General features: G+C 30.1%; 1 protein-coding gene across 1 annotated transcript; it reads right to left on the reverse strand.

The window, feature by feature from the left end:
• Window positions 1–3,308: 3,308 nt before the first annotated feature.
• On the reverse strand, window positions 3,309–42,931 carry LOC139425310 (uncharacterized). Its single transcript, XM_087166604.1, has 3 exons — window positions 42,633–42,931; window positions 6,561–6,715; window positions 3,309–3,543 (listed from the first exon to the last, which is right to left on the reverse strand). The coding sequence occupies exons 1-3, from the start codon at window positions 42,743–42,745 to the stop codon at window positions 3,359–3,361; spliced, it is 453 nt and encodes a 150-aa protein (XP_087022730.1). The 5' UTR covers window positions 42,746–42,931; the 3' UTR covers window positions 3,309–3,358.
• Window positions 42,932–72,089: the final 29,158 nt, after the last annotated feature.

Raw genomic sequence — 72,089 nt, forward strand, 5'->3', positions numbered from 1 at the left:
GTAAAATTAAAAAAAAGAAGCAATTTGAAGGTATTTAATTAATATTTATGTGGAGAAGAAAACACACAAAAATTATTACTGCAGAATCGCAAATAAGCATTTTAGTGAAAGGGAAAAAGATGCTATCGAAATCTGAGGAGTGACTAGTTAGGGAGATGAAAGAAAAACATTAAAACCAGTTTGATTTCCTGCCGTGATTCAGTTACTGTCTGTTTTTTCTTGCAATCTGATTTCGTATTCCTCATTTGTGTGTGAATACAATAAATGCTCCTCCCCTAGCTTAATTAGTAATGTGTGACTCCTTCTGATTTCATTATTTGAAAGTATTCTGAAAATGAAGATGAAGGAGAGCAATACAGCATATGTGTTTACATTTTATCTCAAATAACTTTTTCCATAGAAGTTTTCTAAACTAGTGTATTTTAGGTAGATAAATATTTCTTACCTTCGTCACACAGAAAAGAAGTGTGAGACAGACTTAAGTATCTGGGTATGCATCTTTCCTCTTTTTGGAGAATATTTAACTGACAATGTTCAATACATTCCTAATTATGAAAGAAAATAATTTCATTACATTATCTATAAACATCACTCATAGAATGGAGTGCCCTAAAATAATAATAATAAAGCAAAACACCTCAATAACTCTCATTTACTGTGGCAATATATACATTATATCCTAATAGAATTTTTTGGTGGGGACAAAAGTGGCTATTAGAGAGACGTTGAATTAAAAACTTTATATAAAATATTTTTAAAAAGAAAATATATTCAGGAAACAGTGGAATTTATCTATTCAACCATAGTTTGAGATATTAAGAAGAATGTGCTTGTTGTATACGTTGCTGAATCTGAGTTTTTTTTCTACGTGTTTTCTGAACAAAAATAAGCGCAACAAACCATATGGATTCTACCAATGATGAGATTACTGCTGAATGACCCGAACTGCCGCGATGGATAATGTTATCCATAATAATAATAAGCGGGAGAAAAATAAATGAATGAATTTCATTCGTAGAACTATCGGGGGATTTATTTGGCCTTCAGACTAACAAGAAATGCCTTGAAATGAATTTTTGTACAAAATTGTTCACATTTGAAAAAACCTCAGGTAACGACGTTTACAAGTGCTTCATAAATTTAAAAATTTACATCGTGTCATTAATGGTATATCTTAAAAATAAATTGTCTTAAAGCAGCAAAATAAGATTAATTTAATTACTGTTTGCGGTAAGCAGGAAAAAAATTTAAAGCGATTTGACGTCATCTCTACTCACAGCCGTATTGAGAGGACCCTTGCCTTTATTTTTGTTCCACATTCTTCTGTAATCTGTGCAGTTTGTGTCGTAAGGGTAGGGTAGAAGATTCTGTTGCAACTGAAAAGATATACACATCGTCAAAACTGTGAAATCTCTCCAAGTTTATCCGAATTCGATAACCATAAAAGTAACTCGTTTTCTTTCCACGCCGAATCAAGCTTTCTTATGCAATTTAAAGGGAAAGCTCTAAACACCGAAAACGAAAAACACACAGATCACTCTCCTCTACAACATGATACGTAGTTTCGCTTCTCGAATGTTAGCGCGTTTTGATTTCGTCTGTAATTGTTTATAATCGATAATGAGTTGGCGAGTCTTTGTGGCAAGCTGCTTTACACCTGCAGAAAAAACAGTTTGTCATTAACTATATGTTTTTAATTGTGTAACAAGGATATTTTAATTTTCAAGTTTCGTTATTAAATAAATTTAAAATGTATGACTTCTATCTGCTCCAACTGCTTGTCTCTCTACAGTGTGTATGTTTGATTGACAAACTCATCTTATTTCATTATTATTGTTTATTACAATTAGTGAATGTATGGAACAGTAATTATGGATTCCTAATTTATATTATCTCATTAAAATACCTAGACTGATTCTTATGAGTATCATACTGTAATTATAAACTTTAGTGACACACCACAAACTTAATTAAAGCATAAGTCCATTAGTGATCACAGTAAGACCATTTGTAATGTTCAGATACACGAAAATTGTTTGCACTGCATAAAATGCTATCTCCTTGTCTTTTCTAATTTATGTCGAGATGTCTCGAGCTCTCAAAAATAGACTCACTAAATGGGGAAAATGAAACAGATTTTAAATAGGAAGTTGCTTTTTAAGAAATAGAAAATAAAGTAAAAAACGAAACTAATAAGACCATGGTAGCCGAGAACAGGTCTCATTTCCAAGCTCCAAGGAAAAGTAGTGAAGAATCCATGTCATTCACTATAGGAAATCGGCATTGATATGAATGAAACCAAACCATTAAGATGAGCTGCAATAGAGTGAGTTTTGTGATAGCCATCCATTAAGATGATTCAAAATGCGTGATTCTATAACCGTGATCAATAAGTTTTAATGACAGCATCTCAAAAAAGTTACGCATTCTACAAAAATTTTATATTTTTAGTTCTACATCATTAAAGCAGCACTTATGGGAGTATAATAGAAATGATGTAATGTTTTTCGGCGAAGTAAATGAGAATGGTTGAATTTGCGGCAACAGCTTTTGGAGTTATGCAAATGACCACTCTTTCGATTTTTGTTTAATGCAATTTTTTGTTAGTTAATATATTTCTTCGTTTGTTTGTTTTTGACAAAACTTAATTTAGAAATTGTTCATCTTTCCTTGTGATGAATCTCAGCACCCGCAGGACATTTCTCAAAATAAAATTAAGAACAAAAATATTAAGTAATTTTTGGTTTCTTTACTTGAACTCTTAACTGAGAGTCAATGACTAAATTTCAAAAATTATTAATAGGATCAAATATTTTTTTTTTTAAAACTTAACTTTTTAAAACTTGAAAGGTTTTTTTGTACACATTTTTACAAAGTTTAATAAAATGGTACGCATTTCAAAAATAACATTCAATTTTCTAGTCTAAAGCTTCTTGGTTACGTGGTTACGATTATCTTTGCTATAAATCTGCGCATTCTAATGCTTATATATCAAATGGAACCATATACTATGGTTTACCATGTGTGAAATTGGAAAACAAAAATTAAACAAAAATATTGAACTCTCGAATATAAAATCCTGCAAGGATTTTAATACTTTTTAATATGCTTGATAAACATTTAAAATCCATGTGAAAAAGCACTTTAGTTTTTGTTTTTGTTGAAAAAAAAGCTTAAACTTTTTGCTTAAAATCAGTCAAATCAGTAAATGAAATTAATGCAAAGATACAAATATTTCTCCAGTTTATTTGGGATTGTTTAAAGTTTTAATGTAAGCAACAAAATTTTTGTAATATTTTGGTCAAATTTTGGGTAATGTGATCCCTTAAAGTCCAAAATTTGAACTGCCAGTTTGCCATCATTCTTTGAGATATCGTACCATTCCAATGATGTTGATTTGGTACGAGTTTTTCGTTTCCAATTTCAATCCTTCCCTGAAAGGATTGACCAGCCTCCTAGGATCATGAACGGCAATAAAGAACGCCGGCGTCGCCCTCGAATCTAAGTATTCTTCGGTCCTCTGCTTCAACTCGATGTAAATGTCTGAAAAAGACCAGCAGGGTGATGAGAAGGAAAAAAAAATTCATTTTAATTACATTTAGCAAATTAAAACAGCGAGGTTTTATAGAAATATTCTTTAAATTCAAGGTTGGAACTGGAATTAGTTACAATTTGGTACTTTAGGGAACCTGCAATTTAATGATATTGAATCTTGACAACAAATTTCAGTGTCTTTTACCTTGCTCTATTTATTTACCAGCTGAGTACCCATTTTTCGTACTGGGCGAATCAGTACTAAACAACGCTAAGAAATCATGCACTTATCTGAAAGGCATATAAAAACCCTTTTAATAAAGCTAAAATAATTTCGATTCTTCATTTATTTATTATTTGTTGCCCGTCCCGGCGACTTTGCGTTGTTAAATTAACAAAACATTTTTTATAGCTTATCAAACTAGAATAGATTTTAACCGCATTCAGCATCACTTAGCCCGATGCTATTGCTCGCGGCCAACTCATGATAATTAAAACTTACCAGTATCAAGCAATTTTTTCCGGTACATAACCCTTTCGAGGGACTCTAAGACACTTATTTCTTCAGTATATGTATTAAAACTGCTCAGTATTAGTGCAGTCTAAATATTTAAATATATCAAGGTAATAACTTAGTATCTATATTAGTATATTTGTTACCTAGTACATAACACTTCAATATTTGAGTTTTGTAAGAAATACATTTATCAGCGGTAATAAAATAAGGCCCAAATTTAAAAATTCTTATAAGATCTTGATAAGGAATTTAAGTCTACTTATCTATCTGGTATTTAATATACTGTTTAAAATATTTATAAGTAATGGCGGTAAAAGCTCTTTTAATTCTAATTCCTTAAAATATTAATGCACTATCTTTGCTACCACAGGAAATATATTTTCTGAAACTACTTTAAAGCCCTTAGTAGAATTCTTATTAAAACTGCATTAATTACCATAATACCAATAGTACCAAAATTAATTAAGCGTCATCTGCGTATGGCGAATTTTTTCGGTTCCCCTAAACCAGGGGTGGCGAACCTTTATACATCAACGTGCCATTTTTTCTAAAAAATTGTTTAATGAGATCATAGACGTGCAGCCAAATAATTTTGACTTCGTGATTATTGTGAAAATAATAATACTAAATACTATCAACTCAAAACTCTTTATTTATATTGAAAAAAAAAACACTTTGCAATGTCTCAGTTATACGCGTAACTCAACGTAAAGTAACATCAGTGTGACTTCTGTTGTTGCAGATTAGATGATAAATAACTTATATTAGGTTGTAAGATGTTAGTTTAAGCAGGACTTTAAAATTTTTTTTTCTAGATATTTATTGTTAGCTTGTTTTTTATGGTCATTAATTGTTCTTGTAGCATTAATTTTAAATTTTTTTATTAATACCAATAGTACCAATTTGTATAATACCAATTTGTTTGTTTTTTGAGAATTTTAATTTAATTGTTACATATACTTCATAGTGCAATAACAATTGTGATCGGTAGCGTGCCCAAAATATTTTGTCACGTGCCATCAATGGCACGCGTGCCATTGGTTCGCCATCCCTGCCCTAAACGATTAAGTGCCCTTTTCTCCGTCACCTTTGCTCTTTAGTGCACAGTTAGTTATTTTAATTTTAATTAGATTTTAATACCCATATTAATTAAGCATTTGAGTCAAAAAATAATTTGGCGATTCTTTACGGTTAATCAAAACGAAAAAGTAAACTTTCACCATGCACTTTGTTTTTCAGTGCATAGGTTATTTCAATTAATGCATATTGGTGCCAATAGCATGGCTTTTATTTTTGTTCTCTTAAACAAATATATACCTTTACTTTATAAGGTTTGCTAGTAAGTACATAGCTTCTTTTTATTTCTTTATGCATCTATTGCTTAAACTAATTAAACATTGCTTGCGTCAATACAGTATGGCAATTTTTTTACATTTCTCCTAAGAATTTAATATTATTTTTTCCTTCAATACATAACTATTTTTCTTTCATCTCAATTATCGTTGATTTTAAACTAATTACTTTTATAGAAACACGTTTCAAAAGAATTAATATTAAACAAAATAAACACGTAGTTTCAAATAACTTAAAAATACAAATTTGGTGATGCAATATTTTCATGCTACCCCGATAACGATGTTCATTAAATTTCTCTGACATTACGAAAAAATTATTAAATATTGAAATAGGTAAAAATAAACTCTTTTTATATCAAATAGAGCTATAAGCTTTCTAACCATCTGATACCTCATTTCCTAAAACCACGATTCAATTGGAGCACTTAAATTTATTTACATTATTATTTTGAAAATATTGATTTCTCTATGAAGAACAAAATACATAATTTTTCCTTTTCAAAAAGGGCTTATTTTCCTTTTCAAAAAGCTTATTTTTTCAAATAAGAAAGTTGACTTGGATTTAGTTTTTGTTTGTAGGTTTAACAGAATCCCAAGAACTGAAAATCCGGCAGTTAAGTTTCAAAAAAAGATATTCAAAAACTCGCCCTTTAACTCTATGAATTTAAAATAGAAACGATTTTCCTTGCAACAAATATTCATTCGTCTTCTATACTGTTAATTTGTTACATCTGCTGTGATTTTTATTAAAAAGAGAAATTAACATTATGAATAAAAATCGGTTATCCAAATCTACGTATTCAAAACTTGAAAATGAGGCGGTTATATTATTTAATAGAAATATTAGAAAGGAATTAAAGAATCCAATCGCCCAGTGCCGAAGTGCGATTTCGAAATCACGCATGAACGTATTAAATTTTTTTTTTTAAAAATATGGAAATATCACTAAAACCATTTCTTAAATCCAAAAAGAATGCATAATATACCACAATTTAGATCAGAGGGCAACATGGTGGAAATGATCGCCGGCGCTCCTGAACCACCGACTCTGTCATTTACATTATATTACAGTGGATTTCAAACGACTAGGACACGATTGTAGAGAATACAATCCAGTCAAAAAATGTTTCGCAAAAGAAATCGAAAGTACTTACTGTGAGATGTGGACATGTATGAAATGTTTCTTAGAGAGTGGCTCATTGAGACGAGGTCATCGTCTGAGAGACGCAGAAATACTTGGGATCCATAAGTGTAGCAAATGGCCGGTTCCCCTTCATTAGTAGTAAATGGAACTTCCATGAAATCAGCACTACAACATTTAAAGTATTACATGCTTTGATTGAAACAAACAAATGCATAAGAGCAGTATGAACTCGTAGTATAAATGTTTCGGATTTACAGCCTGATGTGGACGTACAGCGCGGTCGATTCGAACAGATGTTAGATTCAAACCCCATGTCAACTGGTATTCAGTTTCAATATTTTTTTATTTTATTTTTACTTTTTTCCGATTTCTAGTGGTTCTCTAATTTAATTATAATTTGAAATAAGAAATAAGGGTCTATAATTAGGAACATTTTTAGTATCCAGTAAGGATTTGAAAATTGAAAGTAATTTTCCGTGCAGGACCAATACAATCTGTCGATCAGTGTTTCCCGGCCTTTTTCGTGTCCCACTTAAGATTTTAAGAATTCAATCTAAGATGTACAGTGCGCAAAATGAAAAGCGAACTGCCCTGAAAAACTTTCGATCTGATGATCGGATCTTCGCGTTCTAGGACTCAATCTTAATGGTAAAGGGGGTGACTTCAAATATGCCACTTAATTAGTGCAGACGATATTTTAAGTTACGAAATCAAACACAAAAACGTACTTTCTGAGAAAAACATAAATATTTTCAATGGATTCAGATTTCTGATCTCCATAATATAGGGGGTAGCCGTAATCCGAGAAATATAGTTTCAATAGTTTGGTCAGGAGAGCAATTACAAAGTTTGGACCCCTTAATGAGTCACATTTTGCGTGTTTCACTATATTGTGAGAACTTATAAAACGAATCAAGAAACATTTTTGCACACAATCATAAAATTCATTTTTCGATAGTGAATTCCATGCAAAATATAATGTTTAGTAAATATTTCTTTTTTTTTGTTATTTTATTTAATAATGGTCAAAAATTTTAAATTGTAAGGTACATAAATTTTAACACCATTTCAAAGTGAATAATTTTCATGGTAAAATACAAAATTTGAGCTAAGTCGGTTGAATAGTTCCTGAGAAATCGAACTTTGAAAAAGACGTTTTTTTAAAATTCGATTTCTTTGGAACTATTTGACTGATTTAGCTCAAATTTCGCCATTTGAAATTAAATACTTTAAAATGTTAAAAAAATTTGTTTACCTTACAATTCGATATCGGACAATATTTTCAACTAGTATTAAGTAAAATAATTAAAAAAAATAATCGATTCCGTTTATTTCAACTTATTTCAATTCGTTTTAAGACTTCGTGAGATATGGCAAAATACACATAAAGCAAAATTGACAATAAAAGGTTTAAACTCTTAACCGCTCTCCTGACCAAACTATTTAGACTACAATTCCCAGATTGCATCAACCCCTTATGTATTGGAGGGGGCAAAAATTTTCCGAATTCGCTGAAAAAACGGTATGTTTATTCAAAGAAAGTAAGTTTTTGTGTCTGATTTCGTAGCTTAAAATACCGTCTGCGCTAACTAATTAGCATATAGAATATTGTATATATGATAAATTTAAAATTTTTGATTTTCCTGGTGTTTTTGTTTCTAAATATGGGAATAAAAGAGGTGGTGGTAAAGGTAAAGGTAAAGTTATTGAATTTGATGAATTTTCGAATTTTTGTAACTTGCCTGTTAATTTGAATAATATTTTCATTATTAGAAAATATATTTTTGGTTTTAAAAATAAAGTTCTTAAAAATTTCCTTATTAATTTTGGTTCTAAAATTAAATTTGATACTGAACTTACTAAATTTATCGTTTTTGATTTGATTAAATTAAAAATTGGTGTTAGTAAAACTGATATGCTTTTTAATAAGGTTTCTAAAGTTGAAAGGGTTTTTTGTACGATTAATTTTCATGGCAAAAAATTTGAAATTACTAGGTTACCACTGATTATTCAGAGTCTTTCTAATTTTTTTTCTTTTAGAGCAAATTAGGGTTTCTGCTGCTTTAAATATTCTTCTACGCTTAGAAAAAAGGTGCGTAATTAAAACTTTTTAAGTCGAAATCTAAATTGTATTTCTAAATTTGATTGTTATTGTAATGAAAAGGATTTTTCACAATATATTGATAATGATTATGGACATGTTATTACGAGAAATTTGGAGACTGTTGGTGATCAAGATTTAATCAATACTTTAAGCAAAGGTCCAAAATTTAGGACGAGGGTTAAAATGAAAAAAGAAGATTTAATTTTATCTATTAAAAAGGATCTTGATTTTCTTATTGCAAAAATTTCCAGAAAATATCATTGGCCCGTAGAGGGGTTTTCAGAGTGGAAGGCTAAAATTATTGAAAGGGTTAAATTTAATTTATTTAATACCAGATTTAGTTCATTTCCTAGTGGTACTTATATTGATTATGAATTATCTAGGAAAATTGGGAATCTTAAAGATAAATTCATTGTTACTGTAGTGGATAAAGCTTCAAATAATTTTTGTATTATGTGTAAATATTTTTTTTGAAAATTGATTATTGGTGAATATAGCGCAAATAATACTTATTTAAAATTAAAGGAAGATAAAAAAGTTATTGAAAACAGAATTATTGCATTTAGTAAAAAATTAAAATTTAGGTTAAATAGGATTACATTTCCCTATTTATTTCCTATTGTCAAATTTCATAAAAATCCGATTAAATTTAGATTTATAGCATGTGGCACTAATTGTTACAATTCTCATATTAGTAAAAGGTTTTTTAGTTTTCTAAAAATTATTTTGCTTAAAATTAAAAAAGAGAAAATTATTGTTATAAGTAATAATGTTGAAGTTTTGGATTATATTAATAATAATGATATTTCCAGCATTAATACTTTTGATTTCGAAAATTTGTATACAAGTATACCACATGAAAAGATTATTGAGACTTGTGAAGGTATTTTTGATAGGTATTTATTTAATGAGAAAATTGATAAGTCTGGTTGGATTTATGTAGGTTTAGTCTTTTTAAGAATGTTCTTTTTAATGGTTTAGATTTTTATAAACAAATTATTGGAATTCCACAAGGTAATTCCTTTTCTGGTTCCTTTGCTTATATTTTTCTGCATTTTTTTTGAAGCTAAATTTCTTGAGCATCATGAATTTAATGCTTTTAGATATATTTATAGGATATGATTTTGCTTAATTGTGATAATTATTATTTTATTTAAAGTATTTATCCTAAAGAATTGATTTTGAAAAAAAATAATGAGAATTGCTTTAATGTTGAATATTTAGATTATGAAATTGATATTGTTGACAATTTTTTTAAAATTCGTGTTTTTGATAAAAGAGAAGCTTTTAAATTTAAAGTTATTTTTTTCTGTAACTTTAATACTAATTTGTGCAATAAAATTTTTAAAAATTTGGTTTTTTCGCAATTGGATTAAAAATATCTGCAATAATGTTGAAAGTTTTCGGGAAGCTGTGAATAATTTTTTAAATAATTTGAGTAATAATGATTTTCCTTTTAATTTTTGTAATGCTAATTTTTTAATTAAAAATATGATTGAAGAATTCTAGGTTTTTATATTTTTTCCTTTTAACAGGGCGAAATTCAAGTCTTAACTGAGCAACCCCAGTTGAGCATTCTATTAATTTGTTACGTATCTCTTTCTTGAATTCTTTTTTCTCAATCAGCGCATTGTAATAGAGGGCGTTGTTTTCCTTAGTTTTGGTGTTTCCTTTTCACTCAGTGTGCTTATGAAATCGATGTTTGACCTGGTTAAAGTGAGTTTTGAGTTTTTATTTTTTATTTTCTGATGAATTTGTTTGAGTTTCTTTTCTAAACTGGTTCTTTGTATTTCATGTTTTTTCCTGGACTTCTATACAAAACCTTCGGGGTACTGAGGGTGTTACTTTAGGCATTTGCCTCCCCCTCAATAGAAAAGGTTTTGTTTTATGGCTACCGGGGTCGGTACCCCCTGAAAACGTCGGCTTCGGTGGTCATATTTTTATTTTTATTTTTATTTCCTTCGTTTCCTTTATTGCTACATTTATCCTTTTTGTGAAATTTCTGCTGTTTTTAAGCACGTTTTTTCCATGGAAGTTTTAATAATTTAAATTTTTAAAAAATTGTTGTTTTCTTTTAGCATAGCATATTTGAGGTAACTTTCTAGAACCATTATGATTGAGTCCTACAACGTGAAGATCCCATCTTTAAATCAAAAGTTATTCAAGGTGGTCCGTTTTGTATTTTGAGCACTGTATATATTTCTAAATATTCAAAAAATAAAATGCTCTCTAAAGAGCCGATGAATTTCAGAAATGAATCTCTTGAACAAATAAATCAATTAAATTTTAAAAACATATAAAGGAGAACAGAAATTCAAAATTTTAGTAAAAGTTTTTCCTGTGATAGTAATTATTCAAATTCAGTTCATTCTCCTGCTATTTCCAGCATTGCATTCGGTTAAATATGAATGGAGGAAACTTATTTAATTTTGCTCCTTATAAAGAGACTTTTATTAGTTAAATTAACTGTGAGTCTTTCTTGATGTTTGAAACATTCCCTCCTTATTCAAGCAGCTAAAAGCTTCTGTTCTTTGAAAAATAAAGAGCTTCAGTCTTTATGAATGAAGGCATTTAAAAAAAAACTAATTAAAATAAAAAGGCTCGAATTTCAATATTTTCTTGCAAAAATTACCTTTCATTCTTTAATTGGGCTGCAGGTTGTTAATTATTGAGTTGGCTCCTATGCAATGATGGATAAGAAATAACTTTGGGCACGTTCCAATATTCACACTGGTGACACTAGTTTCCAGCACCGATCGTTCCTATATGAAAACTGGTTACTCCAGTGCAGTCTTTCCTTTATTCAAACTGGTGTCACCAGTTATGCACAAAGTGCTGGTTTCAACACGGTTTAGTCAGTTCAAGGGAAGTCATTGCTTATTATTTGATTACTAACTATTTATTATATTACTTCTGTCGAGATAGTCGACCTTACTGTATTTTTGAATAGATTTTATTATAAGTGTATAATAAAAACTTTTTTACTATCGAAAATAAGCTTTCTGGTATTAAATATAAATCTAATAGCTAATATCAGATATTTATTAGGTAGATGAATGTGGTCTCTTGTTGATGCTGTTTATTGCAATGAACACTATAAATAAACGTTAATATATTTTATTTCTGATATTTGTTTAAGTTTGTTTTCAAGACTATGATTTAACTCAAATTTTGGTTAGTGTGTTAAGTAGCTTTACTTGATAGATTCGCATCGGAAGAATTTAGGCTTAGTTCATTAAATATGCAATGAGGAACCTGCATGCTTTTTTTTATGTTTTAAAATGAAACATCATGCCATTTTATAAAGATAGACACCAATTTCAGACCGGTGCGATAACTAGTTATTTTGTTATTAATAGTTGAAATCGCTCGATTAGCCCCGCCCCCTAAATTGCTGCTAGATTTCCTATCTGCTCTGATGACGTCACGATACATTACAACCACAACTCCCATCATGTGAAACGGTGAAAGCATATGCCGCTCCGAGTATAAATTTTAAAAATTGGCTCCGAGCAAAAACTACAAGTGTTGCATTGTACCATGTGCAATAGTTCTACATTAAACACGCCAAATAAATTATTTTTTAGTGTACCAAAAGAAGAAAAAAGACAAATTTGGTGCAAAGCCATCAAACGCGATGAAAAAAATACTTGCAAATTGTCTGCAACTACTGCATTATACTGTTGCTAAGACCATTTTACAGTAACTTACTTAATTATAATTTAATTCTATAAGATTGTTTTTCTGATTGATAAGCTTCTCTGAATGAATAATTCATTATACTGAATTTTAAAATGTTTTTGAAATGCTGTTCAGATCACTTTCTTTCTTTTTTCTTTAAAATAAAAGAATTTTATTCTGACATAACAGTTGTGTACAGGTACTTTTTTTTAAAGTTAAAAAATAATTTTATTTTGAAGAAAAAATTATGAAAGTTAAAATAAAAAAAGATAGGGTTTAGCATTATTCACATTTCTTCAACAGCAAAAAAAATCAAGAAAATATTTTAGAAGTTAATAATAAAATGAATTTTTAAAAAAAAATTTACCTAAATTCCAGGTCATATACCATTTATTCCATTCCCTCTAATTGGGATCCACTCATTAAATAAAAACTTTCAAAACAGTTCAGGCTTTTATATATAGACAAATATAAATAAAAATGAATCAGTATAAAAAAATTAAAAATGAATTTATTTTCTTCTAAATTTGTTGAAAAAAAAAGTAGTTTCGATTCGACATTTATTTTTTCATTCCTCAATTTTACTTCATTATACTGAAGGGTTTTGAGTTAAAAAATAATTAATTAATTTTATCTGGATGAAAAAATTATGAAAGTTAAAATGAAAAGTGATAAGGGTTTAGCTTTATTTATATTTCTTCAAAAAAAAAAAGATTCCTGAAAATATTTTAGAAGTTAATAATAAAAATAATTTTTTTAAAAAAATTTACCTAAATTCCAGGTCATATACCATTCATTCCATTCCCTCTAATTGGGATCAACTCATTAAATAAAAACTTTCAAAACAGTTCAGACTCTTATATATAGACAAATATAAATAAAAATGAATCAGTATAAATAAAGAAAAATGAATTTATTTCAGAAGTTATTGAAAAAAAAGTAGTTTCGACATTTATTTTTTCATTCCTCAATTTTATTTCATTATGCTGAAGGGATTTGAGTTAAAAAAAAAAAAAAATTTATCTAGAAGAAAAAATTACGAAAGTTAAAATAAAAAATGATAGGTGTTTAGCATTATTTACATTTCTTCAAAAAAAAATTTAATCAAATATTTTAGAAGTTAATAATAAAAAAGAATTTTTTAACACATTTTATTTACCTAAAAACTTATAATTCCAGGTCATATACCATTCATTCCATTTCCTCTAATTGGGATCAACTTATTAAATAAAAAACTTTCAAAACAGTTCAGACTTTTATGTATAGACAAATATAAATAAAAATGAATCAGTATAAATAAATAAAAATGAATTTATTTCAAAAGTTGTTAAAAAAAATGTAGTTTCGATATTTATTTTTTCATTCCTCAATTTTATTTCATTATGCTGAAAGGTGCTCACAAAAATTTTTTCAAGGAGGAGGATGCAACTGATATACACTACATATATATTTAAACTATATATAAATAATATAAGCATAAAGGAAAAGCAATTTTTGAAAAATGCGGTTCAAATTAAAACGCCTTTGTAACACATTTTTAGATAGGAAGCTTTGGTTTAACTCCTCCCGTTCGCTGAGATACTGTATCTTGACGTCATAGCAAACCACGCCTCATTTTGTGTCACGTGAAGTTAGTTTCGTTTTGGGATAATTTTAAGTTAAGTTTTTTTTAATATTCGGGTCAGTTTTTTAAATTCTGAATTGATTTTAGGGAGTTTTAAGATATAAACTATTCAAAATAATCAACATTCTGCGATTACCCGAAGCATGCAGGTTCCTCATTTTGTTACGATATAATTTTGTTAAATCTAACAATTATCCGAATCATTGTTCTCAAATTTGTGATAGAGTTTTCAGTATTATTGATAGAATTTCAGCATTAGTATTTCGCAATCGCAACGCTTGAGTACGCCCTCCAGCGGAGCCTTAAAATATCAGGCACTTATTTATCAAGTTTTCATTTAGTTCTATCATAATCATTGGCAGAGTCGGACGTCATTTTCTTAGTAGCAAATAAGAAACAAAATTTCCCTATGGAAAAGGTAGAAGAACTAGAGAAAACTGACCAGAACATTGGTAAATCTTTTTGAAACTGAACACGCCAAACATTTGGAGAACAATTTGTCCATAATTTTTACCTTTCTATTATTAACAGGCTTGCAACCGATAACTTTCGATTTTGTGATCGTATACTGTCACAGATGTGTGTATAACGGTGAAATACCTTTTTTTAAATCTTCAATTCATTACAAATTAAAGTGAAGTCAACATTGCCTACTTCATTCCAATGAATAAATGTAATTTCAGATCATGCAGAACTGTAATAGTTATAGAATAGTATATATTTCTGAATCTATATAATTCGATCAACAACAATGAGGAATCATCCAAATTACTTGAAATAATATCATTTATGTTGATAATGAATAAGTTTTTATCGCTTTCTTGGTGAGTTTTTTTTAATTTTGAATGATAAATTTCAACTAGAATTCAGCTATTATGTTTTTATGTTACATATTGAAATTCATATCGAGATCTTGCAATTATGAAATTTTATTGTGTGGTATGTCATCTTAAAGTAATGAAGGGATAATCTATGTATATTTTATTTGAGAATAAAGTTTTCGAATGAAGAACATATCATTTTGGAATTCTCCGGATTTATAAATCAGGTAAGTGTTAAGATTTTTATAATAAAAAATTTACTTGCAAATATTTTTTTTTTGCTCATTTTATGAAAGTTCTCTATAGAAGGGTTTTCTACGTCCGATTAATAATAAAAGAAAACATGAAAGTTTTTTTATTTTATTTTGAGGAATTTTTAGAATCGTTTCTTTTCTTTTCAGTAAGCATTGTTTATTCGTTTTTTAGTTTATAAATAATAATTTCAATTAAAATTTAATAAATTCTTTTTTATAAAAACTGTTGTCAAAAAACTTTTTTTGCAAAATTAAATGATGCAAAATTATGGGCTTATGTGTACTTTTTGCATATTTTAATCTTTGAAGTATATTGTAATGTTTGAAGTTGCTTATTTTAATGTTTGAAGTAATATGACTCATAAAACTATGGATTGTAAAGTTTAAATAGGCCTTTCATGTTATATCATTAAGCGATTATTTATATTTAGTAAAACTATTTCGCTGGCATTGGGTTTTAACTCTAATAAGAAGATTAATATTTTTTGTTCTGTTTACTCACAAATATTTTTCCGATGTGTTTTGGATGTTCCTTTTCTAAAAAAAAGAGATACCATTTTGTTTTCGCTTGCATAAATATCAAACGTTTTTCTTTTTTGAATTTAATAAGCCACAATAAAGAAGGAATGCTACAATGCTACACGCTACATTAAAGACGTCTCCAGAGCAACTGAATGAGAATCATATAGATATCATAGGAATTCGTCTCATACAACAACGCCCCCTATATTTCGTTGCGATCGCGAATAGTATTTTAGCTTCACATGCGAAAGCTCACATTTATATATAATTGTTTTATGTAGAGTTAATTTACCATCAAGCAAATCATAAAAAATGTTTCGTGGCTTCTTTTCCACTTAATGCAAAGTGTGTGTTTGTTTCACTTAACAGATTTACAAGTAACCTATTTATATATATTTTTCTCATGTGGGACAATAAATTAGGGTCTATCTATTCGCGATCGCAACGCTCGAGTACGCCCTCTATCGGGAGCCTGTAAATATCAGACATTAATTTATCACGTTTTCATTTAGTTCCATCAAACTCATCGGCTATGACGGACGCCATTTTCTTAACAGCAAATAAAAATCAAAATTTCCCTAAGGAACAGCTGAAGAACTTGAAAAAACTAACCAGAACATGCCAAACATTGAAGCAGAACAAGCCAAGTATTTGAAGAACAATTTCTGAATAATTTTTACCTTTCAATTACCAACAATATAACTTACAATTTCATGATCACTTGCTGTTACAGATGTGTATATTACGGTAAAAAAAAATTTCTGTCTTCAATTCATTACAAATTAAAATGAAGTCAACATTGCTTTCGTCATTCCAATAAAGAAATGTGAATTCAGAACGTCAAAAACTGCAATAGTTATAGAATTCTTCTTTGTTATAGTACAGTATATATTTCGGTATCTATATAATTCGGAAAACAACAATAAAGAATCATCCAAATTACTTGAAATAGTGTCATTTGTGCTGATGATTAATAAATGTTTTATCGTTTTCTTGGGAAGTATTTCTTAGTTTTGAAAGAATAGATAATTTCAACTAGAATTCAGCTGTTTTGTTTTTAAGCTACATATTCAAATTCATATCGAGATCTTACAATTATAAAATTTTGATGTGTGTTATGTTATCTAAAAGTAATAAAGGGATAATCTATGCACATATTATTTGAAAATAAAACTTTCAAACGAAGAACATTTCATTTGGAACTCTACGGATTTATAAAGAAGGTAAGTGTTATGATTTTTATAATAAAAAATTAGCTTGCAAAACTTTTTTTTCTTATTTAATGATAGTTCTCTACAGAATGGTTTCTTACGTCTGATTAAGAACTATAAGAATAATAAGAAACTATATGAAAGTTTTTATTTCAATGTAAAGAATTCTTAAAATCGTTTTTTATCCTAAGAATTCTTTATTTTCCGTTTTATAGTTTATAATTTTTTGATAAAAATTGTTGTCAAAATACTTTTTTTTAAAACATAAATGGTATAATATTATGTGTTTATGTATACTTCTTGCATATTCTAATGTTTCAAGTAATATGATTCAGAAAAGTATGAATAAAAATTCGGTACTTATGTATTAACGCCACAGCAGCTACAGATTTGGCTGTTTTTAAGTGCCGCCAATCTACATCTAAAATTTTTGTGACAAATCATAAAACGAAACACTTTATTTAAAATCAAAGTAGTTTATCGGATTTCGGTGGACAATGGACAAAATATTTCGAGGCCAGAAAAAATAAAATTGCATCTTGTTCTATTTTTGGCAAATCCCAAAGACGCATTTTCGTAGCACTAAAAAATGGTAACAAAAATCGAAGAACAAATCATTTAGGACTACTTCTGATTTATAAAGCAGGTAAGTGTTAATTTTTATAAAATAAAAAATTTTACTTTTAAGTAGTTTTTTTCTTGATGATAGTTTTCTATAGAATGGTTTTCTACGTCCGATTATGAATCAAAAAAGAAAAAACGTGAAAGTTGTTTATTTTAATGTAAGGAATTTTTAGAATTGTTTTTTTTGTTGTTGTTTTGTATCGTAAGCATTCTTAACTTTACGTTTTTCAGTTTCTAAATAATGATTTTTATTAAAACTTAAAATTTTTTGATGAAATTACTTGTCAAAAAACTTTATTTACAAAATTAAATTACATAAAATTATGAAGCTTATGTATACATTTTGCTTATTTTAATGTTTGAAGTAATATGATTCTTAAAACTATGGAATGTAAAGTTTATATAGGCCTTTCAGGTTATATCATTAAATTTAGTAAAACTTTTTCTCAGGCATTAGGTTTTAACTCTTATATGAAGATACATATTTTTTTCTGTTTATTTACAAATATTTTTCAGATGTTCCTTCTTTAAAAAAAAAAGAGGTACCATCTTGTTTTCGGTTGTATAAGAAAGGAAATCAAACATTTTTCTTTTTTAAATTTAATAAGCCACATTAAAGAAGGAACGCTACATTAAAGACGTCTCCTGAGTAACTGAATGACGGTTCATATAGAAATCGCAGGTATGCGTCTCATACAACAACGCCCCCTATAGTTCGTTGCGATCGCGAATTGGAAACATTATAGCTATTATTCTTTTTTTAGGTTGCCTTAAGTAATAATTTAAGTGGCGTTAAAAATCATTTTTATTGAGATAAAAAGTATAAATATTTTTATGGAAATAAAATTTTTTTTATTTAAATTTGCTTTTAATCCTTACTAAAATGGCTATAGATATCTTAAACAGAAGCGTTGCTATGGTCATACCTATTATTATTGATTGAGCTGGTCCCTTTCTATCAATAACATGTCATGGCTTGAAAGGTGCGTAACAAGTAATGGATCATTGGGGAAAAAATAAGGTCAATACTACCTGATAAAATTTAAAGTGTTTCTGGCTCTATGGGAAAACCAAAAAACTAGGTAATGTTTACCAATGTGCTTTGGTAATGAATTTGGTAAAATTAACAATAAAATAAGGTTTTTTATGTGATAATATATTGCAAATGGGGTAAAATTTGATTTCAACAGTTTTTTCTCCGTGTTATAAATAGTTAAAATTGAAATCAAAATAGTTCCAGCTAGACGGTGAAAAAAAGTCGGTTAACATATTGCTTAAACCTAATTTTGCCATTAGGATTGCAGAATTGGAATATATAAATGCTGTCATGCTGTGCATTCGGATTAGTTGTCATTAAAGTTTGTATATTGTGTAAGATAATTTTGAATGGTGACCGAGTTGGTCGCCAAAGGTAGCTAGTATAAAAATACTTGACATTAAAATACGCTCACTAATAAAAATTACACTACTTCTTTTCATGATAAATGTTTATACTAAACTAAACTCAGTGGCGCGACACCCCACAGAGGGCCAAGGTCTACTATGCTCATCCCTCGGGCTCTGGAGTGCAGGAGCAGATTTTCCAGTTAGATGATCCGTTGAACGAGAAACTCCCAGTGTTTAGCTCCCAAGCATGCATGGTACTCATTTAACTACCCATTGGAGGGATGCGAGGCTGAGTCAACCTTGCCTTGCCAAGGGATCGAACCCAGGACCTGCGGCACAGGAGCACGAAGCTCTACCACTCAGTCACCGGGATTAAAAATGCTTATACTACAGCAAGTAAAATGAATCATACTACTAGATTTTGCACCTTTTCTGTTTTATCTAACACATGGTAAATTTTCATTTCTGACAGACAAACTGTAGAAATTTGATAGTAAAAGTTCTTCACCAAAACATATCTGCTTTCTTAGAACATTTCACTATGAAAATACATTTCTTACATATTTAAAGTCAATTTGCCGTAAATATTGCACCATATACCATTTATAAAAATAGCAGCTGCAATATTTTTTTTTAAAATTCAATCAATAAAATAAAAAATTTTGTTCTACAAATGCTATTAAGTTAACATTCTGAAAAATCTCATTATATTAAGATATAGTTACTCTCGTGAGAAAAATCATAATGAAGTTAAGTTTATTTTATATTTAAATTAATTTCAAAAAAGTATGCATAAAGAAATGAAGCTTAAACTAAGTTGAATAATTTTTTTTTTTAATTTACACAATCAAAATTCACTCTGGTCGAGAAACAAAAGAATTATGCAATAAATTCTAATTGCTGATGGAGTCTGGATAATGATTTTCAAAAATAGCTTTTGTTTTTAATGTTTCTTACATGCGCAATAAAATAATTCTTAACGGCTAAATTAAAGAAGTTTTAAATTATTTTAATACAACTGAAATGCTTAGAATGTTTATTATTTTTCAACAAATCAATCAAAATTTTTTGAAATATTCAGGCCCCATTTTCTGCATGTTGATGATAATGCTTTCTTAACAATATTTTCTTAGTAGTAATAATATTTTAATTTTAGCACATAAAACAATGGCAATAATATTCTGTTTTCTTATGCTTTCTTTATATATATATATATATATACTAGCTGTACCCTGCGTGCGTTGCAACGCTTTAAGTTTGAATTTAAATTTTGTATTTAAGTGTGTAAATGAGATTTGTGATTATGATTTGAATAGAGAATTTTATTTAATGGTGAAAAAACCAGTGATAGTCTCAACAGTTAATTCTCCAGGATATCGTTAGTGCATTTTCAAACAGACATGTATTTTGATGCACACCGACCATGAAACATATTTTGGATGATGATCTGAAATAGTTCTGGATCAATGGCGTCATGAATATTTCTGCTGATATAAGCTGACCAATTTGTCCTGGTGTGAGTTTTTCAATAAGCCAAATCATGTGGCAATTCTCTTTTTCTGCCGTTCAATAAAATGCATCAAACACCGTGTCTCTCTAAAAACATGACTTTTCGCAATAAAACCAAGTTTAGAGCTTAATATTTGTTTTAACTCACGTGTGATAACGCATCAAGAAGATCCGATGATGTCTGCCTAAGTTACTAAAGCTCTTTAATTTTAGCTCAAGCAGGATTGCATGTGAATGTAATAAATAACCCTAGCTGTCCATATGCGCACCGATACTTGTAGCAGCACCGAATGAAGTCATTTGGAAACACGAATGTACTGACCTATATTCGCCAAGAAAAGTTTCTATTGATTTGCTTGACCCGATAACAACGTTGATAATGGCTCGGCTGGCGACGTTAAATCTGGTAGTTACACTTTGCCTCCAGAACAGCAAATTCCAGCTGTTTCATTCTTAAATTTGAGAGCACTACAAAACATACATAATTGATCCATTTTTCCGATGATGACGCTTGGGTGAAAGACTATAGTTGGTTGTCGGATCATAGTGAAATGCACTGAGATTCAAATCAGAGTATTGGCAGCGTCTGAATAGCGAAGCGCGTTTTTGATTGATTTTTATTCTTGCATCCCGTTGCTCTGATGTTTCCGACGAACGGGCTTGATAAGTGCGTAGTTGATTTGTTAACAGTCTTCTTTCCCGTTGCTCTGATGTTTCCAAGGAACAGGCTTGAGTAGTGCGTAGTTGATTTGTTAACAGTCTTCTTTCCTGTTTCTCAGACGTTTCTAAGGAACGGGCTAAAGCATTGTGTTCTCGATTAGTTTCAAGTCTTTCTTCCCGTTGCTCCAATTTTTCTGAAACACGGTTAGTTCTCTTCTTGCGTGCTTGAGATGTTGATCGACTAAGAGCGATTCGTTTAGGCGGCATATTTTTGAAAATATTATCTTTCAAACAAAAAGAAATGTAGAAGTTGACAGTGGTCGCAAATTTGCTAATTCGAAAATTCACGTATTTATTTTAAATAATAAAAAAGCAATAAAAATGAAATAAATTAAATAAGAAATATAATAATGATAAAATTTAAAACAAAAAAATCTATTTTTGGTAAAAATATACTTGTGGTGCCCCTTGACGAAATTGGTAACTTATGTTGATCACCATTCCTGTTTGCGCGGAACACCGCGGTAACAGGAATGGCTGCCAAAACATAATGATATTTTAATAATACATTGGAAAATTTCAGCAAGACATCGGCCAAAACTTTATAAAATTGCAATGAACCCAATGTAAGCAAAATTAATAAACCCAATAAAATGCATTTTGAATCGAAATAAAAATTAATGGAGTAAGCACAGAAAGAAAAGGAAAAAAAAACATCTCACTTATTCATTAAGCTTGAATTTCCTCAGTTTTAGGTGCACAGAATTCTCTAATAGCAGTTAGATACTGTCTAAATTTATCATGAATAGAATCTGTGTTCCTCCATCGCCACATAAATTCGGCGAAACACGAATTGAAAATGGCGTCTGTGGTATCGGAATGGCGGTGACATTTTTTTCTAAAGTCCTTTTTTTATGACTGCCCACATACCTTCGATCCTATTGATCAGAAGCAAAAGTAACCTAACCAGCCGGTATCCAACATAGAACTAACGGACTTCTGAAATTACATATACCGTTGAACATTTAAAAATAACGCTGAAATTTAAACGAATCAGAATCACGATTGGGATTCAACATCGGCCAGCTTGGAGATCAATCGCTATCACAACTTGGTGAGAGTCAAAGGGCACCCTCAAATATAGTCTACTCCTTTTTTTTAAATGAAATAATTAAAATGAATGTGAATTCGCAAACTTTGTAATAATAAACAATCTAATAGTTTTCAAATGACAACTGTCAGCAATGAAAAATTGCATACTGAATTGAGCTAAAATTGCATACTAAATATAAATAATTATTAAAAGCGTGCAAGATGAATAAAATTTGCTTTTGCCTTGATTTTTATTACACAGTTTTCACAATTCGCGATCGCAACGAACTATAGGGGGCGTTGTTGTATGAGACGCTCACCTGCGATTTCCATATGAACCGTCATTCAGTTACTCTGGAGACGTCGTTAATGTAGCGTGTAGCATTGCAACGTTCCTTCTTTAATGTGGCTTATTAAATTTAAAAAAGAAAAATGCTTGATCTTCTTTCTTGTACAACCGAAAACAAAATGGTATCTCTTTTTATTAGAGAAGGAATATCCAAAACACATCGGAAAAATATTTGTACATTAACAGAAAAAAATATGTATATTCTTATAAGAGTTAAAACCTAATGCCCGAGAAATAGTATTACTAAATGTAATGATATAACATGAAAGGCCCATTTAAACTTTACATTCTATAGTTTTAAGAATCATATTAGTTCAAAAATTAAAATGAACAAAAAGTATACATAAGCCTCATAATTTTATGAAATTTAATTTTGTGAACAACGTTTTTTGACAACAATTTTTATCAAAAAATTTCAAGTTTCAATAAAAATCATTATTTAGAAACTAAGAAACGTAAAATAAAGAATGCTGACCAAATAAAAAACAAACAAAAAACAATTCTTTTTTGTCGCCATTTTTAGTGCTACGAATATTCGTCTTTGGGATTTGCCAAAAACAAAACAAGATGCAATTTTATTTTTTCAGGAGGGAAATATTTGACCGAAAAAACGAAAATGTACCAATTCCCACAACATAAAACTTTATCTTGGCAAACGTACGTTTTGGAAATGTTATTTCATTTGGAATCTTATTCATCAGAGTTCATATGGCGATAGGATTGTTTTGAATCTATGCTAAACTCTATATCGGCTCATTTTCCACCGAAATCCAATTAACTATTTTGATTTTAAATAAAGTGTTTTATTTTATGAACTGTCGCAAAAATTTTAAGTGTAGATTGGCGGCACTTAAAAACCGCCAAATCTGTAGCGGCGGTGGCGTTAATACGTCGTAAGTACCGAATTTTTATTCCATACTTTTCTGAATCATATTATTTCAAACATTGGAATATACAAGAAGTATACATAAACACATAATGTTATACCATTTAATTTTTCAAAAGTATTTTGAGAACAATTTTTATCAAAAAATTATAAACTAAAAAACGGAAAATAAAGAATTCTTAGGATAAAAAAAACGATTTTAAGAATTATTAACATTGAAATAAAAACTTTCATATTGTTTCTTTTTTTATTATTCTTATAGTTCTTAATCAGACGTAAAAAACCATTCTGTAGAGAACCATCATCAAATGAAAAAAAAATATTTACAAGCAAATTTTTTATTGTAAAAATCATTGCACTTACCTGATTTATAATTCCCGGAGAATTCCAAAATGATAAGTTCCTTGCTTGAAAACTTTATTCTCAAATAATAGATACATAGTTTATACCTTCATTACTTTTAGATAACATACTACACAGCAAAATTTTATACTTGATATGAATTTGAATATGTAGCAAAAAACAGAATAGCTGAATTCTAGTTGAACTTATTCTTTCAAAATTAAAAAATACTTACCAAGAAAACGATTAAACTTAATTAAGAATCAGCACAAATGGCACTATTTCAAGTAACTTGGATAATTTTTTATTGTTGTTTTCCGAATTATATGGATACAGAAATATTGTTTTATTCTATAACGAAGAAGAATATGCTATATTACAATTCTGTATGTTCTGAATTCATATTTATTCACTGGAATGACGAAAGCAATGTTGACTTCACTTTAATTCGTAATGAATTGAAGACAGAAGAAATGCATTTTACCTTAATACACACATCTGTAACAGTATCCGAAATCGGAAGTCATCAGTTGCAAGTTTGTTGATAATAGAAATTAAAAATTATTGAGGAATTTTTCTTCAAATGTTTGGCGTGTTCTGTTCCTGAAAGATTTACTAATATTCTGGAGATTTTTTTCAAGTTCTTCGGCCTTTTCCTTAGGGAAATTTTGTTTCTTATTTGCTGCTAAAAAATGGCGTCTGATTCAGTCAATGACTTTGATGGAACTAAATGAAAAAGTGATAAATTAATGTCCGATATTTACAGGCTCCCGCTAGACGGCGTACTCGAGCGTTGCGATCGCGAATACTAAATCCGTGATACGACCAATAATTACGAAACTTATTCTCGTTGATTTTACGTGCTTGTGCTCACCTGAAATAAAGAACCGAATTATGATTAAATATTAAAGTATATGTAATTTACTTTTCTAAAAGAATAGAGCTATAAGATAGAAAATATCACTGTTGTTATCTTCAAGATATTTGAAAACTGATTCGTGTACAGCAAAATTTAAAACAATGGCTAACTTTTAACCAATCAGAAAATTCCATTTCGATTTTCGCTGATACCGCCGGAACGGTTTGTGGCAGAATGTTCTATTGTGAATCTAAACCATTCTCGAATCCTTCTGAAGGTACACAGAAAATTTCATTTAAATCAGTCCAGCCGTTTAGGAGGAGTTCAGTGACATACACACGAACAGTCGAAATATATATATAAAGATATATATATATATATATATATATATATATATATATATAACATACTGCATAATATATATATGTATGTATATGTTACGATGAAACACCGAAATCAGGAGAATGTCGACATTCACCGGTGAATGTCAACATTTACGTAGTCGCTTGGTGTATGTCCGAAATATTTGCTAAATACCCTTATTTCTGACTGTCACCGGTGAATGTCAACAATCACATAGTCGCTTTGGTGAATGTCCGAAATATTTGTTATATCCAATTTTATATTAATTTATTCGTTAAAATTATTATATTTATTTGATATATTCATATTTATTCTATATTTTAATACTTACTGACGATAGATTAGAAGAAACATCAGTGTTTGGAGTATCGGGCAAATATATACCGGGCAGTGGCACTTGACCTTAAAAAAACATCAGTGTAGGGTATACAGGGCAAATGTATACCGGGCAGTGGCACTTAACCTTAAAAAAACATCAGTGTAGGGTATACCGGGCAAATGTATACCGGGCAGTGGCACTTATCCTTAAAAAAACATCAGTGTAGGGGTAAAATATCGAATAAATGTAATTATATCCACGAATAAATTCATATCAAATGAAATCTAATCAATATTTCGGACATTCACCAAAGCATATCTGTGATTGTCGACATACAACGGTGAGGGTCGGAATGTACAAGAATGTAATGAAATATTCAATCTTTCACCGACTTATTTGGTGTTTGTCGACATTCACCGGTGAAAGTCAACAACCACCGATTTCGGTCTGTTGCAGTGACATATATATATATATATATATATATGTATATATATATATATATATATATATAACAAATTAAATACAAGAAAACACGAAGAAAGTTAAGAAAAACAATAAGTTTCATTTATTGCGCATAAGCTGCAAGTAAACAGAACTCATTAGATAAGTTCAAAATGAAGATAAAACAAAGGAAAATTTTAGAGATGTGAAAAAGGGGGGGGGAATTATAAAGAAAAAAATAACAAACAACTGATTTAAAAAAAAAAAGATGAAATTTTTTTTAAAAAACCGGTAAATAAAAGATATAATCTTTCCATCAGCCCGCACGATTATATCCGCAAAAAGAGTGCTTTCTGATATTGTATCAATGTAGCCAAAGCAAAATATATTAATACAATAGTGTGAGGAGCAATCAAAAAAATTTTTTTACAAAACTTACAGCAAATAAAATAGATCACAATAAGTAAAAATAACACATAAAAACAGAAAATAAGATATAATGAAAAGAAAAAACAGTATGAAACAAAATCTCTAAAGGGAGTAGCGAAATCAGATGTACTTACATGAACGGGAAATTTTTCAAGAATGATTTAAAAATATCCTCACAACTAGATTGCCAGATTACAAAAATTGAGTGTAACTGGAGGAATTTAAAGTGCCGTTCATACTGCATTGCTGAAGTGATTTGTTATGCTGTGCATTGATTTGTTAGTTACCAAGGATGGGTCCGAAATGGCAGGTAATATTATACTGGATAATTCAAAAAGTTGACAATAAGTAATTTTGGAAAATAAATAAATATTTATTTAAGAAAAAATAGAAAACAGAAAAGAGAAACATATATTGCCTGTTTTGCAAAAAAGTTTAGCCACGGATTTGCCCGAAATGGATTTGCACATGGAAAAATTATCTAAATTACCAAAGAAAAACTATTTTGGTAGATAATTTTAGCCTCGGATTCGCCCGAAATGGATTTGCACATGGAAAAGTTTTATAAATTAATAAAGAAATTTTTAGCAAATAATTTTACCCACGGATTTGCCCGAAATGGATTTGCACTTTGAAAATTATAGAAATTAACAAAGAAAAAAATTTGTAGTACATAATTTTAGCCACGAATTTGCCCGAAATGGATTTGCCCATGAAAAAATTATATAAATTAGCAAAGGAAATGTTTTAGTAAAGGAATTTTTTAGCAAATAATTTTGACCACGGATTTGCCCGAAATGGATTTGCACATGGAAAAAGTATACAAATTTACAAAGAAATTATTTAGTAAATATATTCACAAAAATATACGATTAATTCAAAGATTTTATATGAAATTTTATTACTTTAGTTGGGTATCCATTGTTTTCTTATCAAATTTTGAAAGACTTTATTGATTTGGTTTTTGGATAAATAAATATTACTACATATTCTTCTAAATTGGTTAATTTCATTAAAAGTGGTATTCAAATAGATGCTCCTTGAAACATTAGAATTCCAAGTAATTAGTTTATTAATATTAAAATGAAAATCATTTCTTTTATCGTATAAATAATCAAAGCAGGTATTTTCAACTTTCATATTACCCAAATCCAAAAAATTTAAATCAATATTATCATCATGATTACGAAGCAAGATTAATTCCTCAGGGTAAATATCATTTAATAAAATAGTAAAATCTTGAAAATTAAAGATAATTAAGTCATCAATATATCTAAAAACAAATTTAATACTAAGAGTATAATTTTTTTCGTAATAATGCAAAAATAAGTTAGCAAAGAGAGGTGAATAATTAGATCCATGTGGAACTCCATCAATTTGAAGAAAAATGTCCTTTCCATTATAAAGATAATTATTAAAAAGACAAAAATTAATCAGAATTTCCCAATAATCAAAATCGCAAGAAAGGATATTTTTAAAATCATAGTAATAATTCAAAAGGACATTTATTAGTTTAGAAAGGGGAATGCTATTGAAAAGATCCTGGAAATCAAAAGTCGCAATAGAATTAATTTTATTATGTTTAATGAGATCTAAAAGCGGTTGATTATTAGCGATAATCCAAGAGAAATCTTCTTTCGAAATATTGTTAATAATTTTATTCAAGTAGTTAGAGAAAATGGTGCCAGGTATAGTTAGATAAGTATTAAATCCACGTGTGATAGTTCTAAATTTTACAGGAATTTTATGAAATTTAGGACTAATAATTAAGTAAGGAAATTGTATATAGCTAATTTTAATTTTTAATCTCTTATAAAAAGTTAAAATTTTTTTAATGACAATATTATTATTGAAATGACTATGTTTAAAATTTTTATTATTTTTTAATTCCGTATTTAAAAGTTCAGCATAAAATTTTTTACTGAATATAGCAGAATTATTGTTAGCTTTGTCGATGGGAGTAATTCCAAAATTTTTTTGAAATTGCCTAATTGATTGAACAGTATTAGAAAAATTTGTTGGACTGTTACTCTTATTTAAATTATCCTTATTATTGAAAACAAAGTTTTTAAAGTAATAATAAACACCCCATTTCCATTCTGTTAGCATACCTAAAGGTAAAGAGAATCTATTTGATATCTTTAAACAAAAACTATTGAGATCATTAAGAAAGTATTTTAGAAATTTATTGATTGATATATGGTAATTAGATTGATTGATATGGTCACTAAATTCCTAAGTTCCAAGTTTTCTATAATATTTAAATTACCAGTAATAATATGTTTATGATGTTTATCAATAAAATCAAAATATTTCTCTTCCTCACAGTGACATTCATAATCGGATATATTAATAGGGGAAAGTTGGACAAAACGGGATACCATTATAGTTTTTTTTTACTACAGAAAATCTGTTAAAGAGAACTACACATTATTTTTTTTATAGCTACATCACTTATTGAAGCACAGAAAAAACATATTTTAAACTAATTTTAATGACTGTGAAATAGGAAAAAAAATCATTTTCCAAACTCTTACATATCTCGTTTTATCATACCTGGGTCGGACAAAACGGGATAGGGTTTACAATGTTTAATTTTTTGTGTAAAACTAACTAAAAACATAATTAATTGACAGAAAACTGTAAAGCAAAATTTCTAAAAATTTTATTTATGGGATTTTATTGCTTCTAACATTTTTATATAAACTGTTGTTTTATAATTAAGTACACAAAAATTCTGACGCTACATAAGTTTTTAAAAATTTTATGAGTTTTCAACCATGAACACTTATTCCGTAATTTTCACTGTCGAGATGCGTCTGGTGCCCTTAAGAGGGATTTCTTAGCAGTCCTTTCTTCAATTCTCTTGGTTCATTCCTGTAGTTTAATCACCATTTATAATTCACTTTTAAATGGAGATGATGTTATTACTACAGTTTTCTTCTTTCTCTTATCAGTCATTTTTTCTGGGAGCGGTCCTTTTTACTTGAGGTACATGTACAACACACTTTGGAAGGATGGAAAAGGGTAGCTTAGGTCGATATCAAGAGAGTAATAATCCTAAAACTGCACACATCAGTCTGGTGTTCAATGCCTGGAAGTTCTTGCTGTTAAATCAGTGGTGATAGACAATGCAAACAGGTGATCTGGGATTGTAAGGACTTATATCAGGTTTACTAAACCCCTTAATGGTAGTTTCAGCAACGGCTGCCCGTGAGTAGGCTGCGTTGAACAGTTTTGCAACCTCGTAAATTATAACGCACCTTCCTGGATGGTTGAACAGCCACTTTCGAACTTCTTGTTCCTAATACGCGCTCAGTGGAGCCATGAAACTGATATCCAGGGACTGGAGGCGATGAGTTGTATGTGGGGGGAAGGCCATTTTTTCCCCTGTGTTAAAATTATGCTTAATACTGTTTCTCTCAGCTAATTCAAATGCTAGCATTCGTATACCCGTTAGAATTATACCAAATAATCTCTCTTCTAGAACCAATACATGCTCACGCGTTTTTTCTGGTTCAGCATTGAATACTGTCTCTTATCTGTCCAACTTTTTCACTTCTGCCAATCCAGTGGCCAATGTATTTGTACGAGCCTTTTTTACCTTTCTTTTAATATAGCAATAATAATATAGTAAAAGTATTAGGCCAACAAATAAATAGGTGGATAAAACGGGATATAAAAAAACTCTATCCCGTTTTATCCAACTCATAAGTATCCCGTTTTGTCAGACTCAGACACTTTTCAAAGCAAACATGGCTGCTGCCTAAACGTGAAAGAAAAATTAGATTGACTAGACATGAGAATACTCGTTAATAAATGCTTCATCAAATGTAATACTCACCGGAATTGTGATCCAATATATATAGGCAGTACAATGTGAAAAACAACGCACGTAACTGTGGAAAGTGGCAAAAAAATGGAGTAAAAAAGTTCTGACACCTACAACTTTCTATCAACTAGTGATCTCGAGACGGTACGCACTGAAAATGATGTAATCACAGTCAAATAACAAGTTTCTGTCGTCGTCCGCTAGATAGCTGCAATAGTCTGGTCCCTAGGCCATGTATCCCGTTTTGTCCGACTATCCCGTTTTATCCAACTCTCCCCTACTCCCTAAATTTTTGCTTATATCATTGTAATTAAATATAGTTCTACCAAGAGATTTATTATATTTAAAACTTTTTATAATGTTAAAATATTTTAATGGAAATAAAGTATTGTGAAATTTGATCGTATCGAAAATAGGATTTTGAAAGTAAATAGCGAAATATAAATTATCTGAACTTTTCTTTTTATTTGGCGAAATTTTGCTCATTTTGGCTTTTATAAGATCGAAACAAAGAATTTTGAAATGTAAATTAATAAAAGAAAAGTTAATAATAAGATCGTAGAACTCATATACATCATAAATCTTAAATGAGAAGAAAAAATCTTTAATTGGCTTAATGTCATAATGTTTATTAAAATCTGTTTCCATAGTAGAAAGAAAATTTATATTTAATTTGTTACTGTTAAGAGAGTTTATATATATATATATATATATATATATATACACAGTCCAGTCACATTAATGTGACCACTTGTAAAAAAATCCAGAATAACCACCTTTGGCAGAGCGAACCGCTGCGAGACGTGCAGAAAGAGAGTCAATTAGGTTTCTGAAGGTGTTCACTGGGATGTTGAGCCATGCCGTCTCCAGTGTCGTGGCCAGCTGCGCTAGATTACGCGGTTGAGGATCCATGGCACGAACAACCCGATCGAGGTGGTCCCACAGATTCTCGATTGGGTTTAAATCCGGTGTGTTTGCTGGCCAGGGGAGTACGGTAAATTCATCCTGGTGCTCTTCGAACCACGCACATACACAGCGAGCTGTATGACACCTCGCATTGTCCTCTGGTAGATGCCATCATTCTGAGGAAAAGTCATTCACATGTAGGAGTGGACATGGTCCGCAAGTACAGATGCGTACTTGTGCTGATCCATCGTGTCTTCCACAATGATGAGTGCACCCAGTGAATGTCAGGAAAACATTCCCCAAACCATAATGCTCCCTCCTCCAGCCTGCAGCCTTCCGGCAATTGTAGCAGGACGTTTGTTTTCAGACGTTTCACGCCGTATACGCCAACGTCCATTTGTGCGATGGAGCATAAAAAGTGATTCATCGGAAAAAGCCACCTGTTGCCACTCTGTGGGCGTCCAGTTGCGGTACTGGCGCGCAAATTCCAGCCTTCGTCGCCGATGAACAGCAGACAGCATAGGTGCATTAACCAGGCGTCTGCTGCGGAGGCCCATGCGCAGCAACATTCGCTGAACAGTGGTTGAGGATACACTCTTGGTAGCCCCTTGATTCATCTGGGTGGTCAGTTGCTCAACAGTTGCACGTCTATTCGCCCGAACGCATCTCCGTAGCCTTCGTTCGCCTCTGTCATCTATGGTCCCTGGTGCACCACAAGTGCCACGCCGCTTGTTTTGTATAGTGCCATTTTGCCATGCACGGTATACTTTTACCACGGCGGCACGCGAACAGTTCACAAAGTCAGCCGTTTCCGAAATGCTTCCACCCTTGGCCCGAAAGCCAATAATCATGCCCTTTTGGACGTCGGATAAATCGCTACGTTTCTGCATTACGCCAACGATTGAAATGCTTTCAGATGCCTTAGGACATCCTATATATACAATCCACTGTAATGTGCTGCCACCTGCCTCCTTGATTGGTTATTTCACGTTGACGTCAAAAGTAGGTAGTGGTCACATTAATGTGACTGGACTGTGTATAAACATATGAAAAATTAATACATATGAAATAAAAATTATAGACATATGAAAAAAAGGGGGGGAATAATGAAAAAAAATAAGAAACAACTGATTTAAAAAAAGAAAAAGAAAAAAGGATGAAATTTTTTTTAAAAAACCGGTAAATAAAAGATATAATCTTTCCATCAGCCCGCACAATTATATCCGCAAGAAGAGTGCTTTCTGATATTGTATCAATGTAGCCAAAGCAAAATATATTAATACAATAGTGTGAGGAGCAATCAAAAAAATTTTTTTACAAAGCTTACAGCAAATAAAATAGATCACAATAAGTAAAAATAACACATAAAAACAGAAAATAAGATATAATGAAAAGAAAAAACAGTATGAAACAAAATCTCTAAAGGGAGTAGTGAAATCAGATGTACTTACATGAACGGGAAATTTTTCAAGAATGATTTAAAAATATCCTCACAACTAGATTGCCAGATTACAAAAATTGAGTGTAACTGGAGGAATTTAAAGTGCCGTTCTTACTGCATTGCTGAAGTGATTTGTTATGCTGTGCATTCATATGTTAGTTTAAATTTTTAGTAAATAATTTTACCCACGAATTTGCCCGAAAGGGATTTGCACATGGAAGAATTATGAAAATTAACAAAGAAAAAATTTTTTAGTAGATAATTCTTGCCACGGATTGACCCCGAATTGGATTTGCGCATGGAAAAATTATATAAATTAGCAAAGGAAATTTTTTAGTAAATGAGTTTTTTAATAAATAATGTTGACCACGGATTTGCCCGAAATGGATTTGCACATGGGAAAATTGAATAAATTAACAAAAAAATGTTTAGTAAATATATCTACAAAAATATACGACTAATTCAATGATTTTATATAAAATTTTATTACTTTAGTAATGTATCCATTGTTTTTTTTTTTTATCAAATTTTGAAAGAGTTTATCGATTTGCTTTTTGGATAAATAAATATTACTACATATTCTAATCCGTGGGTAAAATTATTTCCTAAAAATTTCTTTAATACTTTATACAATTATTCCATGTGCAAATCCATTTCGGACAAATCCGTGGCTAAAATTATCTGCTAAAATAATTTTTCCTTGATAATTTATATAATTTCTCCTTGTGCAAATCCATTTCGGGCAAATCCGTGGCTAAAATTTTTTGCAAAACAGGCAATATATGTTTCTCTTTACTATTTCCTATTTTTTCTTAAATAAATATTTATTTACTTTCAAAAATTATTTATTGTCAACTTTTTAAATTATCCAGTATAATATTACCTTACTCGCATCCATTTCGGGCCCATCCTTGGTAACTAACAAATCAATGCACAGCATAACAAATTACTTCAGCAATGCAGTTAGAACGGCACTTTAAATTCCTCTAGTTACACTCTATTTGCGCTTTTGTTTTCGTATTTTGTAATCTGGCCATCTTGTTGCGAATATATTTTTAAATCATTCTTGAAAAATTTCTCGTTCATGTAAGTACATCTGATTTCGCTATTCGCTTTAGAGATCTTGTTTTATGCTTTTTTTTTTTTTTTCTTTTTTTTTTTCGGTTTTTACGTGTTATTTTTACTTATTGTGTTCTATTTTATTTGTTGTAATTTTTGCAAAAAAATTTTTTGAGTGCTCCTCACACTATTGTATTAATATATTTTGCTTTGGCTATATTGATTCAATATCAGAAAGCATTCTTTTTTGCGGATATAATCGTGTGGGCTGATGAAATGATTATATCTTTTATTTTCCGGTTTTTGTAAAAGAATTTCATCCTTTTTTTTCTCTTTATAAATCAGTTGTTTTTCATTTATTTTTCACTATTATTTCCCCCCCCCCTTTTTTTTCCATATGTCTATAATTTCCTTTTGTTTTATCTTCATTTTGAACTTATCTAATGAGTTCTGTTTACTTGCAGCTTACATATGAAACTTATTGTTTTTCTTAACTTTCTTCGTGTTTTCTTGTATTTATTTATTTTGTTGTGTATATATATATATATATATATATATATATATATATATATATATATATATATATATATATATATATATATATATATATATATATATATATATATATATAATATATAATATATATATAATAAATAATAATAATATATATAAGCAAGATATAGTTATAGAATGAGGGGTAGAAACTTCCTTTTTCGTGGTAGCAAATATTTAAGACTGCCATTTCATTAGTGATTATTTCTTATTAATAGTTTATTTAAGTGTGTCTATTTTATATGTTATTCATGTTTTTTTCCTTTTGCAGGCGATTTTGCGTAAAACTCGATTGCTACTTTTTTTCTTACTTTTTATTTCTAGCTTTGTATTGAAGAGAATAAAAATATAATCAAACTAAAGACTTAGTAATATTTCCTATATTCTGTTCTTTTATTTCTATTACTTACTTACGGTGGAAGTTTCACTTTTAGTCAACTAAATTTAGAAAATTTAGAAGAAAAACTGAAACTAACCATTAACATCATGCCCGAAAGACCCGAAAAATAATACCCCAAAAGGAACGCAGAATACCCAAATGTCATCACGAATACACGTTTTGCAAAGATTTTAAAAGAGGAGAGCTTCTGTTTGCTAATAGCTACCAGAATCCGACCTAATCGCTCCGATCATTCCTAAATTACGGTGCTAACTGAGAGTAACTGAGATCACGTGACTAGTAAACTTCACTGTGACTATTGGAAGGACTATTGGAACGCAACCTTATTTTGGAGGTTAGCCTAAAATTCCTGAACTGAACTATACTGTATAGAACATGGCAGCCGCGGCTGGTTGCAGCCCTTTTCCCATTCATCTCCAGCTTGAACTTTTTTGTTTCGTTAGCTTGAACTTTGTTGTTTGTGTTTCGATGAGGTGGTGGAATGCGCATTTTGGAATGAGGTGGTGGAATGAAGTAAAGGAGTATTCATGTAAATAGATGATTATTGAGATTCTGACTGTGCAGTTATAATACCTAGAGTTTCTACTATCTTACTTCATTAAGAAATTACGACATGCGGATGACATTCTCTAATTGGCTAAAGTTTAACGATACAAACTTTTTCTTACGAACTTAATATGGAGTGATGAATATGGTATTTTTATCTAGCAGAATCTCATAATTATACTTTTTCTTGCATTTTAAATTAATTTTAATGAATCAGCGTACCTATTATACTCAGCTATAATGTAAAAATAAACTCATTTTGTGAAATAATCAGATTTAAAAAAATAAATAATCATAGCTCTACATACCCCTTTTATCAAGCTATTTATTTCATTACATACGCAATAAATTGTTAATTTTTTGAAGAAAAAAAAGTTTTGTTACTAAGAACAGGGTAACCGCGAACTTGGAAAGTCATGAAAAATCATGGAAAGTCATGGATTTCGTATTGAACAAATTTTGTCATGAAATATCAACTATTTTTTAAAAAAAAAATCATGGAAAGTTATGGATTTAGGTTGCAGAAAAATTTAACTTTTAAAATGGAATCTACCCCCCCCCCTCTGTAACAAAAACCCCATTCACAGTCATATTTTAATAAAATATAAAATATTTTTATGGTGTTTTTCAAAAATCAAAGTGCTCTTTTAAAAAATGAAAGGAAGAACATCAATTCTAGAGCAAATTATCTTTTAAACTTCTGTGATTTCAGAATTTTATTTATTTATTTATTATTTTTATTTTTTTATTTTACCAATTCAAAATTGTAGCTGAAGCAAGCCAGTCATTAGAGAATTTTTTTTATTCTGAAATGAGAACAGAAACATCACTGGTATTTCTTTTCTTTCTGATGAACAAGAAAAGTATCTTTAGAAAGTAATTCTGCAGAAGGAAAGGGAAAATTTTGTTTTTGTTTTTGTATTTTTTTGTTTTTGTTTTTGTATTTTTTTCTTCTGTTTTATTGCTTCAACTCTTTTTTTATTCTGTTTTTAAAAATTCAAAATCAATAAATATGAAGATGCAGAGTATAACAGTTTTGGTTATACCTAGCATTTCAATTAATGTTATCATAATGCTAATAACTTAGTTAATAATAACTTAGTTAAGTCATGAAAAATTCTTGGAATTAGTCATGAAAATCATGGATTTTAAAATCTAAAACGTAGCAGATGCCATGTAAGAAATTATTTTTGGTCGAAACATTTGCAAGAAGACTAAAAAAAATATGTATTTAAATTTACAGAATTTAATATATACATGAAGTGTGCTTTTGGCTTAATTTTGTTTCTCTTGGATGGGCAAAAACGTAACGTAACAAAATATTGGTTCTTTAGAGATATTGATAGATAGAGAGTTGTGTATATTTTATCAGCATTTGAACTGTATCAAACGTTAAAGAAAAAAAAAAACGTGCCAAATTTAAAACTTAACTTTAATGAAATTTAAATATCAGACAGACCCCAGATGTCAAACACAAGGAAAGTTGAAAAAGTGAAAAGGCAAAAGAACAAACTTTTGTAATAAAGTATAGATGCATAATTCGTTGACTTATATTCAATTCAGTTACATTTCAGGTTTGGCATAAAAGCTGACAGGCTCGACAGGGTACACAAGAATTTCTGTACTTGAACCCTGTATGACGTTGATTCTACCACTAAAATCTCGGTCTTTGAACGTAGCTTGTCGTTTATTCCACCTCAGAAGCTCCCACTCCAAATACCTTTGGTACTGGAGGGGGAGTAAGGAAATATTCTAAATGTGAGATTTTCTAAGGAAATATATCTAAATTTTATACGTCTACAATTTCTGCTATACAAAAAACGTTGAGATTCGGGTTTTAAAGCATTCGAAGGGATGGATATTTCCAAAAAGGTTGGCTTGAATTGATTTCTGCTAAATGTTGCTGTATGGGAACCAATTTTCAAAGTGAGATACTTACTTTGATGCTAGAGTACCTGGGAAAGTAGAAGCTAACGGAAAACGGAGGTTCGACCCTATTTTTTCGAGCGAAATCATTAGGGAAATCCTTTAAGCAGGATGCACAAAACAGGTTTGGCGTGAGTGATCAGAAACAGGAACGGGTGTAATTTTTTTCATGGTCTCCTGCAGACATTTGACGAAAGTAGTCTCTCTTATAGATTTTGTGAAAGGATTGAAAAATTTGCTAGGTAAATGTAAACTTGTACCTTAAACAATTTCAGAACAGGAAGTTTTTAAGTTATACAGTTTACAGTTTAAGTTATACAGTTTAAGTTATACAGAACAGGAAGTTATAGTTAAAGCTGCAAATTACGACTATGGATTTAGACTTAAGACTATGTAATACGACTTATGGATACCTTTGATAATTTGAATTATGCTTGCAGACAAACGAATCCATTCAGTTTATAAGAGAATTCAATGTGTTTTTTCAGTCAGTAAATTTATTTATACAAGTAGCGATTCACACGATGTGTTTCACTGTCTTCTTCGCAGCAAGGAAAAGCAATCTTTTTCTCTGTCACTGACGGACTTAACTTCTTATTTACTTGCTTCTTTGTGGTGACTATCACGAGAGCAACACAGCAGATGCTTAAACTGCTATCGCCAAGGTTCAACCAAGTCGCCATATGGTGATCCCAGTGCATGATTTTGATGATTTCATGTTACTCACCATAGCTTTGTACCATTCATGTTCATTGAGATGTCGAATTTCGATAATGGTTTTCTAAAACCTGGAGGACTGTGCTGCTAACACCTCATCCCCTCTTGAGAAGGGTTGGTGTACTGCTCTCAAAGCAACCCTTGTGACCATCTCTCCTACTTCAACAAAGCAGTAAAACATTTTCTGATAAAATCGTGGTCTCGCCAATAATAATCACTAGAAGCAAGTGTGCAGTGGTATCTTACGTTAATTAGTGCCTCTCTGCTGAGAGGGTGTCCATTTTTGGTCAATTATGCAATTTTCATTTAATAGTATTTTTTTATGTTTTGTAATTTGTTTTCCTTCTATAATTTTAAAATACTATATTAAAACTATATTTCAACAATGAAATAACAAAACATTTTTTTGTTAATTTTAAGGTAAAAAGGGCTTTTGAAGTTATTAAAATCGGTCTAAATTTTAATAAGAACAATGCGATTTTTCAAGAATATTGGCTAAAAAGTGAAAAAAGAAAAGATTTGATGCTTTCTTGTCGCCAAGTTGGTTAGAAAGTATATGTTCTGGGTGCAATACTAAATTTTAATTAAATTGCACAAACCTTACTTTAAAGTGATTACATTTTAGCGAATTATAAACCAATTTTAACCAATCGATATTAACCAAACTTCTGCATATTATTTTTACAAAAAATATGCACAGAAAATGCCTGAATTTTCCCCGTTTATCTACTGAAAAGTGTTGTTGTTGTGTTGTTACACATTCCCCTGGAGAAGGAAAGCCTAGACCAGGTTCAAAAGGTCCCGTCGCGTCAGTTCCCCATATATCTGCAGAAAATTCTGATCAACCAGCAGCTGCTTAAAAGAAGCATCAAGGCAAAAAAGAAGGTAATCAGGACTAGCAGGTTGTGAGCAGGAACAAGGTTGGAAAGTCTTCTCCTCATTTTGAAACCTTAATCACTTAAGATGGCCACTACGAAATCTGGCCGTGGCCAATCTACTGAAAAGTTGATAACTACAACACTAACCAGAAGCCTCAATTGGCAAATTTTCTTCAATCACAAAATCTTATATATTTGATTTAAATTGGATTTTTTTAAAATTTAAATCAGATTTTTTTGGATTTATTTTTTTTATATTTACCATTCAAAGCATCCGATAAAATATTTAATATGATTTAATATTGTTTAAAAAATATAACTAGAATAGCTATTATTTCTCACTAAAAAGGATGAAATTATGAATATATTATTACATACTAATCACTGATTTAAGAAAAATCATAGTTGTATTTTTCAAGTTCAACTTGCTGATTGTTAAATATTTGGAGAAAATTTGTCAACTAGATACCTAATGAAGAGTAAAATAGTTCAGGTACGAAAACATAACTCCAAAAAAAAATTTTTCTTTGGATTGAGCAAGTCTTGATTCACGCTAACTACATACTTAATAAGATATAAAAGCACTGCGTTTTAATTAGCAAAAAACTAAATGGGTATAATCGAAATATGTTTTTATCCAGAAAATTATTTTAAATGCATTTAAAGGAAAATCACAATTTAAAAGTTTTATATCACTCTTATTCACATTTACTCTATTTTGAAACATAATAATTTACATGCATATCACTTTTGATATTTCTAAGTAAAAAATTCTCATTATCAATGAAATCCGATTTTAAAAAAATTGCCCCCTAAAGAATTTATTTATTAATTTCATTGAAGAAAAATGTTTTATGTTTAAATTACATTTTTTCAATCAATATTTCTTTAGTTTGTTTAAATTACTAATTTATTTTTTTTTCTCAAAAATTCACTATTGATTTAAATCAATATGTTTTTAATTTAAATACTGAAAGGGCTAATATAGTTATTTCAATGTATATGCCTTTTATAATTTCGTAGTAAAACAATAACTCCCTTAAAGAACATTCATTATCAAGATAAAAAAGAAATGAAATTATTTAAATCACGATTATATTCGAAATGCAATATATTTTAGTTGTAAATCTAATTCTGACTGCAAGATCTCAAACTTAATCCCGACATATTATACTTCGATACACTTCTTGACCTGATTATCACCGAAATAGTGCATCCCTCACATGTTAACGAGAAGAGCGCAATCCGCACACTGTAAGGGGTGGGGGTTATAATTGAGGCAATTGTTAATCGCAGTCCACCTCTGTCCGTTCATTCGAAATGCGTAGCAGTCATAACTCAACCGATAAAATTTCATCAAATTTATTATTACCGCTTATACTCCCCACATAAATTTTGTCAGATAAGTAGCCGGTGTCCTGAGTAATTCCAAATTTTGGCGTTGTTCCCAAAGGTTGGCGTTCGTGACTTTATGGTCCCTATAACAGAAAAGTATCCAGATAAATTGTTGTTAAGCATGCGACCAGCTTTTGTCAGAAGTGTTAAGACATGTCTCCTAAAATTCCGGGAAATGTGGAGTTCAGTCAGATCTTTTCTGAACTGGTGTTCAAATTTTTATTCTCATTTTCAAACAGATGGTTGATGGAAAGGTTCTTAGAAAGAATTAATAAAACGACTCTTTTTCTAGTATCATGTAATAGATATTTTCCATTGTTGTTCATGAAAATTGCAGCAAATCTTTTTTTTTTTAAATATAAATATAATTTTAAGAATGTTATTCGTGAAATACTTTTAAAAAAAAACATAACAGTAAAACCTCCGAACAACCAAGTGACCGTTGTTCGTTGATCGAAATTTCTCAAACCAATTTTGGCACTGTCGTACTGCCAATACATTTTCTTTAAACACACCGGATATCATTGTTTTCCTTACTTGAACAGCAATATTGCTTGAACAGCATGATTGTAAAAAAAAGCAAAATAATTTTGCTTTTTACTTTTCATGTTTGAAAGGGCACCCATGAAAAACTACTGCGTAGAATAATTTTCGCAATGTTATATCAGCTGTCAAAATATATATTATGATTAGGCTGCTTTAAGTGTAGAGTTGGCTATGAAAATCCATAATGAAACGAATATTTCCATACAAAAGTCTTTATTCCACTCTTCCAGTGAACATGAAGAGAAGAAATTAAATCTCTCATAAAATGCTTCTCATAAGCATGCACTCATTTGCTGGCAATTTTTTGGAAGGGCTTAAAATGAAAGCTGATGACCAATGACGCATCCAGAATGACTGTTCATTGTTAGAACAAGATTTCTTGCTGACCATCCATGAATGATGTAACTCATCTATGGTAGGTGGAAATCGAACTAACAAATCTATGAATGTCTTCTGTTGTATAAAAGATGGAGAAAATATGTTCAGTAATGGTCAAATAAAACTATTGCTGACAAGAAATGAAAAATGGGTGACTGGTTAGAGGTTGTGTGAACCTATGGAAAACGCTCGATACCATAAACATAGGGTTTCTGTTGCTTAGAGGCAATCATTAACGAAGCTTTTACTGTACATAAAAAAATTCAAAGAATATTTAAATTAATTTTAGAAATTTTTTTTTTTGACTGATGGCTTAAAGTGGATGACAGCTTCAAAGAAACTATTGCAACATACTTGCAAAATATATACATAGCGGTTATGAAACCTATTTTATTATATTGATTCCTCAATATAATAAAATAAGTATTATATAGATTCAAAATTTGTTTTACATTTATTTACTAGTGTATTCAAGTTTGCCTTGAAACAAATAACACATTCGAATTCAGTAATGCCTCAAAATATATGTATAAAAAATTTGACATCAAGAACATTGCCAGTTCTTTTCAGTGCACAATCATCTTAGATATATTTTGAAGAAACTTGGTGTAGTCCTCGATATTTTAAAAAAACATCAAGTCTTAAATAGTACTGAAAGGAAGAGACTGCTTCTAGAATCACGTTTAAAGATTCATTTTATTTATCTTAAAACGTATCCCGAATTTTAAAAAGAAAGGCTTCGTTTACCCCCTTCAATTTCTTCACATACTACACTCATATTCGTGAAAATCATATCGTGAACACCGTGAAGGAATTATGCAAATTGAAATATGAAAAGAGGCGAGATATTCAAATAAATTGTTGTGATTGCCTTCGACACGCTATGAGTAATATGAGAAATAAATTTTATTAATTTCGGATTGACTCATTCATTCTCCTTCATTCATTTCTTTCATAGTGTGGCAATTTTAACACATGTAATTCAGATGATATTCTTAAAACAAACATTTAAAAAATTCCCTTTTTTATTTCAGTTTATTTAACTGTGTCTCCTTAAAGAGTTTGGGTGGTTTTGCCTGATAAATTTTAGGATTTTTTTTTTGAAATATGTTATGATCTGTTTTATTCTGAGCAATTTAACACCAAGTGTGCGATAATGCTCAAAAAGCATAGAAAGTTACATCACAAATACTGTTACAGCACAAGTTACAGCACTCGCTGTGAACAGTAAATACCACACCTATATTTTAAACAGGAATCATATGCAAACTCAAGCATTCTGTTTAAGTTATTTATTGCCATAAATCTGTTTTTCTAAATTTAAAGGTTTTCATCTAGCGTGCAAGATTTCTCGCCTTAACCTATTGAGTAAAAACTTATTAATTAATTTGAGTATGGCATGTTGCTGACATTCATACAAGCCGTAGAATGTTGGTACATTTTCGGTTAAAGCTTTTTTTAATATACAAATCGAAAAAAATTATTTTTTCAAAGTAAAAAGTACTTTATTTTTCAATTTTTTGAACCAGAATAGTTAAAAAAAGAGCCTATTTGATTGCCTTTTAAAAGTTATTTCTAGTTATTAACATGAGTTTTAATACTTTATTCGCGCGCGTTAAGACATATGATTTTCAATCTTCGAATTATTTCATGTTGTTCAAAATAAATTGTTTATATATATGTAATGTATGTGCTGATGCGAAACTCCCTTAAAGAAAATTCTGATTTCTAAGTTAAAGTTTAGATAAGCAATGAAAAATAGGAAAAAGTTGTTCATGAATGCCTTCTCGTTGAAATAAAAACTACAGATGCCCCTTAACATGAATGGAGATTGATTTTCGTCTTCGAGGGGTTTGAAACATATCAAGCTCAAATGTTTTTAATTTTGATGAGCATTTGCGAAGAAATTCGGAAATGGACGAGCGAAGCTTTCCATTAATGTTGAAATTATTTCATTCCTCGAGAAACAAGTGCTATAAAATGTCTTATGATTCCTTTTTAGAGAAGAAAGATAAAAATAAATAACTGACCGTGAACATGTCAGCCCCTGTAGACTTTCATCTCTGCATATGTGTATCAATAATTCGCTCTCATTCCGCACTCTTTTCCAAGAATAACAATCATTCCCACACTTTCCATTCATAATCTGAAATATAATTATTTGTGATCAACCCCTTTGTCATAGTCTGCAGACATCACGAAAAGTATAACATTAAGAAAAACCAGATTGCGTTATACTAAAAATTTAATGTACAATTGTAACTAATAATTAACTAACAATAAAACTCTATAATTTCGAACACACTTTTGGTGGAACATGGTGAATCGAGAAATACACTGGTTATCATAAATTAAGGAAAAATCACAAAAATAGCGATAACTCTTTCAAAAGTAAGCCAAACCGTGCAAAATTTGCATATGTTGTCCACTAAGAGTAGCTGAGTAAAATTGCAATATGCAAATTAGTGGCGCTGCACTCGGCTTACGTCATCTGCCTGGAGCATAAAAGTCCAAGTTTGAGAGAAAGCACACAAATTTTACTGTGATTGCGACATTGAAAATCTGAGATAGCCAATTCGTAATAATGACCTCTCGGCATCATTTGCCTGAAGAACTACGATGGAGAGCCATCGGGAGACTAGAGGCAGGGCAGAGTCAATCAGAAGTGGCCAGATGGCTAAATGTGAGTCCATCTGTGGTTCATAGACTTTGGAGGCAATTTCAAACCACAGATTCGGCATCTAGGAGGTTCAGTCAAGGACGGCCAACTGTTACGACCAGTGCCGATGACCGATATTTGACATTAAGTGCACGCAGGAATAGAACCGCTACTCCGACACATCTTAGATCCTCTCTTGCTGCAGCCACCGGAAGGTTGGTGTCAACGTCAACTGTGCGCAGAAGGCTCCACGAAGGTGGTCTGTATGCGAGACGACCAGCCATTTGCGTGCCGCTCACATCACGCCATAGGAGAGACCGTTTGCAGTGGGCCCGACAACATGTCCACTGGACGTCAGATCAATGGAGGCCTGTTCTCTTTACGGATGAGTCCAGGTTTAGTCTAGAAAGTGACAGTAGACGTTATTTGATATGGAGAGAACCTGGGACCCGTTATCATCCATCAAACATCCGTGAAAGAGATGCATACGGAAGAGGCAGTGTCTGTGTTTGGGGAGGCATATCCTTAGGAGGGCGCACATACCTCCATGTCTTTCCAAGGGGAACCGTGAATGCTCAGGTTTATCGAGACAACATCCTTGATGCTTATGTGCGCCCATATGCCGGGGCAATTGGTGATTGCTTCCTGTTACAGGACGATAATGCAAGACCACACAGAGCTCGCATTGTTGATGATTATCTTCAACAGGAAACAATTACTCGCATGGAGTGGCCAGCTCGATCCCCGGACTTGAATCCTATCGAGCACGTTTGGGATGCTCTAGGGAGGCGTGTATCTGCCATCAATCCGCCCCCTCAGACCCTTGCCACGCTTGCAACTGCTTTACAAGAGCAATGGCTCTCACTTCCTATTGAACTGATAGACCGCATAATTGAAAGCATCACACATCGCTGTTTGTGCTGTATTGCTTCTAGAGGCAATCATATTCCATATTAAAGGTACTTTTTCTATTGCAAACCGATACTTCCAATTTGTTTATTTTATACATGTGCTAATTTCTATACTACTATTAATGTCTGATAATTTCTTTTTATGTTGTTTAATACCTTACTATGTGTTGTATATTGTGGGTAAGTTTCATAAAATTCCATGTGTAATTTCTTGAGTTATCGCGATTTTTGTGAATTTTCCTTAATTTATGATAACCAGTGTATGTTTCATGCAATCCTTCTTCGCACTCACTGCTTTTGTTTACTTTATCAAAACATATGGTTAATGAACCTTGTTTGATTTTGAAAAAAGAAAAAATACTGCACTGCTCTTGATTTCTTTCTGAAAATAAAAATGATCATTACTTTTCCGTTTTATTTTCAAATAGAAATGAAATTATGAGTGAAAATATTTCTTTTGATAAAAAGCAATTGAGTTTGAGAAATATACATTGACATTGAATAATCTCGCGATATAAAGGTTAATATTGTTTTTTAATATTCTAACACGTTTTATCATCCAATTGCTTTTAAGCAAATTTTAACTGCTTTTAAAAGCCTGTTGTATTTTAAAAATGTGTAATGAATTGATATAAAATACTTATTGACTTAAATTGGAGTGTTTAATTCCGTTTTAACAGCTTTTAACTACTTATTTAAATTTAGTTATTTAGAACTTAAATTAAAATAAAGATTAATATATATTTTATTTATATTTGTTGCTTCAATAATATTTTTTTTAATTGCACTATTTTTCAAATTTCGGTTTATTTTTAAAATAAATCTCCTAAGAAGAAAATAGTTTCGCAATATGTAGAAAGAATGTTGATTTAGTTTACCTACTCTTTAAATTGGCTTTTTAAAAGATAAACTTTATCTACCTTATAAGTGTTTAATATAAACTGTGCACAAATCAAATAATACCTTATAATGTAGGCAGAGAAAGAGGGTATAAAATTTATTTATTAATTATTAGACAGAGAACGGTTATCAAAGTATACACGAAATCGTTGTGCTCTTCGAGAAAAGCTAGGGAAAATTTTGCGAAAAAAAAAATCCGTAAAATGTTCCATTTTAGGTAATAAAATAAATCTCAGCAATTGTAATTGGCTTATTAAATAGGTCGAGAGATTCCCACAAAGAGCAAAAAAAAAAACGTCGTACTTTTAATTAATGCATACTTGAGCCAAAAATAGATTAAAGGACAGGATGAGAATTTAAAAGTGTGAGAAAGCATTTCGTTTTTAATTATAAATTAAGAAAAAGATTTACAGAAAAGAAATAACAAAAAGAGATTAATTAAAGCTTTTTATGCTATATTCCCCCTCCCCAAAACTTTTAACTACCATCTAAATATTTTAAAAATTATCTATTTGCGAAACTGTCTTTATGATAGAAGCACAACCAAAATGAAAGGAATGACATTCGTAATCTCACATTACAATCAATATATAAAAATAGTATAAATTACAAAAAACACATTTAAATTAACAGGATAAAAATTTAACACTATGTTACTAGTTTAACACATAATTCACTGCTTAAGAAATGTAGAAAAGCAGGCCTACTTTTTAATAAAAAAAACTTTTTTAATAGTTTTTCTGACTCTTAGTCAGTTCAAAGTCCATCGTTTGACGATCTCACTAAAGTTATTCAACACGTATTCCTTATAATAGCACAATTGAAATAAACTCTTCCATCAAGATGAAAAATTATATAAACAGTTTCAAAATGCACATATTCAAGAACATTCAATAGCACATATTCAAGAAAGATTTTCCTGAAATCATTAACCAGGATTTCAGGGAAAATGTGCAAGGACAAATTACTTTTATAATCAGAAAAGGCGATCAGTCACCTCACCTTTTCTGATTATAAAGGCTTTTACATTACAACCCGTTTAACACAAGTAATCACTATTTGAAATCCAAAACAAGCTTTCAAATTTTATATGGTATAAGGTAAATCAGTTTTTAAAATTCGACTGACCTACCTATTTTCCTTATTTTTAATCTAAAGTACAAGTTTGGTTAATTTGCATATTACCTTTTGTTTGTTTTCATTTATATTTTTTTTTCTTTTTAGACAATTAGTTTTCCGAAAATATTTGTTGGGTTTATTTTTAAAGTACTACTTGTGTTAGTATTTAACAAGATAGTTTTATTAGTCACAATCGGGTATTTGTCACTTTTATTGTTTTTATTTTGAATGTATTTTGAGTGTAGCCAGATACTATTCATTGTCAATTTGTGTTTGGTCACTTTATCTTTATGTTGGTATAGACTCTCTATCCTATAAACTTGGTCTGTTAATGGAAACGCCTGAACTTTCTCTGGGTCTGTCTATCCTCATTTAAATTCAAATTTTGAAAAATAATATTTTATTGATTTTCAAAATTATTTATCGCGCTATTTTCTGTTACCATATTTAATTTATAATTTTTGCCACTCCGTTAGGGCATTCAAACATTAAAAATGAATTCCAGTAGTTACTGCAGTTACATTTAGAAGAGAAATTTTTTTAAATATTTTAATTGCACTTTTATCTTAACCCTAAGCACTATAGGGAAAGAAAAATTTAAATTCTACTAATCAATAAATCATAGAAATTGTAACATATAAAGCAAAAAAATTGAAAATAGCTTCTGCAAAAATTTTTTATACCAATCAAAACAATTAATTCATTGAAAATAAAAATTTCTCAGGAAAAGAAAAATTCAATAACAGAAAATAAGTTTCAGAAATGTCAAAATAAACATATCTGCCAAACAATGAAAATAAGATCAATGTAAAAAAAAATATTATTTCAGTTGAAACATTAAGTATGAGAAAAAAAAATTCAAAATTACTGTCATAATCTATTATTTTTGTTAATTTATATGAGTGTTTTTTTATTACTCAATAAAAATTAAAGAAATAAATGTTTTATGAGTTAAACACAGAGAATTGCAAAAAAAAAAAAAAAAAAAAAAAAAAAAAAAAAAAAAAAAACTCAAAGGAACGAAGGATACGTAGCTGAAGAAAGTTTGATAAAATTCCATGCACACCATTCCAAAAGCAAAGACGAGAGTTAATGGGAAAAAAAATGTGTTTCTTCCTTGTGATGAATCATATTTCTCTTTGAAGGAGGTGGGGTGGAAACAATCTGGAGCACCACGGGGAGAGGCATAGCTAAGCTTTACAAAAGTCACTTTGTAACGGAAAGGGAAGGGATTTCAAGTCGGAAAAACTTTTTAATGTCTATCAGCTATCCGTAGCAATTTTTCTTTATAGTCCACAGGAGGGTGAAAAATATTGAAGCTCGGCTCTTTTAGTAGTATTCATAGCCTTCAGAACTACTGACACAACATGCTGCACACACAAATGAAAAGCCGACGATCGCCAAGTGAGATACCATCTATATTGACGAAAAGCCCGATAACCGAAGAAATTATTCCCCGTGGAAGACACTGGATGAATCACGAATCACCATGAGCCGACGAAGAATCCGACTGACAAATTTCCAACAGTTCATTTGAAAGAGATATTCCATATTTTTTGATGTGCCCTCTTCCGAAGTTGATTGATTTCATTCATTTCAAATGGCCATTTAAATGAGATATTACACATCTTTGATGTACCCCATTCCCTACCGTTTTATCCTGACGACTTATAGCGTCATTTCCGAGTGGAAGGATAAAAACAGGTCTTAGGCAGGGAAAGAGGGTATAAGAATTATTTATTAATTATTAGAGTGAGAACAGCTATAAAAGTGTACACGAAATCGTTGTGCTCTTCGATAAAAGCTAGGGAAGCATAGAAAATCCTTTAAATGTTTCCTTTAAGGGAATAAGGGAAATCTTAGTTATTGTAAGTGGTTTATTGAAAAGGTCGAGAGAGCAAAGGAAAAAATGTCGTACCTTTAATTAATGCATACTTGAGCCAAAAATAGATTAAAGGACAGGATGTGACTTTAAAAATGTTAGAAAGCGTTTCGTTTTGAATCATAAATTAAGAAACAATAAAAAGATTAATTAAAGCTTTATATATATATATATATATATATATATATATATATATATATATATATATATATATATATATATATATATATATATATATATATATATATATATATATAAACTGCTGTTTGTAGAAAATGCAACACCATGAAGGAATCATCAGAATCAAATGAAATTCGCAGCAAATGTCAATTATAGGATATTATGCAAATTAATAAAGTTTCAGAGCCATCGCGCGTGCGTGGCGCGCGCAGCGCCCTCTGAATTGATGCTGAAAGCGTATAAATAAAGTGCTGTAGCGGGACGTTGAAAATAGTCTATGATTATTTGTTAGTGGCAAACGTTTAGTGAGACCTGAGTATGCCTCCACGACGGAAGAATAAGAAATTCAAGCAACTTACGGAGTTTGAACGAGGGAGGATAATCGGCCTTCGAGAAGGAGGATTTTCCTATCGCGCAATAGCAGCTCGTATGCAGCGGAACAGTTCCACAGTGATGCGAGTTTGGAAGCAGTGGACCGACGAGCACCGAACAACTCGAAAAACAGGCACTGGACGACAGAAGGTGACGTCAGAGCGCGATGATCGACACCTGCTCCGCATGGCGGTGAATGATCGCACAGCTTCCTCCAGGCAGCTGGCAGCACATTGGTCTACTGCTACAGGTGTACAATTGTCGGCTTCGTCAATTCGTCGTCGTCTGCTGCGCCGTGGATTGCGTGCAAGGGTGCCATTATACAGGATTCCCCTCACGGCGGATCATCGACGGCTGCGTCGGCAGTGGGCTCTTGAGCACAGAGACTGGCGAGCTGATTGGCACCAAGTTGTCTTTTCAGATGAATCACGCTTCAATTTGTGGACCCATGATGGCCGTGTTCGTGTTAGACGTTATGCCGGTCAACGCTGCCTTCCTGAGTGTATTATTGAACGACATAGTGGTCGAACACCCGGAGTTATGGTCTGGGGTGCGATTTCGTATCATGGACGATCCAATTTGATACGAATTGAGGGTAATCTCAATAGCAACAGATACGTCCGTGAAGTGCTACAGCCCGAAGTCGTTCCTTTCCTTCAAGGCATCCCTGGAGCTATCTTTCAGCAGGATAATGCACGCCCACATGTTGCGCGGACTGTTAGAGACTTCTGTTCAGCACAACGCATGCAACTTCTTCCTTGGCCTGCTTATTCGCCGGATATGTCGCCTATTGAGCACGCGTGGGATATGGTTGGTCGGCGTCTCACTCGTGATCCGCGTCCTGCAGTTTCCAAAGACGAACTTTGGTTGCGCATACAAGCGATATGGAATTCTCTTCCTCAAGCAGATATTCAACATCTGTTTGACTCCATGCCACGTCGTATAGCAGCACTTATTGCAGCGCGTGGTGGCTGCACCAAATACTGATTTCGGACGCTTAATTTGTTTCTTTTGTTTTGAAAATTTCATCATTTATTTGTATCAGTACAAGTCGTTTCTGCATTAAATTTCATTTGATTCTGATGATTCTTTCATGGTGTTGCATTTTCTACAAACAGCAGTTTATATATATTGGTTGCTTTTCAAAAAAATATTATTTTCGTTACACGATTTTTTAAATTTTGAATTACTTTTAAAAACATCATCTTATTAACAAATTGTTTCGTAATATATAGAAAAAAGTTGAATTAGTGAACCTTCTCTTTCAATTCATTTTATATTAATCTTCATCTATTTTGTAAATGTATAATCTGTAATGAGAATAAAGATCGATAAGCTTTTCTTATATTTATTTCTATTTAGTAATATTTTTCAGTTATATTCATATAATTTCGATGCACATAAATTGTGAATACTTATTGGTAAGGCTTTCTCATAGAGTGAACCATTAAGTATAGCATTATAATTCTAAATTGTAGTCCAGAAACTAAGAGTTCTAATTTCATTTACAGTCACTATCTTTTTTAAACTAATTTTATTTATAAATTTAATGTTCGCTCATTAATAATTAAAATATTCATAAAAATTAATTAAAATATTAATTAAAATATTACTAATATGGTTGCTAATATGCATTTTCGATGTTCTCAGGCGAAGGGGTCTTTTGGACCTGTTGTAGACTTTCCTTCATCATGGGGATGAGTAGCAACATAAAATTAATAATTTTGTTTCGTTCAATATATTTTTATTAATTGGATATTACCGCATATTTGAAATAAGGTGATAATTAAATTTTTAAAATATTAAGTAATAGGGTTTGTAATGTAATAGAAAGCAAAAGGAATTTTTTAAAATGCTTGTTTATATTTGTTCATAGCCACTTTACTATAATTAGACGTCACATTTATAATTATAGATAAACCGTTCGTAAATAAATAAGAGTCTTTCCATATCAGAGATGATAAAAATGTAATTGATTTCATTTTTGGATTACAGTTTTCAATTACTCGTAATCATGATTGCATGACATAATAATTTTAATCACAGCTGTAATCGTTTTTACAATAACCAATTATAGTAAACTATTACTTTTAATCGCAATAACGACTTCGGATAGTTCTTATTACTGTTATCAGGATTTGAAGCAATCAAAATATATGATTAAACGCAATAGGATTACAAGTAATCAAAACACACGAGTACACTTAAATGCGATTATTATTTTATACAATATTGATTCTATAATGTAATGAATAAAGATACATTTTGAACGTATTTACATATAACGTATGTAAGTGCGCATGAAATAAAATCGTACCTTCATATGTAGTATGTATCTAAAACTTATGTGTAAGCAATATAAACTTGTGTGTATGTAATTACAATACATGTATGTATTTTATGAGCATATTTCTGTACGTGCGTACACACAATGTATTTTTTGATTGTTTCTAAAAGCATACATTGCGCAGTTGTTGCTGCCAGCCCCAATTGCTAGCAAATCAAGTCCATGACACCAGAAACTCTGAGCATATGAAGCATCTATAGCGGATCCCCAAAGAGATCTCCTCTGGAAAGGCAGCCAGTGTAGACACTTAGAACATGTAGGGAACACCTGTACATTGTATATAGAATGTACATCTATCTATAGAATGTGAATGCGCATCATAAATTGTATCACATGCATTGTATTCATGAATGAACATTCATTGTACGTATTGTATTTTACGCATGTAAGCACATTAAATGTATGTACGCATGCATCTGCTTACAATGTATGTACGGTTCGCAAGGAAAACGGACTACCCTGAGGAACTTTAGGTCTAGTGATCAGATTTTCACATTCTAGGTCTCGATTATTATGGTTCGGTGACCACAAACATGCTTAAAAAATTTTTACCCAAATTGATTTCCAAAATATAGGGAATCGCCACAATCTGGGAAATACGGTCCCAATAGTTGGGTCAAGAAAGCACTTCAAAGTTCGCATTCCTAAATGTTAATTTAAGAATTAAAACTTTTAGCGTATTTCTCCAGATCTCGAGAACTTTTTAAGCGGTTTGAATAAAATTTGCACACAATCATAAAATTTATTCATCCAAAGATAATTTCCTGCAAAATATAACTTTGAGTTTGGTAGATTGATTGGCCAGATTAATAGTTTTACGCAATGATTAACTTCAAAAATATCTCTACCACTTTCCATTTATTTTTTTAAATTGAGGATCACATTATTTATTTCTTAAATTTCGTATTGTAACAATAAAATGGTTGTAAAATGCTTGATGCAATTTAAGTATTGTAGCAATGTATTTTTGTCTAATTTATGTGCATATGAACACTATATGTATGTGCGTATTTACGATAGAAAATTTTAAAGAAGAAAACAATGAAAATATTAAAATGACAGCCAAAGCTGACTCCTTTTTTTTTCCGTTATCCTTTTTTTTTTCTTCCCTTTTCTCACTCTTTTTCTTTCTGCGCATTAAATGTGGGCGTAGTTCAAACCAAAGTTGTGTGCTTTGGTTTGAAATAGGACTATTTTTAAGTAGATTCTTTCAACAATATTTTCCTTTTCTAATTAGTTTATGTAATTTACTTTTGTATTTTGTATAATATATTTCGTTTCTCTTTTCTGAACTTTTTACAAAACCTTTGGGGTACAGAGAGAGCAATTTTTAGATATTTGTCGTGCTCTTTCTATAGAAAAGATTTTGTGTTTTATGACTTCCGTAGCTGGTACAGTCCGAACCGACGTCAGCTTCGGTTGTCATTTCTATAATTCCGTTGCTTTCTTCTTTAAAATTTTCTATTGGTTTCAATTTTCTTACAAAATTTCTGGTGCATTGCTCAACTTTCCTTTGGAATTTTAGTATTTAACTGCTTCATGCCGTGATAGCCTGGTCGGTTGGGCTTCAAGCCCCAATTTTTTCCTGATTCTTAGACACAAGTTCAGTTAACTCTCTTAAACATTGAATATATAAGAGCGCTGTCTGAATCTTGTCTATTTTGAGAATTTGATATTATCCTTTAAGAACAGCAGAGATAAAAATATGACAAGAGCGATACGCTCAAATGACGTCCATTATAGGCCAGGATAGCCTAGTTGGTAGGGTACTGGGCCCATGTCCGAGAGTTCGTGGTTTCGAACCCCGCCATCCGCCGACTCCCCGTGTAGTAAAGCGACTGATGCACGTAAAATCTGCTGTGGTGTCACAAAAGTCATCCATGTTCCCATAACAATTCAATACCTCTGGGGGTACTGGATTGGAGATCGATCGTTCACTGACTCAGGTCGAAATTACGATCTGTGGATGAATGAATGGATGTACGAATGGGTCCGCCCTATAAGCGGGTGCGGCGTATGGTGTGGCAGAAGTTGAATTCTTGGCCATAGATGGTGCCAATGGAAAACAAGAATAATCGCACCCCCTCTGCCAAAGGCATACGTGAAAAACAACAACAAACAACTGCTTCATACATGATTTTTGCTTTCTCTCCTTACTATTGCATATTTACAGTATGTTCATGAACAATGCATGTATGTACGTATGTGCAATGCGCGAAAAATAAACTGACCACAATGAATAATTTTTGATCTAATGATCGAATCTTCACGTCTAGGACATATTCTTAATGGTTTGAAAGGGAGACCTCAAATATGCCATTTAATTAGTGCAGACGAAATTTTAAGTTGCAAAATCAGTCACAAAAGAAAAATACAACTTTTTCCAATTTCGATTTCCTCAGGATGACAGTTCGAATGATACCACTTTAATTTTGTATGCTACCACTTAAATTATATGTTCCAAAATAAGATAAGAAATTTTATACCTTCCAATTCAAATTTTTTTAACTAGTACTGAATAAAATAATAAATATTTCCTTAAAGCTATATTTTGCATTGAATTATCTTTAGAAAAGAGAATTTTATAACTTTGGCAAAAATTTTTCAACTTGCTATTTAAAGTTCTCGAAATATGGTAAAATACTCAAAAAGTAAATGTCTTATTTTTGGACTGCTTTTCTGACCAAACTATTGAGCCCATATTTCACAGATTACAGCTACCCCTTAAATTTTGAGGGTAAGAAATCTGAATCGATCGAAAAAAATTATGTATGCTTTAGAAAAAGTACGTTTTTGTGTCTAATTTTGTAACTTAAAATATCGTCTGAACTAATTAATTAGCATATTTGAGGTCAACCCTCAAACCTTTAAGATTGAGTCTTAGAACATGAAGATCCGATCATTAGATCAAGAATGATTCATGGTGGCCCGTTTCTTATTTTGCCACTATACATGAAATTTTGCTTGAACATACATGGATACAATTTATGAACATTCCATATACATACGTACTTACGTTTGTCCAGATAACTACGTGCATAAATTGAAAGTACATCCACACAAATGTACATACATTGTAAGCAAATGTATGCGACATATGTTTTGCGTACGTAAGTACGTAAAATATATTACTTACAATGTATGTATATTCTTACAAGGTACATCATATAATTTATGTACGTTTATAAATTGCATACAATATACGCACGTTTGTACAAGCAATCGTATATATATTGTGTGTATGGGTACACAAACATGAACATATATTGAACAAAGCATGTACCTAAATCTATACACATTCAATGCATTTCCATACCTACGTGTATATCCATATTCCTAGCACATACAAACATATATAAATTTTAGGTATATACGTATGTTCGTTCATTTTCGTTACACGCACACTTACATACGTTGTATGTAAATGCGTACAAAATGTATCCTTGTACAATATATTAGACAATCTGTATCTTTATGCAATATATTAGACAATCTGTTTCATACAATATAATACAGCCTTATTTACGTGTAATCGAGTGTTACTTGCAAGCCTATAACAAGTAGTAATATATTTTGATTGCTTTAAAACCTGGTTACAATAAAAACTGTCCAAAGTTGAAATTACTATTAAAAGAAATTGATTATTATAACTGACTGCTGTAAATACGATTACAGACGTGATTAAATTATTATGTATTGCAATCATGATTACGAGTAACTGATAACTGTTATCCAGGAATGTAATCGATAACATTTTTGGTCATCTCTGATCTGGAACCACACTTATTTATTTTCGAATGACTTATTTATAAATATAAATGTGACGTCTAATTATAGTAAAGTGGCTATAAACAAATATAAACAAACATTTAAAAAAATTCATTTTGCTTTCTATTACGTAACCTTAAAGCTCATGCGGAGAAATTCTACTTGGGTGCTTAGGCACATTTTATCATCAAACATAAATAAATAATGTTTTAAATATCAGAACCTTCCTTTCCAGGATTTTTGTGAGTGAAAAGAGGCTTAAGAAAAAGATACCCCCCCCCCGAATAAATAGTTGATCTCGAAATATATTTTAGATGGTGAAATGTTTTAAAAATTTTTTTTGCATTTGAACAATATTTTCGCAATTTTTTTTAATATTGCACTTTAAAAATAGCAATTAAAATATAAATTGTTTTGATTGATCTTTCTATGCTTTGAAAAATGTAGGGATTCAAATTTTATGTTATTTCATTTCTTATACATTTTATTAGCATGAATTACGGAATTTATAATCTTCTTTCATCAGCACAAAGGCACCAACAACTTCAATGCTTTTAGTCAAGAAAGAGGCTTAGGGAAAAATATTGTTATAACCAGTGACAAACCTATTGATAAAAATATTTATTCTGCCGAAATTACCTGAATTCTAGAAGGTTATAAACAATTTTTTCAAACTTCAAAAGTACTAGATTCAAGAACCTCTTACAAACAAGGAATGTATATAGTTTCAAGTTTTGAGGACGAAGAATCAGTGTTTGGCAAAACAGTTATTAGTTTTTGAAAAGACTGCAAAGTTTTATATGTGTGTAATCTTTTTAAGTCTTGTTGTGGTTTTTACGTAAAGGGTTATCAACTGAAAAATGTGTTGTAGTTAAAGTAATAGCACCAGAAAATCTAAAAAAATTAAAATATAATAATGAATATGTAATAAAAATATTGATTTTTCTCAAATTTACTCCACCATTTACTAATTTGTAAAAAATGACAGTATTTTTTTCCAAACTGAGTGAAATTTTAATCTTTTTTATCAAGTAGTAAACTATGATTGTAAATTTTAATTCAGATGAGGTAAAGTATAACAAGAAATTTAGTATCTTATTAAAATATTGAAAATTATTTTCAGATGATCCCAAATTTCGAAACTGTAAACATTGAGGCATATGCTAACATACCATATCAGAAATAAAAATATTTTTTTAAAGTTTTTGTAGATTTAAATAATTAAATTTTAATTTGATTTATATAAATTTTATTGAAATTATCTTCTCCCCTTTTTTCATAAGTATTTAATAATGATGCTAATTTTCTCTGTTTTTTGGCGCTTTAAAAATACCTAATAATGGTGCAATCTTCTTTACTTTTAGTTCCCTTCAAAAATACCAAATCATGGTGCATCCTTCCTCCACTTTTAGTTCCCCTCAAAACACTTATTTTTGGTGCAAACTTTCGCTGCTTTCAGGTTCCTTCAAAATACCCAGTTTTGGTGCAATCTTCTCTCGTTGTTTGGAGCCAGTGAAAGCACCAATCTATAGTAAAACTGAGCACCACTTTATGTAGCCAACAATTTAATACCAATGTCTGGCGCAACATTGCTCGAAATCTTTTAGAGTGTATATATTACTAAACTATTTGTTAGTATTATGATGCTTTTAAAAATAATCCCAAATTTTAAAAATAGTGCAATTAAAAAATTATTCCAGCAACAAAGATAAATAAGTTATAATCAAAATAAGTTTTTTCTTTATTTTTTTTAATCGTGTCCATGAACAATTAAATGGCCTCGTGTGCCTTCAAAACAGCATCCGATACATCATTACTGTAAAGGATCTCACGAAGTTCTGAATCCAGTGGCACCATACCCAGTTTTAAAAACATATGGGGTAAGGGCTGGGCACTCGAGAATGTGATCCGGGGTAGGTTTGATATCGGAGCAGTTCTTGCAGGGAATGTAAGTTCTTATAATCAAAATAAGTAAAATTATTATATGAATATATGTAATACAAGTATTACACTGTAAAAAATTTCAAACTGTTGCGCCAAACATTGGTATTCATTTGCTGGCTACATAAAGTGGTGCTCGGTTTTACTATAGATTGGTGCTTTCACTAGCTCCAAATAATGGGAGAAGGTTGCACCAAAAAACGGTATTTTGAAAAGACCTAAAAGCAGGGAAAGATAGCAAGAAAAATAAGCGTTTTGAAGGGAACTAAAAGAGAGGAAGGTTGCACCATTATTAAAGGGCCAAAAAGTAGAGAAAGCATTAAAAGTACTCATTAAGTGTTTATTAAAAAAGAGGAGAAAATTTCATCATAAATTGATATTTTATTAATCCTAAATTAAAAGAAAAGTTGTTATAATAAGTGGGTTATTTAATTAATATGGATCAGCAACGCTTTTGTGTATCTTTTCCTTATTATTTAGTATGAAAGTAGAGTTCCAAATTTATATAAATTAAATTATAATTTAATTATTTAATACTAAAGAAATGAAAAAAAACTATTTTTATTAAAACTTATATATATATATATATATATATATATATATATATATATATATATATATATATATATATATATATATATATATATATATATATATATATATATATATATATATATATATATATATATATATATATATATATATATATATATATATATATATTGCATTAGGATAAAAACAGGTCTTGGGCAGGGAAAGGGGGTATAAAATTTATTAATTAATTATTAGAGGGAGAACAGTTATAAAAGTGTACACGAATTCGTTTTGCTCCTCAATAAAAGCTAGGGAAAACCGAACCTAGGGAAAGCTTGCAAAGTAAATCCGTACAATAAATCCGTTTTAGGGAATAAGGAAAATCTTAGTAATTGTAATTAGTTTATTAAATAGGTCGCGCGATTCCCACAAAGAGCAAAGGGAAAAATGTCTTACTTTTAATTAATACATACTTGATGCAAAAGGACAGGATGAGTTAAAAGTGTGAGAAAGCGTTTCGTTTTGAATAATAAATTAAGAAAAGGATTTACAGAAAAGGAATAGCATAAAAAGGTCAATTAAAGCTTCTTATGTTCCATCCCCCTGAAAGAAAATTTTAAATTATCATCTGAAAATTATCTATTTGCAAAACTTTCCCAATGATAGAAGCACAACCAAAATGAAAAGAATAACATTCGCAATAATAAGCAAGGAAATAATAAGCAAGAAGAAGAAAAAAAAAAGAAAAAAGAGGATGAAATGTTATTTAAAAAACCGGGAAAAAACCGGAAAAAAAGGATATAATCTTTAGAAAAAATTATATCTTTTTTCCGGTTTTTTCCCGGTTTTTTAAATAAAATTTCATCCTTTTTTTTCTTGCTTATTATTTTCCCCTTTTTCATATGTCTTTAATTTTTCTTTGTTCTATTCTTCATTTTGAACTTATCTAATGGGTTCTGTTTACTTGCAGCTTATGCGCAATAAATTAAACTTATTGTTTTTATTAACTTTCATCGTGTTTTCTTGTATTTATTTATTTATTTATTATATATATATATATATATATATATATATATATATATATATATATATATATATATATATATATATGTATATATATATATATATATATATATATATATATATATATATATATATATATATATATATATATATATATATATATATATATATATATATATAAAATTTTATTTCTTCGCATTGATATGCGTAAAATTAAAGTTCTTTTTTTGCATGTTATTCGGTAAAGAACCAACAGATGCTATATAGTAAGGTACCACTAATGCTATAAAGAAGAATTTTAAGCAAAACAAATTCTTATAAGTATGTATTCTGAAATTATTTTATTGTTCAAAAATGAAAATAATTTTTCCACAAATAAAAATGTATATAAAAGAGTAGACAAATATTGGATTGGTCAACCCCCCATCTCTAATTAAGGGAACATTCCAATATTATTTACATTGGCGTAGGGAAATAATAAATTTAAAGTAGATTAAGAAATGAAAAAATAATTACATAACTTGGAAATATTAACAAAAAATATACAGATCCATATTATTATTCAAACATAATTTATTCATTTACATACACCTTGATGTTTGTATACACAGACAGAATGTAATAATTTTTAACTAAAATAATAATCTTAAAATTTAAATATATTATACCTCTTGCTTATTTTAGCATATCACAGCATTCCTGAGAAAAATACAAAATATTCACTCAAAAATATGATAGATAAGTATGTTTTTGTTACTAAGAGAGTGCATTCAATTCAAACTTATTTTTAATTTACAGTAATTTGAAATAAAAATTATGTTAGCATAAGCCTATATTTTTACAGTTTTGAAATTTGCCATGATCTGAAAGTAATTTTCAGTATTTTAATAAGGTACTAAATTTCTTGATATACTTTGCCTCATCTGAATTAAAATTTATAATATAACTAAATTATGTTTCCCCCGGCATAATTTGCCAGTTGATAAAAAGATTAAAAACTCATTCAGTTTGGAAAAAAATTACTAGCATTTTTTTACATTTTAGTAAATTGCGGTGAATATTTGAGAAGAAGCAATATTTTCCTTATATATTCATTATTATATGTCTTTGCGATTTATATCATTTTCATAGATTAGATTACTAATGCTTATAGGGTTTTCAGAGTAAGTTCATGTTTGCAAGGAATTGTCTGGGTGACTTAAGAGTTAAGAGTCTCTGAAGTAAAATTAAGGTTCCAAATTTGATTCCTAGACTGGACAAATTTTCCCTCAGTTGTAAAAAATCTTATTTACAGATTATGATATATAAAGTAAAATACATAACTTAAGAACATAGTTATTTAAATATTTATTCATGGTTAAATAACAGATGTTAGGGAACGGCAACACTATCTTTCTAATATTTATATTCGGACATAAAATAATAATCTGAAAGATTTTCTGGTGTTATAATTTTAACTGCATCACATCTTTTCAGTTTAAAAACACAACAGAATCAATAAGATTACACACAAATAAAGCTTTGCAGCCTTTCCACAAAATAATAATTATTTTTTGAAACCCAGGTTTTTCATTTTCAAAACTTGAAACTACACACATTCCTTGTTTATATGCTACTATTCTTGAAACTAGTTCTTAAGCTTTAAACTAACTAGCTTTTGAAGTTTGAAAAAACTGTTTAGAACCTTCTGGAATTCTGGTAATTTTGGCGGAATAATTTATTTTTATAAATAGGCTTTGCGCTGGTTATAATAATATTTTTTCCTAAGCCTCTTTCTTGGTCAAAAGCATTGAAGTTGCTGGTGCCTTTATTCTAATGAAAGAAGATTAAAAATAACGTAATTTATGCTAATGAAATGTATAGGAATTGAAATAAATTCACATAAGAACCAAAATTTGAATCCTTACATTTTTAAAACATCGAAAAATCAATCAAAGATAGGCATATTTTAATTACTATTTTTAAAATAGAATATGAAAAAAGTGAGAAATTGTCGTTTTTATGTAGAAAAATGTTTAAACATTTCGCTATCTGACAAAATTACTCATACGGGGGGGGGGGGGTATTTTTTATCTTAAGCCTCCTTTTACCAATAAAGATCCTTTCACCCAAAAAGATAATGGAAAGGAAGGTTTTAATATTTTAAAATAATGGTTGTTGCTAAATTCGCCAAAGCACCCAAGTAGAATTACTCCTCATGAGAAATTGTGAATTAAATTTTATGCAAGGCTACCCGGCAAAAAATTTGCCGAAGAAACTGTCAACTGTTAAAATATTAAATAAACAACATGATCATCACTTGGATAGATCAAAGAGTTCGTGTTGACTCTAAGAGGTAGGAATATGGCTTCCGATAAACACACAAGCAGTATTCATGTGGATGGTATTAAAACTCCACATGTATACTGTTTGTGAGGATTGTCTTTTTAACTGAAGTTATTTTGTTTCACAGAAGCAGATTTTTTTTTCCAATGGCAGGCACTGAATTTGAATCTTTGCCTATACTATGCCAGAATTGTTGCTCATTTCGCTTTACCCAGTGGGCACCTGTGAACCAAAGTCACGGAGGCGAGCAACATTGCCCACGCCACACTGCCACAAACCCGTTTATAGGGTGGGCCACATTCACACATCATACACACACACAACAGAGGGCAGCACAAAGAGAGAGAGAAAGATCCATGCTCAGAGCGGGATTCGTACCCGCAGCCTATGGCTTCGCAGTCAGGCACGCTAACCGCTCGGCCACCTGGCCGGCACAGTAGCAGATATATTTTAGAATAAAAAAAATTACTTTAATAATTAAAAAAAACTTTTCAAAAAAGTATTATTTAAAAAAAAAGAAAATCAACTGTAAATATTATAAAGAATACATATGACCTTTTTCATGATCAATGAAAACGTTCGATTTCATGCTTATGTTGACTTTTCCCTCCCTCACAAAACACCAATGTAGGCTAAATTAATTTATATAAATCTACAAAAAGAAAAAAAAAATTGCGTGGAAAAATAAGTATCTAAAGCAAAATATTTATGACCAGCTAAGTATTTTTTTTAATTTTGATTTAATGAAAAAATATATTTATTAACTTTCAAAATACAATATTTTGCTTCATTTGAAATTTGTTTCGTTTAGTTAAAAAATATTAAAAAGAAAATCTATTTTTTAAGAAAATTATAATAAGAAATTAGCTTATTTCTAAATGCTCTAAAACAAATCTTGTTCTTGTCGATATATTGTTCAAAATTTCAGTAAGCTTCTTGGTGAATAAAAAGAATTAGCGCTTTGTTTTCTTTAATGCCAATATTGCCCACTTTTTCATTTCCTACCTCGCGCGCCCAACCTACTTAGAGAGAAACCCAGTTTCCATGACAACGGCTGCCTTTCTAGTGCTAATTTTGAAAACGGAGTGTAATTCGATTTGAAAATTTTACAATGAAGGCATTTAGGAATGTATAGACAAAAATTCGTGTAATTATGTGACATTACAAACGAAAATGAAGAATGAAACGAAATGAATCCTAATAGAAAGTCTTACGATTTTTTCTCTCGGTAGAATGCAATTAAAACACGGACCAAGAGAATTTTCTCCGGCAGTAAATTTAGCGGAAAGCTATGCTGCTTAAGATTGCCGTATTTATTATTTAGCTGTCACTGGTATTTCACTTTCAGTGTGCATGGAATGGATGTATCCTTATTTATAGAAAAAAGAGCTAATATAGATTTTAAAATATTTAATTATTCATACAACGAATATAGTTTCCTAGAAGAAATTTTAAACTAAATTTTTCACAACAGTCAATAAAATTTTTAAAGATGATATGAAAGAAATGAACTGTAATTGATGCAAATAAATAAGAAAAGCTTACTTACCTGCAAAAGAAAATAGCAATTTCAAAGACAACTTAAATGTGATGAGAGCAAACTTCAACAACAAAATCGTCCATCAGTCAACAGTTACAAAATAAGTTATCTGTCGCAGTTAAAGCTTGTGCCTCTCAAACTCTAGTACAATAGTTTGGGGCAATCAATTGCGCCATGAACGTATCTCTCGGTCAAATTCACCAATTTATGTTGCAACCCTAAATAAAACAATTTTTCCTTCGACCAATTTATGGTGCAATTAGAAACTTTGCACCAAGTATTGGTTAAACATTTACCGAGATTTTTTACAGTGTATAAAAGTAAACATAAAAAAGCTAATATTTGTGCACAGTTTAGATAATACACTTATAAGGTAGATAAAGTTATGTTACAAAAATCGAATTTAAAGAGAAGGTAAACTAATTCAACTTTCATTCTATATATTGCTAAACTATTTGCTTTTTAGGTGATTTTTTTAATAATAAAGCAATGTTTGAAAATTAGTGCAATTAAAAAAATTATTATTGAAGCAACAAATATAAATAAAATGGTCAATATTAATCTTTATTTTAATTTAATTCCTAAACTATTAATTTTAAATAAGTGTTAGAAAGCTGTTAAACTGAATTAAATACTCCAATTTAAATTAAGTGTTTTATATTAATTCATTACACATTTTTTTTCTCTAAAATACAACAGTTTTTTAAAAGCTGTTAAAATTTGTTCAACTGCAATTGGATGATAAAACTTACAAGAATATTCTAATATGCCAATATTTTTTTGTAAAAAAAGTAAAGTATACCGATATTGTGACCTTTAATTATATAATCGCGAGATTATTCAACGTTAATGCATTTTTACTAAACTTATTCACTTTTATAATCGCAAACAGTAGTAATTATTTTTATTTTCAAAAAGAAATCGGGAGCATGCAGCATTTTTATTAAATAAAGCAAAATCAATTGGATGTTTCGAAAAAGTAAACAAAAGCAGCGAATTATCGTAGTGGGGGGCCCAAGAGGAACGCTGAACATTTTTCAACAGCAAATTTCAATCTGTATGAGAAGAATAAAATTTAAAGATAGTGGCCAGGTCATATATTAATAAATCTATGATGAAATAATGTGAAATAATAACACAATGAATTTTTACTCTGTTTAGCTTTATATGCATATATTATTTGTATTTATTTATTTATTTATTTTAAGAACAAGCTTGCAGTTTGTTCTTCAAAACTCAAGAATTGCGGATGTCTTGGAAAAGCTAAGAGCTACATGCTAGTTAAACCAGGGATCAGTTTGAGGTAATCTATGGAAAGTTCGAGAACGTTTCTACTTGAATAAGTCAGGAAATGATGCAGAGACGTGGGATAGATCTTATGATGGTTGTGCAGTTCGGAAAGAACCAAAGGTAGCTGCGGAATATAGTATCGCTTCAATTTAGGGGAGTCATTTTTTTAAATATATATCCGTCGTTGAAAGGCAGACTCAATTTTGTGTTTACGACTACTAATGTTCAACTTCGTAGCCTTGTAGTTTTCAACCAATCAAGAAGACAAGGAAACTCCTGGATCACTACCCTCCAGAGGTATTGATTTGTTACGGGAACATGGAGGACTTTGCGACTCGACAGATTCAACGTGCATCAGTCACCATTTACTACACGGGAAGTCTTCGGCCGGCGGGGATCGAACCCACGAACTCTTGGACATGGGCCCAGTACCCTACCAACCAGGCTATCCCTGCCTATAAGGGGCGTCATTTGAGCATATCGCTCTTGACATATCTCTGCTATTCTCAAAGGATAATATCAAATTCTCGAAATAGACAAGATTTAGACAACGCTCTTACATATTCAATGTTTAAGAGAGTTAACTGAGCTTGTGTCAAAGAAATTGGAAAATTGGGTTTGGATGCTGTCCTTGCTAGCCTATCGCAGTGTCATCCACGAGACTACTAGATACACGTCATCTCAGTTGTCGTCTATCGAGTGATATCCTGCTCTGCTGTCCGCCTGATTCATCTCGCAGAATAGTACCTTCGAGAACTCCAGGCACGCTTGAAAAACATTCACATTTTTAGCGAATCAACACGACTACTTGTGGAGCACATCATACGTCCATGCGATTCTCATACCCGTTCTTATGTCACAATAATCGCGAGTAGTTCATCTTACACGTAATTACGCGCGTCTAGAGCAATCGCATGCAATGTGAATGATTCTGAGGTGCAACTGGCTCTAATATATAACAAGTTTCACAAACAATTTCTCTTCTAGGAGTGAAAATTTCTTGTTTATTGATTCGATGTTTGTTTTGATTCAAGGATAATGTTAAGTTTGAGAATAGTTAATGCAGCTCCGTTTTAAAATTCTTCATTGTCTATTACAGGCGGAAGATAAATATGAATTACCCTATTTTGAAATTCTGTTGTAAAATTTTAATTGCAACACAGTTTTAAAGGGAATAATTTCGTTGTTATTAATCGAATATTTTTTTATTTATTTGAATAATAAACATTAGAGGCTACAATAGAAACATCAAAGAAGGCTTCTGCATAAGTAATCGAAGGGTGACTCATTTCGAATTAACCAATGCAACATTTGTTGAGTACATGAAACTACTTACACCAAGGAAGCGCTCGTTGGGGTGGCAATAGAGAGGATAGTTCTCACACAGTTCTGCTTCGGAATTGACGAAACTGCATTTTGATGGTTGCTCTGAGCACACTTTAGTACGCATCCGTCTGTGGACAACATAAAATAATTTCATGAGGTCTACCTCAAATATGCTATTTAACTTACGCTAACTATTAACTAAAGTACAAAATCAGACACAAAAAATTACTTTATCTGAATAAGCTCACCTTTATTTTCCGACAAGTTTGCGTTGTCCTAAATAAGAAGGAAACAAAGAGTGGTCGAAAGTTTGGGTTCCTTCATGTTAATTTTAAAAATGAATAAGAAAAAAACTTAATTAACTTTACACATAATTATGAATCTCGTCCATTGTAATAAATTGAAATTTATTATAAGTTTTTTTTGTAATACTTTTAAAGATAGATTATTTGTCTGTAGATGGCACCACTACGGTAAAGTTTAAATTCAATCATAATGATATTTTCTTTAGAAATTTTGAATTAGTCTTTTAAAAAGGGATTTTTTTGGGTAAAATCTATGTAACTAAATTTATTAATATTTATTGAAGATGGTATTATAACTTGTATAGGGTATTAGTGGATTCATGACGGTTTTTCTCAGGGATCTTTTTTTTTGGTTCTGACGTCCGCCGGATGCGGGATGACTCTGGACGTGGTAAACAGGTCAGTCTAGATTCTTTCGCCTTGTTGAAGGGAGGATAAAAGAGAAGCGACGAATGTGGCTAAGGGTAGTAGCAGTTGCAGTACCAGTAGTAAGAAGTTAATCAGAGCAGTATCCTGGGGATACGGAGTTTGTCCGCTGAAGGAGTGGTTCGTGACAGTATCTCGGAGATGGTGGATCGTAACCTTAGGGAAAGCTAAACTGAAGTCTCTAGCGGGAAGGACTACCGGGATTAGCCAAAAGCCGATATCTTTGCGACGATGGGCCAAGTCCGAAGGAATCTATGCTGGACGTCCGGTGTCCCCCTTCTACATGCCTAAGTCGCTTGAAATTAGAATAGCTGGAGAAATTTCGAGATCCTAGCCGAGGAGTTTGTCCATGAGTTCATCTACCTTTCCGGTGGGCGGTTCCAGAGTGAAAGCAGTAAATTCCGTAGGGTACTTATAAAACTTTAAATTTTATTTCGTTAACTTTTTAGAGGAATCATTTACCGAAAATTCTGAACTGTTATGTTGTGTTTTTTTTTTTTGTAGGAGAACAATCAGCATTTAAGTGTAATTTATAGATATCATAAACCAAGTCTGGGTTTTTAGAAATGTTAAATGAAGTTTTTATTTTAGAAATGTCTTTTTTTGAACTGCAGAAATTGAAGGTTATGCTTGAGTGTTTTAAGGTTGCATTTTTGTTTTAATTAATGTATAAATGTTTATTCCCATGTTAGCATTTGGAAATGTGTGAAATTATGTTTTTGAAGATTTAGAGGTGCAATAAAAATGAGTTTTAAATGTTGAAAGTTTTCTGTAATTCATTAGATATTTGTCTACTAAATAACCTGGGTAACCGTTACAAAATTTAAATTTAGTAACGGTTAACAAAAGTAGTTAACAAAAATAGAAAACTACTTTAAGTAAATATTTATTATTTTTTATTACTTTATTTAATACTGATCGAAAACATTTTAAATGGTAGGTTAAGCAAATATTTACATCACGTTAACCCTTTGACCCAGAATTTTCATTAAACTTATTTTTCATGCATAATTTTGTATTAATTTAGGCCAAAATAAATGAAAAATATTATTTTCAGCAGTTTAGTAATTTATGGTTATGAAATAAATAGAGCATGAAATACCGGTGTTATTATCTGTATTAGAGGTTAAATCCTCAGAACACGAATCACTTCCAAAAACTATTTTTTCAAATTTTCACTTATTTGTAGTTGTTTAGATCTAATAAAAACAGTTATTCACCATAGAATTTTTTTAATTTTCAAATTCAATTATTGATACATTTTTGATATAAATGAATACAAAAGGATTTTAAACTATTTTATTTGGATTTTATATTTTAGTGCAAATATAATTCAGATAATCTAACAGATTTTTTAGTCACTGATTGGGGACTAAATTCTCATATTCATCTATTGCGTAACTCTAATAATAGAATAACCGAATAAAGTTTCAATACAAAAAGCCGTTTAGAAAATTCTAATTTATTTTGGGTACAAAGCTTCTACATTAAATCACACTCCATTAAAATGTGAATTTTCTCTCAAAAGAAAACATTTCTTCAAACGATAAACGTAATTCTTTTAACATCCGTTTAATCATGTCTTTCATATTCTGCACGTACCAATGAAAAATGGAAACAAATATTTCAATTTTCGCATACCCCCTATCATACTGGCTGAATTATAAAGCATTAAAATATTTTTAAATTTACATTTTTTTGGATGGAATTTTTCTTTAAGTTTTCATCAATTTCTACTGTTTCATTATTATCACTGACCGATTTGGTAATTCAAATTGAATTATTTAAAAGTTTTAAAAATAATTCAAATTAAGAACGAAAGTCTCTTACATGAGTCATTAAGGCTCCACGTGATGGGACCACAGAAGAAATTTCTTCTCGGCAAACAATTCTTCAAGAATTACCATGTCGGTTTTAAAAGGACAACTAACTACATAAGACACATAGAGAACTGAACTGAAAACTTAAAATTTTCTGTCATTCGATTGTGTGCTGTCATCTCATTTCGAAAAACCATTTGAAGCATAAACACCCTACAATTCTAATATTTCTTTTTCTTTATCTTGATTCCCCATTATTTTACATTTTTGTTTTTGGGTCGAGGGATTATAACTATGTATGAAGGAATAAAATAAGCACGCTCCGCCACGATTCCAATTAACGATTATGCATAATTTAAGAGATTTCTCTAAGATATCTCTAAAATGCTGTACAGAATAAGAATTCAAAACAACTCTTTTAAAAAAAAACGATCCTTTTTTCGCTCGTTGACTGTAATATAACAATTTTGTGAATAAAAAATGTCTCTTACGTATTGGGACTGCAGATGGTGATGGCGGGCTTTTCGATGACAGAGGGTCTGCTGATGATCTCATTCATAACAGTCTGGTAAGACAGATACTGCCTCGTCAGATGGAACACATGGTACAGGAAACCACTCGTTGCCAATAAAAATATCGTCATCTTTATAAGTCTCCCTACCTTCGATTTCATTAGAAGCACATCCGAAATACTTCGAATGTAGATCTTCCTCAAAATGGATGAGATGCTCGCCTTTTTCTTCCTCCGCGCTACCTTCAACGTTTTGCTCCCATCATCTCGTTTCTTTTGAATAAAAATAAAAACCAGCTTGAGAAAAAGGTAAAGAGGATTAAATAAGTATTATTGTGATAAGATACATTTTCAAATTGTTTAAGAAAGCATTATATGGAGAGAAAAAAAATACCGCGAATTTCCCCCCGTATCCAGTAAAATGTTTATGTACTGTTATCGAGGAAAATCTGATACTTCTGGAAATCTCATCTTTGGAAAGAAAAAAGCTCCTATCTAGTTTTGTTCTAATAAGATCTATATACATTTCAAATCAAAAGACGTGGTAGACGTCTCAAATCATAATTAGTTTGGAAACTTGCTCAGTGATATTTAAAAAAAATATTCGGTGTTTATTTTCATAAGCAAAATATCTTTTGTAAAAACTATGAAATTTTTACAAGTTTTTTTAGCTTTAAGTTGATGACTAATGGAGTGAAGTTGCTAAATGATTGTAATAGGAAAAATATTTTAAATTAAATACACATCCACACATTTCGTTATTTGAGTCTTTGAATAAAAAAAAGGATCCAGAATTTCAGCCCATGAAATTGTTTTTCGATATAGAAATAATCATGATCTTCCGTATGACTGCCTTTCACATATAAATTCACATTCCTTATAAGAAATGAAAATAATACATTATGAGTCATAAATTAGTACATGTGCAAGGAATAAATCAAAAACGTTATCAAACTCTGAACAATCCATATCGAGGCTTATCAGAGCAAAGCAGGGACAAAAAGCATCAAAATAATGTCCAATTGCCAAATGAAACTGAAATGCGCATACTTTTATGCATCCTCTTTAAATATATGAATAGTTCATCAAGATTTTAATCCTATGTATTGATTGTCCAAAGTTTCACTGCATTTTTTTTTCTCACTTGACTACGGATAATTTGCTATTGCTTTTACAATTTTTTCTACATCAATTAAAGCCATTTTGAAAGAATATATTAATATATTAAAGGCGATCGTTACCGAACTCCTAGTAAATACAGATTCGAAATGAAAATAAAAAAAAAAGCATTTTTTCGTGTTCTACTATAATAGAGAATCCCAAATTGAAATGTTGATATTGTGCACTGTTTTCGGAAAGAAATGCTGCATTGACTCAGGGCTATATATATCATATATATATATATATATATATATATATATATATATATATATATATATATATATATATATATATATATATATATATATATATACATATATATATATACATACATATATATATATATATATATATATATATATATATATATATATATATATATATATATCTATATATATATATATATATATATATATATATATATATATATATATATATATATATATATATATATATATATATATATATATATATATATATATATATATATATATTCAAAATGAAGAATAAAACAAAGAAAAATTATAGACATATGAAAAAAAGGGGGTGGGAAATAATAAGTAAAAAAAAAAAAAAAAAAAAAACAACAAAAAATTTTTTATTTAAAAAAAAAAAAAAAAAAAAAAAAAAGTGAAATGTTAATTAAAAAACTGGAAAAAAAGCCGGAAAAAAAGATATAATCTTTTCTTCAGCCCACACGATTATATCCGCAAAACAGAGTGCTTTCTGATATTGTATCAATAAAGCCAAAGCAAAATATATTAATACAATAGTGTGAGGAGCACTCAAAAAAAAAAAAAAAAAAAAAAAAAAAATTTTTTTATAAAATAACTACAAAAAATAGATCATAAAAAGTAAATATAACATGTAAAAACAGATAATAAAATAAAATAAAAAGAAAAAATAAAATAAAAATGAAAAACATATCTAATGAGTGCTGTTTACTTGCAGCTTAAGCGCAATAAATGTTACTTATTGTTTTTCTTAACTTTCTTAGTGTTTTCTTGTATTTATTTATTTATTATATATATATATATATATATATATATATATATATATATATATATATATATATATATATATATATATATATATATATATATATATATATATATATATATATATATATATAAAATTTAGAACTATCACATGTGGATCTAATATTTATCTAACTAAATCTGGCACCATTTTCTCTAATTACTTAAATAAAATTATTAACAATATTTCTAAAGAAGGTTTCTCTTGGATTATCACTAATAATCAACCGATTTTAGATTTCATTAAACATAATAAAATTAATTCTATTGCGACTTTCGATTTCCATTATCTTTTCAATAGCATTCCCCTTTCTAAACTAAAAGATGTCCTTTTGAATTATTACTATGATTTTAAAAATATTCCTTGTTGCGATTTTTAATATTAGGAAATTCTGATTAATTTTTGTCTTTTTAATAATTATATTTACAATGGAAAGGATATTTTTCTTCAAATTGATGGAATACCGCAAGGATCTAATTATTCATCTCTCTTAGCAAACCTATTTTTGCATCATTATGAAAAAAATTATACTCTTAGTATTAAATTTGTTTTTAGATTCATTGATGACTTAATTATCTTTAATTTGGAAGATTGTACTATTTTATTAAATGATATTTACCCTGAGGAATTAATCTTGCTTCGTAATCATGATGATAATATTAATTTCAATTTTTTGGATTTGGTTATTATAAAAGTTGAAAATATCTGCTTTGTTGATTAATACGATAAAAGAAATTATTTTAATTTTAATATTAATAAACTAATTACTTGGAATTCCAAAGTTTCTAGGAGCATATATTTGACTACCACTTTTAATGAAATGAACAGAATTAAAGGAATTTGTAGTAATATTTATTTATCCAAAAAACAAATCGATAAACTCATTCAAAATTTGATAAAAAGCAATGGATACCCAACTGAAGTAATGGAATTTTATATAAAATCATTGGATTAATCGTATATTTTTGTGGATATATTTACTAAACATTTTCTTTGTTAGTTTATATAATTTTCCCGTGTGCAAATCCATTTTGGGTAAATCCGTTGCCAAAATTATTTACTAAATAATTTCTTTGTTAAATTGCGTAATTTTTCCATGTGCAAATCCATTTCGGGCAAATCCGAGATCAAAATTATTTACTAAAAAATTCCTTTATTAAAAAATTTCCTTTGTTAATTTATATAATTTTTCCATGTGCAAATCCATTTCGGGCCAATCCGTGGCTAAAATTATCTACTAAAAATTTTTTCTTTGTTAAACTTTATAATTTTTCCTTGTGATAATCTATTTCGGGCAAATCCGTGGCTAAAATTATTTGCAAAAGATGCAATTTATGTTTCTCTTTTCTATTTTATATTTTTTCTTAAATAAATATTTATTTTCTAATATTATTTATGGTCAACCATTTAAATTATCCAGTATAATATTACCTTGCGCACATCCATTTCGGGCCCATCCTTGGTAACTAACAAATCAATGCACAGCAAGCAAATCACTGCAGCAACGCAGTAAGAACGGCACTTTAAAATCCTCTATTTACACTCAATTTGCGCTTTTGGTTTCATATTTTGTAATCTGGCAATCTTGTTGCGAAAATATTTTTTAATCATTCTTGAAAATTTTCCCGTTCATGTAAGTACATCTGAATTCGCTACTCGCTTTATAGCTTTTGTTTTGTTTTATATTGTTTTTTCTTTTTATTTTATTTTATTTTCTGTTTTCACGTGTTATTTTTACTTATTGTGTACTATTTCATTTGTTGTAATTTTGTAAAAAAATTTTTTTGAGTGGTCCTTACATTATTGTATTAATATATTTTGCTTTGGCTATATTGATACAATGTCAGAAAGCACTCTTTTTTGTGGATATAATCGTGTGGGCTGATGAAAAGATTATATCTTTTATTTTCCGGTTTTTTAAAAGAAATTTCATCCTTTTTTTTTAAATCAGTTGTTTGTTATTTTTTTCATTACTATCCCCCCCCCCCCGTTTTGCATATGTCTATAATTTTCCTTTGTTCTATCTTCATTTTGAACTTATCTAATGAATTCTGTTTACTTGCAGCTTATGCGCTATAAATGAAACTTATTGTTTTTCTTAACTTTCTT

This window comes from Parasteatoda tepidariorum, chromosome 6 (genome assembly GCF_982258835.1).
Source record: "Parasteatoda tepidariorum strain Cologne lab strain chromosome 6, Ptep-v5.0, whole genome shotgun sequence".
NCBI classification, from domain to species: Eukaryota; Metazoa; Arthropoda; class Arachnida; order Araneae; family Theridiidae; genus Parasteatoda; species Parasteatoda tepidariorum.

Bases quoted from the DNA above. Each gene is read 5' to 3' on its own strand.
- LOC139425310 (XM_087166604.1), bottom strand. From the start codon at position 42,745: ATGAATGGAAAGTGTGGGAATGATTGTTATTCTTGGAAAAGAGTGCGG. The intron at 6,716-42,632 runs GTCAGTTATTTA...TAAATGTTGTAG, and splicing joins CAGGGGCTGACATGTTCACG to TGCTGATTTCATGGAAGTTC. The intron at 3,544-6,560 runs GTAAGTACTTTC...GGTCTTTTTCAG, and splicing joins ATACATGTCCACATCTCACA to ACATTTACATCGAGTTGAAG.